Source organism: Budorcas taxicolor, chromosome 19 (genome assembly GCF_023091745.1).
Source record: "Budorcas taxicolor isolate Tak-1 chromosome 19, Takin1.1, whole genome shotgun sequence".
Taxonomy (NCBI): domain Eukaryota; kingdom Metazoa; phylum Chordata; class Mammalia; order Artiodactyla; family Bovidae; genus Budorcas; species Budorcas taxicolor.
In genome coordinates, this window is record NC_068928.1 from 41121426 (window position 1) to 41193226 (window position 71801).

The following is a 71801-nucleotide window of genomic DNA, read 5'->3' on the forward strand; positions in this document are numbered from 1 at the left end:
CACTTTACTATATTCATTGATGAGCTCTAGTAATTTTCTGGTGGAGTCTTTAGGGTTTTCCATGTAGAGGATCATGTCATCTGCAAACAGTGAGAGTTTTACTTCTTCTTTTCCAATTTGGATTCCTTTTATTTCTTTTTCTGCTCTGATTGCTGTGGCCAAAACTTCCAGAACTATATATTGAATAGTAGTGGTGAAAGTGGACACCCTTGTCTTGTTCCTGACTTTAGGGGAAATGCTTTCAATTTTTCACCATTGAGGATAATGTTTGCTGTGGGTTTGTCATATATAGCTTTTATTATGTTGAGGTATGTTCCTTCTATTCCTGCTTTCTGGAGAGTTTTTATCATAAATGGATGTTGAATTTTGTCAAAGGCCTTCTCTGCATCTATTGAGATAATCATATGGTTCTTATTTTTCAATTTGTTAATGTGGTGAATTACATTGATTGATTTGCAGATATTGAAGAATCCTTGCATCCCTGGGATAAAGCCCACTTGGTCATGGTGTATGATCTTTTTAACGTGTTGTTGGATTCTGATTGCTAGAATTTTGTTGAGGATTTTTGCATCTATGTTCATCAGTGATATTGGCCTGTAGTTTTCTTTTTTTGTGACATCTTTGTCAGGTTTTGGTATTAGGGTGATGGTGGCCTCATAGAATGAGTTTGGAAGTTTACCTTCCTCTGCAATTTTCTGGAAGAGTTTGAGTAGGATAGGTGTTAGCTCTTCTCGAAATTTTTGGTAGAATTCAGCTGTGAAGCCGTCTGGACCTGGGCTTTTGTTTGCTGGAAGATTTCTGATTACAGTTTCAATTTCCGTGCTTGTGATGGGTCTGTTAAGATTTTCTATTTCTTCCTGGTTCAGTTTTGGAAAATTGTACTTTTCTAAGAATTTGTCTATTTCTTCCACGTTGTCCATTTTATTGGCATACAACTGCTGATAGTAGTCTCTTGTGATCCTTTGTATTTCTGTGTTGTCTGTTGTGATCTCTCCATTTTCATTTCTAATTTTATTGATTTGATTTTTCTCTCTTTGCTTCTTGATGAGTCTGGCTAATGGTTTGTCAATTTTATTTATCCTTTCAAAGAACCAGCTTTTGGCTTTGTTGATTTTTGCTATGGTCTCTTTTGCATTTATTTCTGCCCAAATTTTTAAGATTTCTTTCCTTCTACTAACCCTGGGGTTCTCCAGTTCTTCCTTTTCTAGTTGCTTTAGTTGTAGAGTTAGGTTATTTATTTGACTTTTTTCTTGTTTCTTGAGGTATGCCTGTATTGCTATGAACTTTCCTCTTAGCACTGCTTTTATAGTGTCCCACAGGTTTGGGGTTGTTGTGTTTTCATTTTCATTAGTTTCTATGCATATTTTGATTTCTTTTTTGATTTCTTCTGTGATTTGTTGGTTATTCAGAAGTGTGTTGTTCAACCTCCATATGTTGGAATTTTTAATAGTTTTCTCCTGTAATTGAGATCTAATCTTAATGCATTATGGTCAGAAAAGATGCTTGGAATGATTTTGATTTTTTTGAATTTATCAGGTTTAGATTTATGGCCCAGGATGTGATCTATCCTGGAGAAGGTTCCATGAGCACTTGAAAAAAAGGTGAAATTCATTGTTTGAGGGTGAAATGTCCTATAGATATCAATTAGGTCTAAATTTTTAAGATTCCATATATAAGTGAGATCACATGGTAATTGTCTCTCTCTAACTCATTTCATTTAGCTTAATGTCCTTAAGGTCCATCCACATGGTCATAAATGGGAAGATATCCCTCAGGAAGAGTCCATTTGAGTCTGAGGAGTCCAGTTTCATTCTTTTGCACATGGCTGCCCAGTTGTCCCGCCACAATTTATTTAAAAGATTGCAATTTCCTTATTGCATTAATATATTCTGGCTCCTTTGTAATAAATTAGTAGGCCATATAATGTGTGGACTTATTTCTGGCCTCTTTTTTCTATTCCACTGATCTAGGTGCCGGTTTTTTCTAATCCATACTGTTTTGTTATTATAGCTTTGTAATACTGTTTGGAATCAAGGAAAGTCATGCTTCCAGCTTTGTTCTTCTTTATCACTATTGCATTGGCTATTTTGTGGTTCCATACACATTTTAATTGTTTTCCTTCTTTCTGCCACTGGAACTACATTATCATTTTATCCTTTCTACACTATCATTTTATCATTTCTACTGACTATATGTTTTCCCATTACACGGCAATCATACTCTAACATATCTATCTAAAAGAGAGAAAATGAGGCCTAAAAGCTTTAAGAAATTGTGGCTGAGATTCCACATTTGTCAGAATATGTAAATTTACAGATTCAAACATACCTTAGTTTTTCTCCTATCTAACTCGCTTGTCACAAATTATAGGAGAAAGTATAAGCAAGTTGGGATGTCTCACCAGAGGTCATTAGCCTAACTAGAAAATAGCAATGAAGCAGTAAGGAAGGGATGCTGTTTGAAAATAGGATTCAGCTTTGCCTCCATTCCAGTTTTGGTGCTGATTTTCATTTGAAAAACAATGTGGCAACCATCCTCCACTCAGATGACCCTGATAAAACTGGGAAACATTTCAAACCAGTTGCCAAATGTAGATATATATATAGATAGATACATGTGGAAGTCTTTCTTCTGACTTTGTCAGAGATCAGGCTTGAACTCAAGCAGGCTTCATTCATCACAGAATGCATCAGCATCCTGCCCCTTTCGAGGCACGTCTCAATCTAAGTAGAGCCAAAGGAACAAAGCTGTGAAAGGAGAACAGTTCTGCCCTTCACAGAGCCAGTAGGAACTACCCCATGACCAGATGAGGTCACATGACCAGAAATGCTGCTGGTGATGATTCCTGATCTTTTCACTTCTAGGAAAGATTCTCAAGTACTAGACCCAACTAACGAAAAGATCAAACACTAATTTACAGAGGCCTCTCTATAAAACACTAAGAAAGCAACTTCCTCCATGACAATTATCCAAAACTACAACAATAACATAAGTAACAACCAGGAAAGTCCTGCTTACTGGTCCCAACATTGGGGGTCCAGGGTATAAAAGCCCAGAACAGGAGGAGCCCTCAGAATCTGAGAAACTCAGCTCTGAGCCGGAGTCCACCCTCCACCACTGACGCAATGACACCCTCGTGCTGCTCCCCGCGCTGTCAGCCCCCCTGCTGCAGGACCACCTGCTGTGAGTCCAGCTGCTGCCAGCCCTGCTGCCCCCCCACGTGCTGTCAAACCACCTGCTGCAGGACCACCTGCTGCAGACCTACCTGTGTGACCAGCTGCTGCCCGCCCACCTGTTGCAGCAAACCCTGCTGTCAGCCCACCTGCTGTGAGTCCATCTGCTGCCAGCCCTCATGCCCTCCAACTTGCTATCAAACTAGTGAAACCACCTGCTGTAGGACCACCTGCCACAAGCCTACTTGTGTGACCACCTGCTGTCAGCCCACCTGCTGTGGGTCCAGCAGCTGTGGACAAACCTTCAGTGGGTCCAGCTGCAGCCAGCCTTGCTGCCAGTCGGTGTACTGTGCCCCTGTGTACTGCCACAGAATCTGCTACCACCCCACGTGCTGCTGCCTGCCTGGGTGCCAAGCCCAGGAATGTGGGTCCAGCTGCTGCCAGCCTTGCAGCCGCCCTGTCTGCTGTCAGACCACCTGCTGCCGCCCCAGCTGTGTGTCTACCTGCTGTCAGCCTTCCTGTTGCTGATCACCTCACCAAAGAACCCCTGTCCCCTAGCAACACTTTATAGCAACTGAGTTGCTACTTGGGGACAAAAAATGATTTCTTAGACTTTGCTGACAGCTGGTATGCTCTACCAGAATTTGTTAACCCATCTGCCTCTTTAAAAGCTTATAAATCACCTTGACAGAGTGCAGAGGGTTTCCCCCAGTTGTCTTTCTCTGGTATAAGAGCATCATGTGCCAGGCATCTTTGATAAGGAATTATGTCTCAGTTTTGGTTCTGAAAATAGGACTGACCATGTTGTACTTCTAAGTAACTTAGGAAAACAAGTCCTCATAATGTTTCTATAGGTTTCTGCAGCTTATCATAATTAACATAAGCATACGTTTCTCTATCAATATTCCCATGTCTCTTGTGACCTGCGTTTTCCTTTTATGGTACCTTTGAATTGTCTTCCTAGAGGCAGTAGTCTTGCCTGTGTGTTTCTCAATAAATTCTTTGCCATTACCTTCCTACATTGTGTTTGATTTTTACATGGCATTCCTGATATAGACATTTAAGTACATACTATATGCATTATCCATTATGAGTATCATGTTAGCTCTCAAAATCAATTATTAGCTCATTAAGTAAATTGTGTAGTATGCTTTAGCTAATAATGAACACACTCTTCAAGGATAGAGTCTTCTGTTCCTGCTCACAGGTATTTACCTTTACATCCCCAGGAAACCGATGCTTGCACCTCAGTGACTAAGCTGTAGTTGTTGTCTTTGTTTATGTACGGTTGCTGGGCATGGAGACACCCTAAGGCACGCCAAGGAAATTACGTTCAGACTATTTCTCCCTGCTCTCTACCTCTTCTTGATAACCATCCCTCAGCAATTAGTAACTGTAAAAGAACCGCTGTCCCCACACAACACCTTATATTAACTGACTTGCTACTGAGGACAAAAAATAACTCCTTAGACTTTGCTGACAACTAGTATGCTCCACCAGAATCTGTTACAAATCTCTCTTAAAAAAAAACTCGTGAATCAACTTGATGGAGTTCAAAGAGCTTCCCACTGGTCTACCTGGATGGGAAGCACAGATTCCCAAGAATGTTACCTTGAGTTCAGTTGAGAAGATTCACTCCTACATCACTTTCTGAAACCATGTGTACTACCTCTGTGGATATAGTTGGTATTACCTAAGAGGAATCAGGTAATGGTCTTTGGGTCAAGATATACACTACATCCAGAAGACACGATATCAAAACCATGTGTTGTCACCTCTAAGTTGGTTCTTTGCCCCACATTTGCAAGACCACTCCAATTGTCCATGGGGCCAGTCATCTCTGTCATGTGATGTATGGTAGAACAGGTAGCTCTCATGTTTGTGTGCCTATTGTTGGTCTTGTTCTTCAAAAAGTGGGTCTCTTGGTCCAAATTGATGCTATTCAGAATCCTATGACAATGCTACTCTAGCCCACAGTACAGCTGATAGGGATGAGAAATCCATGTTTAGAACATGCAGTCCTAGAAAGGAGAACCTGGCTCTTTTCCTACCAGTCTGAGAGGATCACTTGCCTTTGTGTGGCGTGGTTAATGAGTTATGATGCTAGCCCGTCGGTGCTCAGCAACATTCTCTGCTTCTGACTGGCAGCACACAGAGCAGGGGCAGCCACGGTGAGAGGGAGCCTATGCTATTGGGTTCACACAATCCTCTATCACTGCCAGTAGATGCTTTGTTCATGCTCCCTTGTGCAAATACTGATGCGCCCGAAGACAGAGATGGGATGAGTTGTTCCAAATTTCTAGTTGTCTAGTGACTTCTCTATTATGAACACTCTGAAGATCATTGATGTGGGACACAAGTGGGAAATACTTTCTGTCCTCAACCCATCTCTATATAATAATTATTCTCCAAGTCTCCTTATGTTCCAGTCTTGCTTATCCCAAGCTCAATCCAGTCAGGGCTTTCACCACTTGTAAACAGCCAATGAACATCATTGTGAGGCCACTTTTCCCCAAAATAAAGATGTCATGCCCATGTGTACTGTTGATTGTTCACTGTAAATATTTTCTCTTTCCACTGCCTTTGAAGAGCAAAAGTGTTATCTGTGGTACTCAAAATTCTCCACCTGGTATAAAAACTTCTGTGGGGCTAAGGACTGGTGAAACTTAAGGTATTGCATGTTTATATATTATGATCAATTAGATTTTGCAAGAATAAAATGCAATTATTACCTGTGTATTCTTTAGTCATTGAGGGCAGCACAAAACTCTTCTGTTCTCCTTGGATGTGGTACAAGTTCTCATACCTTCCAATACCTTGACTTTGTTGCTGTTCAGGCTCTCTGCTGTATCCAATTCTTGGCAACCCATGGACTGCAGCACATGAGGCTTCCTGTCCTTCACCTTGTCCTGGAGCTTCCTGAAGCTCATGTCCATTGAGCCGGTGATGCACCCAACCATCTCATCCTCTGTCATCCCCTCCTCCTCCTGCCTTCTATCTCTCCCAGCATTAGGGTAGTTTCCAATGAGTCAGGTCTTTGCATCAGGTAGCAAAAACATTGGAGCTTCAGCTTCAGCATCAGTTCTTCCAATGAAAATTCAGGGTTTATTTCCTTTAGGATTGACTGGCTTTATCTCTTTGCAGTCCAAGGGATTCTCAACACCACAACTCAAAAACATCAATTCTTTGGCACTCAGCCTTCTTTATGGTCCAACTCTCACATCGATACATGACTATGGGAAAAACCATAGCTTTGACTATAGGGAACTTTGTCAGCAAAGTAATGTCTCTGCTTCTTAATATGCGATCTAGGTTGGTCATAGCTTTTCTTCCAAGGAGCAAGCGTCTTTTAATTTTATGGCTGCAGTCACCATGTGCAGTGATTTTGGAGCCCAAGAAAATAAAATTGGTCACTGTTTTCATTGTTTCCCCATCTGTATGCCATTAGCGGTGGGATTGGATGCAATAATCTTAGTTTTTTGAATGCTGAGTTTTAAGCCATATTTTCACTCTCCTCTTTCACCTTCAACAAGAAACTCTTTAGTTCCTCTTCGCTTTCTGCCGTAAGAGTGGTGTCATCTACATATCTGAGGTTATTGATATGTCTCCTGGCAATCTTGATTCCAGCTTGTGCTTCATCCAGCCTGGCATTTCACATGATGTACTCTGCATATAAGTTAAATAAACATGGTGACAATATATAGCCTTGAGGCACTCCTTTACCAATTTTGAACCAGTCTGTTATTCCATGTTCGATTCTAATTGTTGTCTCTTGACCTGCATACAGGTTGCTCAGGAGACAGATAAGGTGGTCTGGTATTCCCATCTCTTGAAGACTTGGAAGTTTATTGCCAATTTGTGTTAAGTCAGGCAAAATCAATGCAATATTGTAATTAGCCTTCTATTAAAATAGATAAATTTATATTAAAAAATGAATTCAGTAGTTACAGCAAAAAATTAAAAGAAAAAGTCATGCATACAGGTGCTTCCCAGGGGTGCTAGTTGTAGAGAATCTGTCTGCCAATGCAGGAGACTTAAGAGACAGAGGTTTCATCCCTGAATTGGGAAGATCCCCTGGAGGAGGGCATGGCAACCCTCTCCAGTATTCTTACCTGGAGAATCCTATTTACAGAGGAACCTGTTTCGCTGTAGTCCATAAGTTTGCAAAGAGTTGGACATGACTGAAGCAACTTAGCATGCACCCATGCAGGCATAGAGTGTTAAACAAAAGAGACAAAACCTTAGATTATCATGAAACAAGTAAGGGGAAAACCAATTCTCTAGTGATGAATAGATTTGTTTTCTGTGATATTCTTAAAAATATAACAATTGTGTTTTTTCAAAGCCATCTGCTTATAGACTGGTTGACCTGTAAAAGCAGGGGGAAGAGAAAGAAAACACTTGTAGATTAATACATAAGTGGTTAGGGTGGGGAACACGCGTATGCCCATGGCAGATTCATGTTGATGTGTGGCAGAACCAATACAATATTGTAAAGTAAAATAATAATAATAATAAAAAATACACAAGTGGACATAATATGAAAGAAAGTAGTGGAAAATTAACACAACATTGTAAATCAACTACAATTAAATAAAAATATTTAAAAATGAAAAATGATAACATAATATATATGAAAAGTATGTTCTGTACATTCTCCCAATAAGACTAGTGAGTGGCTGAACAAGAATTTGAGTACTTTTCCATATGATTTTAATTCCCGTAACTAAGTGAGTGATAGTTGCTTGGTTGTGTCCGACTCTTTGCAACCTCATGGACTGTAGCCTGTCAGGTTACTCTGTCTATGGAATTCTCCAGGCAAGAAGACTAAGAGCTGTGGTCTTTCCTTCCTGTATAGAGATTTTATGGTTGAAGATAAAATCAGAAGTAAATAAAAGCACAATCTAAGAGTGAGTTTAGTAAAGAAAGTGCGTGTAGGCATGTTAAGTCGCTTCAGTCATGTCTGACTCTTTGCGATCCCATGTACTGTATCCTGGCAGGTGCCTCTGTTCATGGGATTCTCCAGGCAGGAATACTGGAGTGGGTTTTTATGCCTTTTTCAAGGGGATTTTCCCTCCCCAGGGATCTCTTATGTCTCCTGCATTGCCAGGCAGGCAGATTCTTTATCACTAGTGCCACCTGGGAAGTCCAGTACAGAAAGTGAATAATGTAAATTAGAAACATCTTAAAAAGGCACAGACACAATCATAAGAATGATAACATATGTTCATGCATTTCAATGGTATTTCATTCCACTAAACCATAATCCAGTACATTTAGAATATTTAGAGAAAATATTTAGACTTAATCTTAACACTATAGATCTAGTTGGAAAGTTTAGTGACTGGGTCCTCAGGGAAAAATGAATATCTGCAGTCAGTAGGGAAATGCTGGGCATTGTCCAAAATGCACCCTGGGAGGTGGGAAAGTACATGCCAGCGGTTAGTGTGAAACAAAGGTGATTTTTCAGTGTGCGTATCTTCCACTGGGAAGAGTACTGCTCAGTAACTGCTCAGTAATGCCATTCTGGCTGTCTAACAAGTGATCCCAATGAGCAAAAGATTCAGGAGACCAGGCTGGGAGGGGAATGGGGGATAGATGTTAACATAATCACTCTTGAGAGGAGATGTCTGAAAAAGGAATGGGCTACTATGGAGACAAGATATCTCAACTAAACAACCAGTTGGCAATAGGAGTATTGTGTCTGATTTGCAGCTTCTGTGAGTTAATTCTAGCAGGAGACTATAAGGGTTTCTTCTATTACTGAGTCTCTGTGAAGTCCCAACATTTTCTGTCTTGTTCAAACGCTGTAACTGACATTGATTGCTGGCATTGCCGTCCTTCTCTGAAATCCACAAGCACTCAAAGGCGTAACGTTAAAATATTACATGGTGCCATGAAATGATGACATTCGTTCACCTGGGCAAAATGTAGCTCTCTCCCCAAGTGCTTTCAAGTTGGTTGCTATTATTCTGACAAACACACAGGGTCCAAAATTATTCTTGTAGACTCACAAATCTGTTCTTATTTACATACAAAGGTTGAACTCCTCTCCTGAGACATAACAATTTATCTATCCCATTATTAATATGCACATTTATTGATCACAATTATAGTTGCAGGAACTATAGTTTTCATAGTTGATTTGATCAGTTATTTCTCCGTGCATGAATACCTATAAGTAAAGTTAAATAATAATCAGAAGGTCATTTTGTGAGCAATCAGAAGAAGTATATGGAATAACAGAATGCTGAGTGGCATCTAATGCACTCAGGTCGATTATGTAGTCTTTTATAAGGGCTGGAAGACTCAGGTGCAGCGCCCCCTCCCCTGTGCAGTCTTGATTGCACTGCCACCCTTGATTGTGTGCCTCTGCCGACTGAAATCCCATGGCTGACTACTCCAACCCCATTTCAAAAACACACGTTCATTTTTCTAATCCTTTCCAGGCAAGAGGAAATTCTGCTAGTCTTGATATCACAATTTCTCTATAAGTTCTTTTGTATAAATTGGTTCTAGTCCTACTTGCGTCTCATAAGTTAGACTTTAGAAGGGTCAAGCCATCAGCTGTAGTTGACAATGACTATGCATGCAAAATTAAAACGAAAACCCATCTATTGATAAACTATTAGAAGTAATGAGCAAGTTTGGTTACAATATATGAACTAATTGCTATTTTATATGTCAGAAACAGGACTTTCCCAGTAGCCCAGATGGTAAAGAATCTGCCTGCAATGCAGGAGACCCAGGATCAATCCCTGGGTCAGGAAGATCCCCTGGAGAAGAAGATGGCAATCCACCCCAGTGTTTGTGCCTGGAGAATTCCATGGATAGAAGACCCTGGTGGGCTACAGTCTATGGGGTCACAAAGAGTGAGACACATATAGACTTACATATGAAAACACACATACACATACATATGAAAACACACATATGCACACATTTTCACACATATGCAGAAAACACACATGTGCACACACATGTCAGAAATGCTGAAAAATTAGCATTTTAAGTTGTACCCTAAAATAGCATAAGTTATGAAACACCTAGAAATAAAAATGGGGAAGACCTCTACAGAGATCAGTATAAATACTTTCAACAAGCAATTCTACTTGTAGATATTTATCCAATAGAAATGTTTATATACGTGTACCAAAGAAGCTGTTCTAAAACTTTTAAAGCAGCATGATTTTATTAGCCCCAGACTGCAAACAGTCCACACATACATCAGTAGTAAACAAATGAAAGGTGTCATATGCATTCAGTGGAAGATGATACAGTAAGGAGAATAAATGAACTTCAGATAATCACATGGATCAGTGTCACAATCCTAATATAAAGAACAAGTGGCCAATTATATAGTATCTCATTTATATCAAGTTTAGAAAAACTGTGAACTTGCCTACATTTGGGAATGAGTGAGAGAATTTGAAGACAGCAAGTTCTATTTCTTAAGCTGGTAAGAGTGACAGGAGTGTTCACTTGGAGGCAATCTACCACGTTGGTCATTTTCTCATGCGAAATAGAAATAGTAAATGTGGGGCATTGTATGAGCTCAGAATGAATAATTCATAGCATATGCGTATGTGTATAAATCCTCACATCATGAATGTTGCATAAGAACACAAAGCACAATATGAAATGAATAGTGGCACAAGATTTATTTAGAAATTCAGGAAAGATTCCCTGCTTCTGGGAGACACTAGAAGTGATTATAAAAAGAAGAAAGCAGGATAGAAGAATCACGAGTACATTGAAAAGAAACATGATTATGAAGATTATTATGAAGATAGCAACTGAAACTGAAGAAAGTCATGAGTATGTGTCTTCATAGTTACATGTAGAGAGAAGATGAAGATCCTGATTTCCGAGTCAAAGTGGAGACCATCACTCCATTTCAAGGACGCAGGAATGTGGAACATGACTCATATACACAGGAGGAGGAGAATCAAGGGGAAGATCTCCACAGTCTACCAAGCTGATTCTCAACCTTTTAACCAGGGAGATTAATAACAAAAATTTGGTGATAGAACATTGGCTGTAGCAACATTTGGAAGAAAAATTTGTGGAATGCCAAATCAGGTGATGAGAAGGTTGGTTAGAGAGACAGTGATTCTTTAGCAAAGTAATCAGCAGCAGGAAGGCTGGCAGCAGCTGGACACACAGCTGGGGTGGCAGGAGGTGGTCCTACAGCAGGTGGTCTGACAGCAGACAGGGTGGCTTCAAGGCTGGCAGCAGCTGGACCCACGTTCCTGGGCTTGGCACCCAGGCAGGCAGCAGCACGTGGGGTGGTAGCAGATTCTGTGGCAGTACACAGGGGCACAGGAAGCTGGCTGACAGCAAGACTGGCCGCAGCTGGACCCACTGAAGGTTTGTCCACAGCTGCTGGACCCACAGCAGGTGGGCTGACAGCAGGTGGTCACACAAGTAGGCTTGCGGCAGGTGGTCCTACAGCAGGTGGTTTCACTAGTTTGATAGCAAGTTGGAGGGCATGAGGGCTGGCAGCTGATGGACTCACAGCAGGTGGGCTGACAGCAGGGTTTGCTGCAACAGGTGGGCTGGCAGCAGCTGGTCACACAGGTAGGTCTGCAGCAGGTGGTCCTGCAGCAGGTGGTTTGACAGCACGTGGGGGGGCAGCAGGGCTGGCAGGAGCTGGACTCACAGCAGGTGGTTCTGCAGCAGGTGGGCTGACAGCGCGGGGAGCAGCACGAGGGGGTCATTGCGTCAGTGGTGGAGGGTGGACTCCGGCTCAGAGCTGAGTTTCTCAGATTCTGAGGGCTCCTCCGGTTCTGGGCTTTTATATCCTGGACCCCCAATGTTGGGACCAATAAGCAGGACCTTCCTGGTTGTTACTTATGTTATTGTTGCAGTTTTGGATAATTGTCATGGAGGAAGTTGCTTTCTTAGTGTTTTATAGAGAGGCTTCTATAAATTAGTGTTTGATCTTTTCCTTAGTTGGGTCTAGTACTTAAGAATCTTTCCTAGAAATGGAAAGATCAGGAATCATCACCAGCAGCATTTCTGGTCATGTGACATCATCTGGTCATGGGGTAGCTTCTGCTGGCTCTGTGAAGGTCAGAACTGCTCTCCTTTCTCAGCTTTGCTCCTTTGGCTCTACTTAGATTGGGACGTGTCTCGAAAGGGTCAGTATGCTGGTGCATTCTGTGATGAATGAAGCCTGCTTGAGTCCAACTCTGATCCTAGAAACTCAGGTTCAAGGCTTCCACGTCAGTCCATACCTGGACAACTTACTCAATACGTTTCCCAGTTTGATCAGAGACATTCAGGTAGAGGATATTTTGCACAACGCTTTTTATGTGAAAATCAGCACCAAAGCAGGAGACTAGAAGCAGGCATAGAAGCAGTACACTGGGTTTCAGACAGCATCAACCAATTAATATTCCATCCCTATTCTGTAGCACTCCTATTTTGTAGCTCGGAAAAGGCAATGGCACCCCACTCCAGTACTCTTGCCTGGAAAATCCCATGGACGGAGGAGCCTGGTGGGCTGCAGTCCAAGGGGTCGCTAAGTCGGACATGACTGAGCAACTTCACTTTCACTTTTCACTTCCATGCATTGGAGAAGGAAATGGCAACCCACTCCAGTGTTCTTGCCTGGAGAATCCAAGGGACAGGGGATCCTGGTGGGCTGCCGTCTATGGGGTCGCACAGAGTCGGGAACGACTGAAGCGACAGCTGCAGCAGCATTTTGTAGCTGGGTCAGTGATCTGAGGTGAGACCTCCCACTTATACATGGATTTTTAAAAATTGAGTCAAATACAATGATAGCCAAGGTATATTTGAATTTGGCAATTTACATATTTTAACAGATGTTGAATGTGTGAGACATAATTTCTTAATTTTTTTCCTGTGCAGTTCTCTCCCTCTCTTTCCTCTAGTTACAAACGTAGGAGTGTAATTGTCATGTCATAGGGAAAGAATATGGGCTTCCCTGATAGCTCAGTTGGTAAGAATCCACCTGCAATGCAGGAGACCCTAGTTCGACTTCTGGGCCAGGAGGATCCACTGAAGAAGGGATAGGCTACTCACTCCAGTATTCTGGCTGAGAGAATTCCATGGACTGTAGAGTCTATGGGTTGGCAAAGAGTCGGACATGACTAAGCTACTTTCACGCACAGGGAAAGAATATACTCAACAATATTAAAAAAGAATAAAACAGTATTTCAGCATTTCACTACTAGCAGTGTTATATGCTCTCCAGTCTATTGTGAGCTTTCTGAATTCTACTGGTATGCGTCCTCTTGTTTTTATAAATTGAGGTATAATTGTCATAATACATTATATTAGTTTCAAGTGTGAAACTTAATGATTTGATATTTGTATGTATTGCACAATGATCACAGTAAGTCTAGTTAAACTCTGTCACCAACTTCAGTTCCAAATTTTTTGGAGTGATGAGAACTTTTAATATTTACTCTCTTAGCAACTTTCAAATATGTAAGAGAGTATTATTAACTATAGTCACGATGCTGTACAATACCTTCCTCATGGGTTTATTTATAACTGGAAGCTTGTGCTTTTGACTCCCTTTACCCATTTTGCCCACCCTCCACCACCCCACTCCAACTCTGGCTACCATTAATGTGTTCTCTCCATCTATGAGCTCAGGGTTTAGATTTTTGGGTTTCTTTTGCATTCCAAATATAAGTGAGATTATATAGTATTTGTCTTTCTGTCTGACTTGTTTCACTTAGCATAAAGTCTTCTAGGTCCATTTATATTGTCACAAATGGGAAAGCAGCTTATATTTTACTGCTGAATTGTATTCCATTGCATAATACATAACATATTTTCTTCATTCATCCATTGATGGACACTTTGGTTGTTTCCATATCTTGTCTATCATAAATAATGCTGCAATGAACATGTGGTGGTTATATTGTTCCCAGTTAGTGTTTTGTTTTCTTCAGATAAATACCCAGAAGTGGAATTGCTGGATTGGATGGTAGTTCTTCTTTCCATTTTTGAGGACCAGGCATAGTATTTCTCATAGGACTGCACCAATTTATGCTCCCACAAACAGCCCACAAATGTTCTTATATTCTCCACATTCTCACCAAGACTTGATGTAGTTCGTCCTTCTCATTATAGTCATGCAAAACTATGAGGTGGTAACTCATCATGGTTTTGATTTGCATATCCCTGATGCTTAGTAATGTTGAGCTCCTTTCTAGTATCTGTTGCCCATCTGTATGTCTTTTTCTTTCTTTTTTTAATATAAATTTATTTATTTAAATTGGAGGTTAATTACTTTACAATATTGTGTTGGTTTTGCCATACATCAACATGAATCCGCCACAGGTATACACGTGTTCTCCATCCTGAACACCCCTTCCTCCTCCCTCCCCGTACCATCCCTCTGGGTCATCCCAGTGCACCAGCCCTAAGCATCCAGTATCATGCATCGAACCTGGACTGGCGATTCGTTTCACATATATATCACAACACTTTATAATAGGCAGGACATGGAAGCAACCTAGATGTCCATCAGCAGATGAATGGATAAGAAAGCTGTGGTACATATACACAATGGAGTATTACTCAGCCATTAAAAAGAAAACATTTGAATCAGTTCTAATGAGGTGAATGAAACTGGAGCCTATTATACAGAGTGAAAGAAGCCAGAAAGAAAAACACCTGTATGTCTTATAGGAAAATAAAATGTCTATGCTGAACGTCTGCCCATTTTTTTCAATCAGATTGTCTTTGTTTTGTTTTGTTGTTTGCTATTGGGTCAAGTGAGTTCTTTATATATTTTAATATCAATCCTTATCATGTATATGATTTGCAAGTATTAACCCCCAATCAGTAGGCTGCCTTTTCATTTTGCTCACTGTTTAGTTTACTATGTGGAAGCTTTTTTCTTTTTGCCATACCATGTGGCTTGTGGGATCTTAACTCCTAGACCAGGGATTCAACCCAGGTCCCCAGCTGTGAAAGCACAGAGTCACACTCAGTGGACCACCAGGGAATTCCCGCTTTTTGGTTTGATGTAGTCCCCCTTTACTTTTTGCCTTTGCTTTTAGTGTCTTTTTTTTTTTTAAAGCACCAAGACCAATGTTAAGGTCTATGTTTCCTCCAGAAATTTTATGGTTTCAGATTCAGGTTTCATCCATTTTGAGTTTTATTGTCTTTTTGCTTGTGTTGGTCTTCATTGCTGTGTGCAGACCTTCTCTAGTTGGGGTAAGTGGGAGCTACTCTCTAGTTGAGGTGTGCAGGCTTCTCGCTGTGGTGGCATCTTTCTGCAGAGCAGAGACTCGAGAGTGCGGGGGCTTCAGTAGATGTGGCAGGTGAGCATATTTGCTCTGAGGCACGTGGAATCTTCCCAGACCAGGGACCAAACCCATGTCCCCTGCACTGGCAGGTGGATTCTTAACCACCAGACCACCAGGGAAGTCCATTTTGAGTTAATTTTTGTGTATGGTGTAAGATAGTAGTTCAGTTTTATTCTTTTGTAAGTGGCTATCAGTTTTTTTAACACCATGCATTGAAAAGACTGTATTTTCACCACTGTATATTCCTGGCTCCTTTGCTATAGATTAATTGGCTGTAGAATGTATGAGTTTATGTCTGGGCTCTCTATTCTGTTCCATGATGTATGTGCGTTTTTATGCCAAACCATACAGTGTTATTTACTATAGTTTTGTAACACACTTTGCTTTCAGCAAGCATTATGTCTCCAGCTTTGTTCGACCTAGAGGGATGGTATGGGGAAGGAAGAGGGATGGGGGTTCAGGATGGGGAACATGTGTATACCTGTGGCAGATTCATGTTGATGTATGGCAAAACCAATACAATATTGTAATTAACCTCCAATTAAAATAAATAAATTTATATTAAAAAAATAAAATAAAAAAAGGAAAAAAAAGATTGCTTTGGTTATCTGAGTTTTCTATGCTTCCATACACATATTACAATTTTTTTTCTTATTTTGGTGAAAATGCCATTGGATTTTTAATAGGGATTGCACTGAATCTGTAAATTACTTTTGGTAGTAAGGATATTTCAACAATATTATTATTCTAATCCCTGAGCAAAAAATTTGTATTTTCTTCAATTTCTTAATGTATTACATTTTACAGTGTTTACACAGTAGTTTGCAATGTTCTTTCATTTCTGATATTAAATTTGAGGCTTCTCTTTTTCTTAGTGAGTCTAGCTAAAATTTTTAAGTTGCTTACCTTTTTAAAATAAAAACAGCTTTTAGTTTTGATCTTCTCTCCTATTTTTTCCCCTTTTTTAGTCTCTGTTTCATTTATTTCCACTATGATCTTTATTTCCTTGCTTCTACTCACTTGGGACTTCCTTTGCTCTTCTTTATCTAGTTCCTTGAGTGTAAACTTAGGCAGTTTATTTGAAATTTTTTTGTTTCTCAAGCATTCATTGCTATGAGCTTATCTTTTAGAACTTCTGTTTCTGCACCCCATACATTTTGGTATGCTGTAATTCCATTATCATTTGTCTCAAGGTATTTTAAAATTTCTCTTTTGGTTTCTTCTTTGATTCAATTGTTGTCCAGTTGCATTTTATTGAATCTCCACATTGTGAATTTCCAGTTTTCTTTCTAATGTTGGATACTACTGTGGTTTCAAAGTATACTTTATATAGTTTGAATCTTTTTTAACTTACTATGAGTTTGTTTAGTGAGCCAACATATAATCTATCCTGAAGAATGTAAAATGTGTGTTTGAGAAAAATATGTATTATGTTGCCCTTGAAAGCTGTATTCTATATATGTCTGTCAAGATGGATTCATATATGGTGTCATTTAAGCCAATATTCCCCTGTTTATATTTTGGTCTGGATGATCTGTCCAGTGGTGAAATTAATGTCCTCGAGTGGACTATTAATGTCCTCAACTATTACCATATACTTGTCTACTTCTTCATTAGGTCTGTAAATATTTGCATTACATTAATATATTTAGGCTATCCAATAGCATAAACATTTTGACCACAAAATTCCATAAGCAATTCTATATTAGTGTTTTGCAACAAAAATACAAATATATAAAATTGTGTAAGTAAATATATATTTATATGTAATATTTATTTATATATTTGTCAAAAGACATACAAAAATATTTTTAGTTAAACTAGTTTAACATCTTTACTTTTTCAATAGTCTCAAACTGCAAACTATAGATATATGATATATATATATATAATATTAGGGTGGTGGAAGCATTTTATAGCTGCAATTTAGAATGCAGAGGGTTTTTTCTTTTTGGCCTTAGGTGTTGTCCAGCCACTCATGCATTCGTCTTCATCAAATATTTGTAAGCATCCAGTGTGAGAAAGACTATCATCTAAAGAAAATTGTTCTTTGGCCTAAGAATGCGATGACAGAGTAGAAAGAATTAAGTAACTTCCTGCAAAATATATTATGCTCTAAAGAAGTCTCTGAACTGATTCTTGCAGACTCAGAAATCTGCTCTGATTCATGTACCCCTCTTGAGGCATAATAATTTTATCCATTCCATACACTAATGCCAATTTATTCATCACAATTGGGCTTCCCTGGTGGCTCACCTAGTAAAGAACCCACTTGCCAATGCAGGAGACACAAGAGACCTGGCTTCAGTCCCTGAGTCAGGAAGATCCCGTGGAGAAGAAAATGGCAATCTACTCCAGGGTTCTTGCCTGGAAAATGCCATGGGCAGAGGAGCTAGAAGGCTGTAGTCCATGGGGCTGCAGAGAGCTGGACACTACTGAGCACACGTGCACACACACACACGCATTAGTCACAATCATAACTATAATGACTATAGTTTGGACAGTCTATTAGACCCGTCATTTCTCTGTGCAGGAGTATCTAAAGGGAAAGTCCCACAGCAACTAGAAGTTCATTTTATGAGAGCAAAGAATCAAAATAAGTATTAGGAACAGCAAAATGTTGAATAGTATCCCATGCACTCGTGTCAAACACGTGGTCTTTCCTAAGGGGCTGGAAGATTCAGGGGGAGGGCCCCTCGTGCCTGTGCACTGCCAAACCTTGTATGTGTGCCTCTCCTGACTCTGACCTTCCATAGCCAACTGTCCCATCCCCACTGAAGAAACACACATTCATTTTTCAAATCCCCTGCAAGCTTGAGGAAATTCTGCTAGTCTTGATATCACATTTTCTCTCTAAAGTGTCTTTGTATAAATTGGTTCTAGTCCTATTTATGTCTGTAAGTTCAACTTCAGAGGGGAAATCCTGTCAACTGCAGTTGTTATGACTATGTATGCAAAAAAAATTTTTTTAAGCCCATCGATTGGTAAACATTTAGAAATAATTAGGAAGTTTGGTTATTATATCAACATATGTAAATTAATTACTTTTATATATGTCAGAAATATTGAGAAATTAAAATTTTAAGTTGTACTCTATAATAGCATAAACTATCGAGTAACTAAAAGAAGAAATATAATAAAAGTGGGAAAGACCTTTACAGAGAACAGTATAAACACTTTGACCAAGCAGTTCTACTTGTAGATATTTATCCAACAGAAATGTTTATATATGTGCACCAAAGGACCAGTTCATAACAACATTACTTTTATTATCCCCAAACTGCAACCAATCCACATATATATCAATAGTAAATAAATAAAATGTGTCATATTCAATCACTGGATGACTATACAGCAAGGAGAATGAATGAACTACCCCAAAATGACATGGATGAGTGTGACAATCATAATATAAAAGGAAAGTGACCAATTCTGTACTATTGAGAGTTATATTTGAAAGGGTTGGGCTTAAGTTCTATTTCCTAACCTGATAATAGTGACATGCGTTCACTTTGAGATAGTTTATCAAGTTGGAGGTTTTCTCGCATGAGAAATGGAAAAAATAATTTGTGGGGGATTGTATGAGCTCAGCCTTACATCGTGAATTCTGTTGTTGTTTAGTAGCCAAGTCAGGTCTGACCCTTCTGCGACTCCATGGACTATAACCCTCCAGGCTCCTCTGTCTATGGGATTTCCCAGGCAAGACTACTGGAGTAAGTTGCTGTTTCTTTCTGCAGATGCTGGATAATAACGAAAAACACAGTATGGGATGAATAGTGGCACAAGATTTATTTAGAAATCCAGGTAAAATTCCCTGCATCTAGAGAGACAACTCAAAGTGATTATGAAAAAGAAGAAAGTTAGATACAAAAATAATCAGTATATTGAAAAGATACATGATTATGAAGACGATTATGAAGATAAGTATCAGAAACTAAAGAAAAAGTCACGAGGATTTTCCCCAAAAATACATGTAGAGGGAAGGTGAAGATCTAGATTTCAAAGTCAAAGCCAAGATGCTCCATTATAATGATGCAGGAAGCTGGCACATGACCCACACGGATAGGAAGGGGAGAATCAGGGTGAGGTCCTCTACATTCCATCAAGCTGATTCATGAGCCTTTTTATAGGCAGATGAATAAGAAAAAAAATCAGCATCGTTTGGAAATGAATTTGTCCGAGGAACAGCAAGGTTGATTTGTGAGATGGTGGTTCTTTGGTGAGATTTTCAGCAGCAGGAAGGCTGGCATATTCAGTTACACAGATAATTAGGTATTTTAGGTGATGGAGAGTCTAGGTACGAGCCCTGGGGCTCTTCCATCCAGGGGGTCTGGTTTTCCAGTGGATATGTCATTTCTATAGATACCGGGTATATAGCTCAAAGTACACAGTCCGGCCCAAGATGGAGTCCTGCTTTCAAGGTGGAGCCTGTTCTGTCTGTTTCCTCCTTCGTATATATACCTATTGTTGATTCATGTTGCTGTATGGTGGAAACCATTGCAACATTGTAATTATCCCCTAATTAAAAATAATATTTAAAATAATTACCAACCCAATTCCATTTGATTCCTACAAAATCAAATTGATCATAATATATGAGCATTCAATATCTTAAATTTCATGAACTGTTAACTTCAGTAGAAGCTTTTAAGCCAAATGGAGAACTTTCATTATGACAGATAACACTTCTGCTGTGCAAGGGTAGTGGAAGGAGAAAATACTCATAGTGAACAGTGAGTCAGTACACATGTCCATTATATATATGTGTGTATATATATATATATATATATATATATATATATATATTTTGTGTGTGTGTGTGAAAATGTGCCCTGAGGAAATGATGTTCTTTGCCTATTTGCATGTGGTAAAAGGACTGACTGTTTGGATTGAGCCAAGGGAGGAGCAAGAGTGGAAAGTAAAGGGATCTGGAGAATTATTTAGATGGAGGTAGGTGTGAGGGCAGAAAGTGTTTCCCCCTTGTGTCCCACATCAATGACCTCCAGAGTGTTTACCACGAAGGAGACACGGGACAGCTACAGGTCTGGGATCTCTTACCCCACCTCTGTCTTTAGGTGCATCGACGCTTATACGAGAGAGCGTAAACGGAGTACCCGTGGTGGCGGGCGTGGGGGACGTGTGTGGACCCACAGCACAAGCTCGCCCTGACCGTGGCTGGCCCTGCTGTACATGCTGTTAGTCAGAGCAGAGAATAGCATCCTCCGGAAGCCTAGCCACCTAACTTGAAGGCAGGCTAGTTTTCCTCTTAGGTTACATGTGCAGGGAAAAGACAGCAATTCTTCTTTACTAAGATTCCATGTTGTAAACATGGATTTGTTGTCCTTATCAGCAGTACTGTCCACCGGCTTATAGTAACATGGTCATAGGATTCTGAATAGTCCAACTTTGGACCCACTGACCCACTTTTCGATGAACAAGATCAACAAGAGGCAAATGAACATGGGATCTACTTGTTCTGCCATACATCACATGACAGAGATGGCCGGCCCATGGAAAATTAGAATCATCTTGTTCAGTTCAGTTCAGTCACTCAGTCATGTCCGACTCTTTGCCACCCCATGGACTGCAGCACGGCAGGCTTCCCTGTCCATCACCAACTCCTGGAGCTTACTCAACTCATGTCCACTGATGCCATCCAACCATCTCATCCTCTGTCATCCCCTTCTGCTGCTCTCAATCTTTCCCAGCTTCAGGGTCTTTTCAAATGAGTCAGTTCTCCACATCAGGTGGCCAAAGTATTGGAGTTTCAGCTTCAACATCAGTCCTTTCAATGAATAGTCAGGACTGATTTCCTTTAGGATGGATTGGTTGGATCTGCTTGCAGTCCAAGGGACTCTCAAAGAGTCTGCTTCAACACCACAGTTCAAAAGCATCAACTCTTTGGTGCTCAGCTTTCTTTATAGTCCAACTCTCACATCCACCCATGACTACTGGAAAAACCATAGCTTTGACTAGATGGACCTTTGTAGGCAAAGGAATTCTCTGCTTTTTTTCTTTTCTTTCTTTTTTTTTTTTTTTTTACTTTATTTTACTTTACAATACTGTATTGGTTTTGCCATACATTGCCATGAATCCACCACGGGTGTACATGTGTTCCCAAACATGAACCCCCCTCCCACATCCCTCCACATAACATCTCTGTGGGTCATCCCCGTGCACCAGCCCCAAGCATCCTGTATCCTGCATCAGACATAGACTGGCGATTCGTTTCTTACATGATAGTATACATGTTTCAACGCCATTCTCCCAAATCATCCCACCCTCTCCCTCTCCCTCTGAGTCCAAAAATTCGCTCTACACATCTGTGTCTCTTTTGCTGTCTTTCATATAGGGTCGTCATTGCCATCTTTCTAAATTCCATATATATGTGTTGGTATACTGTATTGGTGTTTTTCTTTCTGGCTTACTTCATTCTGTATAATCGGCTCCAGTTTCATCCATCTCATTAGAACTGATTCAAATGTATTCTTTTTAATGGCTGAGTAATACTCCATTGTGTATATGTACCACAGCTTTCTTATCCACTCATCTGCTGATGGACATCTAGGTTGTTTCCATGTCCTGGCTATTATAAACAGTGCTGCGATGAACAGTGGGGTACACGTGTCTCTTTCAATTCTAGTTTCCTTGGTGTGTTCTGCACAACAAAGGAAAATATAACCAAGGTGAAAAGACAGCCTTCAGAATGGGAGAAAATAATAGCAAATGAAGCAACTGACAAACAACTAATCTCAAAAATATACAAGCAACTTATGCAGCTCAATTCCAGAAAAATAAACAACCCAATCAAAAAATGGGCCAGAGAACTAAATAGGCATTTCTCCAAAGAAGACATATGGATGGCTAACAAACACATGAAAAGATGCTCAACATCACTCATTATTAGAGAAATGCAAATCAAAACCACAATGAGGTACCACTTCACACCAGTCAGAATGTCTGCAATCCAAAAGTCTGCAAGCAATAAATGCTGGAGAGGGTGTGGAGAAAAGGGAACCCTCCTACACTGTTGGTGGGAATGCAAACTAGTACAGCCACTATGGAGAACAGTGTGGAGATTCCGTAAAAAATTGCAAATTCTCTGCTTTTTAATAGGCTGTCTAGGTTGGTCATAACTTTTCTTTCAGGGAGCAAGCCTCTTTTAATTTCATGGCTGCAGTAACCATCTGCAGTGATATTGGAGTCCCCCAAAATAGTCTCTCAATGTTTCCATTGTTTCCCCATCTATTTGCCATGAAGTGATGTGACCAGATGCCATGATCTTAGTTTTCTGAATGTTGAGTTTTAAGCCAAGAGTATTAAGCCTCTTTCAGTTTCATCAAGAGATGGCTGACTCATGGAAAATTAGAATGGTCTTGTAGATGTGCAGTAAAGAACCAACTTAGAGGAGACAGCACACGAGGTTGATATGTTGTTTCCCAATATGGTACATATTTTGACCTAATGGCCACTATGTGGTTCCCATATAGGTAGTACCATGTATATCCACAAAGGTAGTATACATGGTTTGAGAAAGTGAAGTAGCAGTGAACCCTCTCACTTTAACTCAGGGTAACATATATGGGAATCTGTTCTTCCCCTCCCCATGGATCTACACTCTCCTGGACTGAAGGTTTTAATACTATGAAAGTCACATGTTTTAGGGAATAAAGTCTATGTTTAAACTGTCATCTGGTCATTTTGGACTCCTCATCTAGATAGACCAGTGGGCAGAGAGAGGAGTTACTAATTGCTGAGGGGTCATTATCGTGAAAAGATAGAGGGCAGGGAGAAATAGTCTGAACATAATTTCCCTGGAGTATCTCATGGTGTGTCCAGGCCCAGCAATAGAAAACCACATGAACAATGACAGCAACTGTAGCTCGCCAAGGACATAGTCACGAGGTTCAGACATCTATTCATCCTTCCTCGGGATGTAAATGCAAGTGCCCTTGAGCAGGAACAGAAGACTTCATCCTGGATGAGTCTGTTTATTATTAGGTAAATCACACTACACAATGAAATGGGTTTTTAATAATGAGATAATAATTAGGAAGGGGACTAATAGGATGCTCATATTGGATAAGACATATAATATATAAATCTATATATGAGGAATGTGGTGCAATAAATCAAACACATACAGAAGAATTGTGTGAGAAATTCTCACATTTATTGAGAAACATACACGTAAAACCCAAAGTGATTGTAAAAGGAGAAAGCATGATACAAGAACTATGAGGGTAGCAAAAGAGAAAATATGATTATAAAGTTTATGATAGGCTATAGAAACCTATAGAAACATTCTGAGATCTGGTTTTCTTAAGTTACTCAGAAGAACTAGATGGTCAATCCTATTTTCAGAGTCAAAACCAAGACATACTCCCTTATCACAGATGCAGGAAGGTGGCACATGGTCCTCCTACACCAGAGAAAGACTATTGGAGGAAGCCCCCTGCACTCCGTCAAGCTACTTCACAAGCTCCTAAGCAAGATGAGTAACTGAAATTCTGGTCGAGCATGTCAGTTGTCAGCAAAGTCTAGGCAGTGATTTTGTTTTGTCCCCAGGTAGCAAGTCAATTAATAGAAGGTGCTGTATAGGGACAGTGGATGCTTGGCAAGGTGATCAGCAGCAGGAAGGCTGGCAGCAGCTGGACACACAGCTTGGGCGGCAGCAGGTGGTCCGACAGCAGGTGGTCTGACAGCAGACAGGGCGGCTGCAAGGCTGGCAGCAGCTGGATCCACAGCTCTGGGCTTGGCACCCAGGCAGGCAGCCGCATGTGGGGTGGTAGCAGGTTCTATGGCAGTACACGGGTGCACAGGAAGCTGGCTGACAGCAGTTGGAACCACCGCAGGTTTGTCCACAGCTGCTGGATCCACAGCAGGTGGGCTGACAGCAGCTGGTCACACAAGTAGGTTTGCAGCAGGTGGTTTCAGTGATTTGACAGCAAGTTTGGGGGCAGGAGGGCTGACAGCAGCTGGACTCACAGCAGGTGGGCTGGCAGCAGCTGGTCACACAAGTAGGCTTGAGGCAGGTGGTCCTGCAGCACGTGGTCTGACAGCTGATAGGGCAACAGCAAGGCTGGCAGCAGCTGGACCCACCGCAGGCGGGCTGGCAGCAGGTGGTCACACAGGTAGGTTTGCAGCAGGTGGTCCTACAGCAGGTGTTTTCACTAGTCTGATAGCAAGTTGGGGGGCAGCAAGGCCGACAGCAGCTGGACTCACAGCACGTGGGCTGGCAGCACGGGGAGCAGCAGGAGTGAGTCATTTTGTCAGTGGTGGAGTGTGGACTCCTGTTCAGAAGTGAGTTTCTCAGATTCTGATGACTACTTCTGTTCTGAGGCTTTTTATACACTGGACCCCCAGTGTTGGGACCAATAAGCAAGACTTTCCTTGTGTATGTCGTTTTTGTAGTCAATGGGAAATTATCCAAGAGGAAATGATTTCTTTAGTGTTTTGAGGCCTATTTAAATTAGTGTTTGATCTTCTTTTTAATTATTACTAGTACTTAAGAACCATTTCCAGAAGTGAAAAAGAATAAGGAATCATCGCAGCAGCATCTCTGGCATGTGACATCATCAGGTCATGGGATAGTTCTTCCTGCCTTGGCCAGGGTCAGAACAGTCACCTTTTCTTTGTTCCTTTAACTATGCTTAGGTTGAGACTTGCTGGATGCTGATGCATTCTGTGATGAATGAAGCCTGCTAAAGTCCAAGTCTGATCTCAGACAAAGTCTGAGATTCAAGATAATCACGTGTATCTATATACATGACTTTCTTTTTTTTTTTAATTTTTTTGAAATATAAATTTATTAACTTTAATTGGAGGTTAATTACCTTACAATATTGTATTGGTTTTGCCATACTTCAGCATGAATCTGCCACAGGTATACACATGTTCCCCATCCTGAATCCCCCTCCCACCTCCCTCCCCATACCATCCTTCTGGGTCGTCTCTGTGCCAGGACTTGGAAGCAACCTAGATGTCCATCAGCAGATGAATGGATAAGAAAGCTGTGGTACATATACACAATGGTATATTACACAGCCATTAAAAGAATACATTTGAATCAGTTCTAATGAGGTGGATGAAACTGGAGCCTATTATGCAGCGTGAACTAAGCCAGAAAGAAAAACACCAATACAGTATGCTAACGCATATATTTGGAATTTAGAGAGATGGTAACGATAACCCTGTATGTGAGACAGCAAAAGAGACACAGATGTGTAGAACAGTCTTTTGGACTCTGTGGGAGAGGGAGAGGGTGGGATGATTTGGGAGAATCATACGTTGAAACATGTATATACATGTCTTTCAAATCAATAGTGATTGACCTAAAATGTTTCCCAGCTTCATTAGGTACATTTAGGTAGAAGGTGTTGACAGGTTGTTCTTCACTAACTTTTCAGCACCAAAGCTGGAATGCAGGCAAAAGCTGTACCCTGTTTTCAGGCAACATCAATGCATTAATGTCCCATAACTGTTTTTAGCTGGATCAATCACCTCTGGTGAGACATCACAACTTGCACATGCTTTCTTTTATAATTTGTGACAAATAGGTAGATAGGATGATAAATTGATAGATTTATATATTTCAGTAAATGTGAAATGTGTCAGCCATAATATCTTAAAGTTTTTTCTGCCCTCTCTTTTAGATACACATGTAAAAGTGTAACTGCCACGCCATAGGGAAAGTATATAATCCACAGTGCTAGAAACAATATAAGTGTTTCAATATTTCACTACAGCAGTGTCATGTACTCTCCTGCTATGAGACTCCTGAATTCTCCTGGTATGTATCTATCCTTGTTTGTTTGTTTTTAATTGAGCTGTAATTGACATGGCATTATATTGTTTATAGGTGTTCCACATAATAATTTGATATTTGTAGATGTTGCAAAGTTATCACTGTAGTAAGTCTAGTTAACGTTAACATCTGTCACAATTGAGAGTTACAAAGTCTTTTTTCTTGCATGAGAGCTTTTAAAATCTACTTTTCTAGCAACTTTCAAAGATTTCAGTATTATTAACTATGGTCATTAACTGTACATTACATTCCCCATGCATTTATTTTATAAGTGTACCTTGTGATCCCATTTACCTATTTCACCCACCCCACCTCCCACCTCTGGCTACCATTGATATGTTCTATGTATGAGCTCAGTTTTACAAAAACTTTTTTTAAGATTCCATGTATAAGTGAGATCACATGGTATTTGTCTCTCTCTAACTCATTTCATTTGGCTTAATGTCCTCAAGGCCCATCCGCATGGTCATAAATGGGAAGATACCCTTCAGGAAGAGTCCATTTGAGTCTGAGGAGTCCAGCTTCATTCTTTTACACATGGCTGCCCAGTGTTCCCGCCACAATTTATTTAAAAGATTGCAATTTCCTTATTGTATTAATATATATTTGGCTCCTTTGTAATAAATTAGTAGGCCATATAATGTGTGGACTTATTTCTGGCCTCTTTATCCTATTCCACTGATCTAGGTGCCGGTTTTTTCCAATCCATATTGTTTGTTTAATATAGCTTTGTAATATTATGGAATCAAGGGAAATGATGCTTCCAGCTTTGTTCTTCTTTATCACTATTGCATTGGCTATTTTGTGGTTCTATACACATTTTAATTGTTTTCCTTCTTTCTGCCATTGGAACTACATTATCATTTTATCCTTTCTACACTATCATTTTATCATTTCTATTGACTGTATGTTTTCCCATTACATGGCAATCATACTCTAGCATATATATCTAAAAGAGAGAAAATGAGGCCTAAAAGCTTTAAGAAATTGTGGCTGAGATTCCACATTTGTCAGAATATGTAAATTTACAGATTCAAACGTACCTTAGTTATTCTCCTATCTAACCTGCTTGTCACAAATTATAGAAGAAAGTATATGCAAGTTGGGATGTCTCACCAGAGGTCATTAGCCTAACTAGAAAATAGCAATGAAGCAGTAAGGAAGGGATGCTGTTTGAAAATAGGATTCAGCTTTGCCTCCATTCCAGTTTTGGTGCTGATTTTCATTTGAAAAACAATGTGGCAACAATCCTCCACTCAGATGACCCTGATAAAACTGGGAAACATTTCAAACCAGTTGCCAAGTATAGATATATATAGATATATGTGGAAGTCTTAACTCTGACTTTGTCAGAGATCAGGCTTGAACTCAAGCAGGCTTCATTCATCACAGAATGCCTCAGCAGCCTGACCCTTTTGAGGCACGTACCAATCTAAGTAGAGCCAAAGGAACAAAGCTGTGAAAGGATAACAGTTCTGCCCTTCACAGAGGCAGCAGGAACTACCCTATGACCAGATGATGTCACATGACCAGAAATGCTGCTGGTGATGATTCCTGATCTTTTCATTTCTAGGAAAGATTCTTAAGTACGAGACCCAATTAAGGAAAAGATCAAACACTAATTTACAGAGGCCTCTCTATAAAACACTAAGAAAGCAACTTCCTCCATGACAATTATCCAAAACTACAACAATAACATAAATAACAACCAGGAAGGTCCTGCTTATTGGTCCCAACATTGGGGGTCCAGGGTATAAAAGCCCAGAACAGGAGGAGCCCTCAGAATCTGAGAAACTCAGCTCTGAGCCGGAGTCCACCCTCCACCACTGACGCAATGACCCACTCCTGCTGCTCCCCGCGCTGTCAGTCCACCTGCTGCAGGACCACCTGCTGTGAGTCCAGCTGCTGCCAGCCCTGCTGCCCCCCCACGTGCTGTCAAACCACCTGCTGCAGACCTACCTGTGTGACCAGCTGCTGCCCGCCCACCTGTTGCAGCAAACCCTGCTGTCAGCCCACCTGCTGTGAGTCCATCAGCTGCCAGCCCTCTTGCCCTCCAACTTGCTATCAAACTAGTGAAACCACCTGCTGTAGGACCACCTGCCACAAGCCTACTTGTGTGACCACCTGCTGTCAGCCCACCTGCTGTGGGTCCAGCAGCTGTGGACAAACCTTCAGTGGGTCCAGCTGCGGCCAACCTTGCTGCCAGTCGGTGTACTGTGCCCCTGTGTACTGCCACAGAATCTGCTACCACCCCACGTGCTGCTGCCTGCCTGGGTGCCAAGCCCAGGAATGTGGGTCCAGCTGCTGTCAGCCTTGCAGCCACCCTGTCTGCTGTCAGACCACCTGCTGTCAGACCACCTGCTGCCGCCCCAGCTGTGTGTCCACCTGCTGCCCTTCCTCCTGCTGATCCTCCTGTCATAGAACCATGTGAGACACATCAGTCTTCTGACAGCTAACATAAGAGTTTTCCAGTTACTGCCGCAAGCTCCACTGCCAGGCTTTATCAGCATCCAGCGTGCAGCTACCATCTTTCTATGAGTCATATTCCTGATTAAGAGGCTCTGTGAGGTGGTATGGTGCATGCAGTTGACTTCAGTATGCCTTTCTCCATCTTCCTTTTCTATTAAACTCTGTGATATCTGCAAGTTTTAGGTCTCCTGCCTTGCAGTCATTGTGTCAGCCTTGCAAAAATGATCACCACTTTTCTTAAGTAACCTAAAGCACAAATCACTGTGTTGGTTTTCTTAGGTTTCTTTCATGTTTACTACTTCATAAGTTTTTTCCCTAATGGACTCATTAGAGAAAATGACTCATTCTATTTTACTTCCTCCTCTTTAGGATTACCCTGTGTTGTATTCTCAACTGTGAGAAAGCGTCTCTGATTTCTTCCGAATGAAGTCTTTGCTGTCTTCTAGCCTATATTCTGATTTGACTTTTTATACAGCATTTTCTGTTAAGTCCTCTCATTCATACTGTATTTCTGAGCCTGACAATGACCCCTAAACTGGCAGAACCAAGATGATTGCCCCCCTCTTATGGATGAATAAAAGCCACTCGACTATTCATAGGTAGAATTTGGTTGAGAGCTAGGGTCTCTTTTGTTTGTGCTCCAGGGTCTTACAATAAGATCTTACTAGAAGCACAAAGTGATCTGAGCACTGGAAATATGTGTGCTTTGGATTGCCTGTGTACCATTGAATATAAGCCTTTCCCTATGCAGATAAATTTCCTGTTTACAAATGTATTCTCTCAGCTATTTCGCAAACTTCAGTGACCATTTGCCCATATAAGGCCAATAGGCTGGTTTTAAAAGCCAACTACTAGGTTTAAGAATCTTTTATATTCCTAGCACTCTGCTGGCACATTCAAGCCAGAAGCTTGTCTAAAAACACCTGCTTTTTTATGTCAGAATACGTCATTCTGGGATGGTCTGGTTAGATAAGTCTGGGGTTTCCTAGGGCCACAGATACTATGGAATATTAAAACGGAATCTGGTGAAGCATATACATTCAGCCATATTTCTTTTACTTCTAAATTCTAAGTTCATTTTTTTCTCCAAATTAAAATATTATCAAGACAATTATGTATGTATGCAGAACTGAGAAACGAGCTAACCACACCATGGAAATTTTACCTTAGAGCTATCCACAGTCTCTACAAAACATCCTGAGGTTTATGACATGAAACTGAAGCATGAATCAAATCCAGATGTGTCTGGGATTCTCTGAAGACTGCTTAGTTTTTAATAGGGGAAGGAGATAGGGTGCAGTAATAACATGTTAATTATATTTAGATAGTCTAAATCAGTGTTCTGCAACTTGGGACTGTTAATATTTGGATTGGTGGGTGGGGGGGCAATGTTGTGAACATGGAGAAAGGTTAACAGCATCCTGCCTCTGCCCAATAAATGCCACTAGCATCCCATTCCAGCTTGTGTCAAACAGAGCTAAGATGGATGGAGAAGGTGGATAAATGGTAAAAACACAAGTGTGCAATCTACAGAGAAATTGCATAGATATATAAAATTGGATAACAATAAAATGTGACATCAAAACTCATAGGATGTTACAATAGCAATCTTTTAAGGGTAACTTATATGTTTCAATCTTCATATTAGAAGAGAAGAAGACCTCAAAATTAAGGTGGTAGATGTCTCATCTTAAGAAATTAAGGGAAAACAACACCACTGCCCACAAACCAACTAAAAGAAAACAAATATTCAGAAGAGTGGAGATTAGTAAAACAGAAAATAAAGGAAAAATAGTGAAGCTTGACAAAGGCAAAATTTGGTCTTTTAAAAAAGTGAACAAAATAGAAAAAAACTCTGGGAAGATTGAGTGGCTAAAAAGAAACAAGACAAAATTAACATTATAAAAGAAAAATTAGACCTAAAATAAAGATTAAACAGAGACTTAAAATAGCAAAAATTATTTTAATTACCTGTTGTTGTGTAACAAATTATTACTTAATAAATAATACTTATTTAATACTTAGTTCTTATTACTAAAGGACAACTGTTTACTATTTCTCATGATTTCTTTGGCTGACTGAGCTCACTTCTTTTGTACCACATGATATTGACTTAGAGAAGATATTCACAATACATACAAGGGGCAAAAGATTGGTCTCAAGAACATATAAACTCCTGAAGATGAGTGAGCATAAACCACTGAATGGAAAATTGGGTAAAAGATGTGGATAGGAATTCTACCTTAGAGGAAACACATATAGCTAATGAGCATCTGAAAAAATACTCAAAATCCTAAGTTTATTGAGAAAATAAAACCTTCACTAGATTGTAGTTTACACCACTGTATTGGAAAACTATTTTGAAATCTGAAAGATCATTTAAAAGTTTGACAATTAGAGAAGATGTAAATCCGCAGAATCTCTTACATCTTGGAGTTGGGTGGAGGGCGGTACATGAATTTGCACAGCCACTTTAGGAAACAAACTGACTAAATGACAGGCCCGTCAATCAAACTTGTCAGTGAACTCCACTTCCCCAACTTTGTTGACAGTCATTCTGCTTGGAGAAGGCAATGGCAACCCACTCCAGTACTCTTGCCTGGCAAATCCCATGGATGGAGGAGCCTGGTAGGCTGCAGTCCACGGGGTCGCTGAGGGTCGGACACGACTGAGTGACTTCACTTTGACTTTTCGCTTACGTGCATTGGAGAAGGAAATGGCGACCCACTCCAGTGTTCTTGCCTGGAGAATCCCAGGGACGGGGGAGCCTGATGGGCTGCCATCTCTGGGATCGCACAGAGTCTGACACAACTGAAGCGGCTTAGCAGCAGCAGCAGCAGCAAACATTCTGCTGATTATCTTGTTAATTTGTGAGGCTTCTCAGTAGAGTGGAGCCTGCTTTGATTTTTGTCTTCCTGATTTCCTGTAGATCATTGTGCCAGCTCCTTGTGGTCTCTTTCATTTGTCCTCAACACAAAATCATGATCTCAGTCTTAGAAAAACATTCATATCCTTTCTCTTTAAGAGGGAGGGGATATATGTATACATATAGCAGAATTACTTCATTGTTCAGCAGAAACTAACACAACATTATAAAGCCGTTATACTGAAATTTTTTAAAGTTTTTTTAAAAATAGACAAACAATAAGAATATGTACCGCAAGGAATTACAGTCATTATCTTGCAATAATCTACAATGGAGTATAATCTGCAAACATCCTGAATCACTCTGCTGTATACCTGAAACTAGCACAATATTGTAAATCAACTGTACCTTAAAAAAAATAATAATAAAGTATATCAGAGAATATGTGCAGGTTAAAAAAAGAATCTTAGAAAGCAAATTCTTAGGCTTATTCTCTTAAGGATCTGCAAATGATCCATATATCTGCAAATGATCAGTATATCTGCAAATGATCGGTATCAACCATATGTATCAATGTGCTCATCACCCCCATGTCCTGCTCCTTACTTTTATGAGCACTTATAATTACCTTCCAAAAGAAGAAGAAAGTGATATTAGCTCAGCCGTGTCCGACTCTTTGCAATCCATGGACAGTCCATGGAATTCTCTAGACCAGAATACTGGAGTGGGTAGCCTTTCCCTTCTCCAGGGGATCTTCCCAACCCAGGGATTGAACCCAGGTCGCCCGCATTGCAGCAGATTCTTTGCCAGCTGAGCCACAAGGGAAGTGGACCATACACTGGGATTTTGTTTTGCATGGCTATTCCTTCCAAAGTCCTTACACATTTATTGCATCTCATTTATCTCTTCTAGTCTCATAGTGAGTCTCATAGGAACCCCACAAATTGAACAGAGCAAGGATGATCATTTCCACAAATGAAAAAGTCACTTGCCTCATGTGAAACAGTTAATAACTGATAGAATTGAGTCCGATAGCCCAAACCAGATGGTCTGACCCCTGATCCATGACATTTTTATTTAGAGTTTACTGTAAATGAAAATAATTCTGGTGACTGAGTTTGGGGAAGTTTTGCAATTTGAGTTGCTTGTCTGCCAATGGGAATAATAATACCTTGCACATGCAGGTCACTTCTCTACCTAAAATGGCAGTTTCCAACTCCACTGCCCACATACCTACAAAAAATAGCAGCTGGTTTTGAGGACTCAAGAAAGTGAAAGGAGACTCTCATTGCCGGAGGGCTCTGGTCTGCAGCTGAGTAGTTCATTCCACCGTGTTTCCTGACACTATCAGAGGGCATTGAAAAGGAAACTCACCTACAGTATTTTTTCCTCCATAGCATGGAAATGGAAGTCTTGCTTGGTCTCATTCATCTGGTGTCAGACACTGTATTTCCCCTTCCTCCTTCCCCCCAAAAAATGGTCACAGCAGTAGGTATAGTCCTGTTTACTCTCCAGAGACTTGCTAAATTGTTTCAGTCATGTCCGACTCTTTGCAACCCCATGCACTGTAGCCCGCCAGGCTCCTCTGTCCATGGGATTCTCCAGGCAAGAATACTGGAGTGGGTTGCCATGCCCTCCGCCAGAGGATCTTCCCACCCCAGGGACTGAACTCAAGTCTCTTGCCCCTCCAGCACTAGCAGGCACATTCTTGACCACTAGCATCACCTGGGAAACCCCAGAGTCCTAGGGATAGGAGTAATTGAGCAATGAATATATAACCCTCTGATCCACCCAGCTTCTAGGTTTTGTAAGGCAAAGATGGAGCTTAAAAGATTCCATATCAAAGTGCTAGCTGAAAATGGAAGGATTCAATGAAGAAAAGAAGCCAGGCACTCCTAGGCGCTATGGTGGTGTAGTTCTGCAAGGCGCAAGACATATTTTCTGAAGAAGAACTGAGCAATAAAGATCTCCAGATATTTACTAGAAAAAAGACCTGATATTGGCTCTGGAGGAAAAGAATATTTTGCGGACCAGAGCTGTCTTCTTGTGTTAGATCCTAGAAGATCTCACGGGGACAGGGATTCTGTGAAGAGACTGCCAGGCTTTCTTCATAATGCGGAGGGGTAAGCTGAGGGACTGTCATTTACTGAGTTAATACAGGTATTAAGCTTGATATTTTCTCATCACTTGTAATTCATAATCTTGACATAATAAAAGGTTTTATTTTCCCCGTTTTACAGAGGAAGAGATATAGGCTAAGGGACTTGCTTCAAGTTGCGCCATTAGCCAACAGTTTACTTGGCTTTGAGCACTAGGCTATTTGCATCATACTCATTGGGTGCCCTGTGCTCCCTGCTCCCCGCAGGCTGGGGAGAGAACTTGGGTCTATGAAGCCTTGAACATGAAAGCAAATTACTTGGTGCTTTCACCCATGTTCATCTCACTTTCTTATCAGTAGTTATGAGTTTGCAAGAGAGAATAAAAACTAAGAGTTACATCTGGAAGTGAAAGTGTTTTGTTTTGTTTTTAATTTCAACGAGCTTTACTTTCTTATTTATTTTTAATTGGAGGATAATTGCTTTGCAATATTCTGTTGGTTTCTGCCATATATCAACATAAATCAGCCATAAATAAGCATATGTCCCCTCCCTCCTGAACCTCCCTCCTACCTCCTACTCCATCCTTCCCCTCTAGGTTGTCACAGAGTACCAGGTTGAGCTCCCTGTGTTATACAGCAACTTCCCATTAGCCATCTATTTTACGTATGGTAATATATGTATTTCAATGTTACTTTCTCTATTTGTCCCACCCTTTCCTTCCCCTGCTGTGTCCATAAGTCCTCAACAAGCTTCAATGAGTACTTAGCTGTGTGTTAAGTACCATGCTAGGTGTTTGGCACTATAGAAATAAACAAGAAATTCAAGTTCCCGATCCGCACTGTACTTAGTGGAATACAAAGAAGTAAAATTTATACACCAGAAGTAGGAATTATGAGCATAAATCACTAATAATATGGGAAACGTGGTTTGAGAGGGCTGTATGTAAGCAGGATTGTATATGGCTGACCCAAACAGAGAGGGAAAGAAAGAAAGAGGGGTAGGAAGGAGAAGGAGAGAAGGATGAAGGGAAAGAGTGAGAGAAGGGAGGAGGAAGGAAGAAAGAAAGAAGGAAATTTCATATTGATTCCATGAATCAACTTACCACGTGAAAAATATTAAAGGATGATAGATATTTTTTTTAAATGGGTGCAGAAATTCCCCAACAATTTATATGCAGAAACAGTGAACACTGACTGGTTGGAATATATAGAGAAATTCTTTCCAACGCCTGCAGTTAGTAGGTAACAGAACATGCATGATGTAGATACTCATCTCTCTGATTTCAACCTCTCCTGTCTTCTTCTGCAATTGAAAACAGATGGATGAGCATAGAAGGAGTAATGCATAAGTGACCTCTTATTAAGTGGGCATGCTCTATAGCCCTCCTGACCAAATGCAGATTATTGATGATGCATTGAAAACGCAAATCAAAAAATGGGCACGTATGAATGGAAAAGTGATGAAGGGACATCCAAATCTCTGGGTATTGCATGCAAGACCTCAGGCTAAAGCAGAGTAGAAAGTTCTTTTTTTTTTAATTAATTTTTATTGAAGTATAGTTGTCTTACAACATTGTGATAGTTTCTCAGTTCAGTTCAGTTCAGTCGCTCAGTCATGTCCAACTCTTTGCGAGCCCACGGACTGCAGCATGCTAGGCTTCCCTGTCCATCACCAACACCCGGAGCTTGCTCAAACTCATGTACTTGAGTCAGTGATGCCATCCAGCTATCTCATCATCTGTTGCCCACTTCTCCTCCTGCCTTCAATCTTTCCCAGCATCAGGGTCTTTTCCAATGAGTCAGTTCTTCACATCAGGTGACCAAATTGTTGGAGCTTCAGCTTCAGCATCAGTTCTTCCAATGAATATTCAGGGCTAATTTCCTTTAGGATGGACTGGTTGGATCTCCTTGCAGTCCAAGGGACTCTCAAGAGTCTTTTCCAACACCACAGTTTCAAAGTATCAATTCTTTGGCACTCAGCTTTCTTTATGGTCCGACTCTCACGTCCATACATACTGGAAAAACCATAACTTTGGCTAGATGGACCTTTGTCGGCAAACGAATGTCTCTGCTTTTTAATACTGTCTAGGTTTGTCATCAGAGAAGGCAATGGCACCCTACTCCAGTACTCTTGCCTGGAAAATCCTATGGACGGAGGAGCCTGGTAGGCTGCAATCCATGGGGTCGCTAAGAGTCGGATACAACGGAGAGACTTCACTTTCACTTTTCACTTCCATGCATTGGAGAAGGAAATGGCAACCCACTCCAGTGTTCTTGCCTGGGGAATCCCAGGGACGGGGGAGCCTGGTGGGCTGCCGTCTATGAGGTCGCACAGAGTCGGACACGACTGAAGAGACTTAGCAGCAGCAGCAAAAGGTTTGTCATAGCTTTTCTTCCAAGGAGCAAGTGCCTTTTAATTTAGCGGCTGCAGTCACCATCTGCACTGATTTTGGAGTCCAAGAAAATAAAGTCTTTCACTGTTTTCATTGTTTCCCCATCTATTTGCCATAAAGTGATGGGACCAGACACCATGATCTTAGTTTTCTGAGTGTTGAGTTTTAAGCCAGCTTTTTCACTCTCCTCTTTCACTTTCATCAAGAGGCTCTTTAGTTCCTCTTCACTTTCTGCCATAAGGGTGGTGTCATCTGCATATCTGAGGTTATTGGTATTTCTCCTGGCAATCTTGATTCCAGCTTGTGCTTCACCCAGCCCGGCCTTGACAGCATACAGCTTTGATGTACTCCTTTCCCAATTTGGAACCAGTCCATTGTCCCACGTCTGTTTCTAACTGTTGCATCTTGACCTGCATACAGATTTCTCAGGAGGCAGGTCAGGTGGTCTGGTATTCCTATTTCTTTAAGTATTTTCCACAGTTTGTTGTGATCCACATAGTCAAAGGCTTTGGCGTAGCCAATAAAGCATAAATAGATGTTTTTTCTGGAATTCTCTTGCTTTTTCCATGATCTATCAAATTGGCAATTTGATCTCTGGTCCCTCTGCCTTTTCTAAATCCAGCTTGAACATCTGGACATTCTTAATTCATGTACTGTTGAAGCCTCGCTTGGAGAACTTTGAGCATTCCTTTGCTAGCATGTGAGATGAGTGCAATTGTGCAGTAGTCTGAACATTCTTTGTCATTGCCTTTCTTTGGGATTAATTTCTACTAGTGTTAGTTTCTACCGTACAGCAAAGTGAATCCGTTGTATGTATATACACATATATCCCCTCTTTCTTTGGCTTTCCTTCCCATTTAGGTCACCACAGAAATCTCTAAACATTCAGGTAAACCACATCAAAGTTGATATTAACAATGAGGAGGACTTGCTAAGTAAAGTTAATGAGGGTAATTTTACTACAGACAGACTATCTTAAACTTTTTGATAATCAGTCAAGAAAATTTCTTGCTTGACTGGAACTGAGCAGAAAGATAATTGCCACGTTAGTAGGAAAAGGAATGTGATTTCCTGGCAAAGAGTGCAGAAATAAAGGGCACAGCTAATAAGGGTAGGGAAATGCTCAGAAATGCCATTCTGATTGTACAGTCACAGATGTTTCTGATAGAGAAAATGTTTATGTGCCTTGGTGAGTGTAACGTGAAAGATGGAGAAACTCTTTAAAAGAGCATCTTTAGGATGGAACAGACCAACATAGGAGAAAATAGCTGAGCCAGGTTTCATGTGTTCATGTCTGTGATCAATTGCAGATTTTAATCAGAACTCTTCTTTCATTCCTGTTTAGTAGCTCTCCACCCACACACTCCATTAGATCTGGGCAATATTGGGGGGCTTACGGTAAGAAGGTTTTTGGTTCTTTCTGTCATGAAGCTGAGCACCCAGTAATTCATTTATAAGAAGGGATTACATTAAGTGTCATTTAAAAGACTCAATTTATTACTCAGACACAGTTGCAAACATGGGCATGTTTTATAACGCATATCATGGTTTAAACAAAAGTCTTTTGCCTTTGATCTTCACATCCCTTGAACATTTGGTATTTGTGCCATCAGTTCACTCCCCTCCCTTTTCTTGGACATTTAGTACCTTGGATCCCCAGCCTCTTGTCTGAGCTGCCCAAGGCTTCAGTGCTCTTTAACTTCTGCCAGTTCTGCCAGACTCATAAGTCAAACCCACGATTCAGGTCACTCTCATCTTTTTTCCTCCAGCTACTCCATTACCTTGCATAAATGGAAAGATCTAAAGAGCATATTTTTAAATGTCTATTTACAACTGATAATGGAAGCTGGGCCCTGACACATCCTGCCCAATCTCAAAATTGACACAACAAACTTCCCAGGCTCCCCTGACACCACAAAAACATCTCAGTTAGAGGCCTTCATAGGAGGAGTAGAATCCTGTGTTATCTCTTCCCAGGCCTTGTTTGAAGATTCTTGATTTACAACACCAACACGGACCATTACCAGACTCTTCCTCCATGCCCAAATCATAAATCAGAAGTCTGGTTTGTGTAAACTTGATAAGGAAAGTATGACTGCTTCACCTCTCTTTTATGATGGTTGTGTTCATAACTGTCTCTGGCCAGAAAGCCATTGACCATCCTTCTAAACAAAAGAATTCCTTACCTAAGATAAGGGTATAATGAAAAACCAAGCTCCTGAGCCTCATTCAGATTCTTGCTTGAAACAATGATTAAGAAAGGGACACATTTCAAATGATCTTCTACTTCTTAAGATTGGGATCTATTAATAGCAAAGTTAAGCCAGTTTTCCCTTTTACCTGCCGACAGTAGCGAATATAGCAAAACATAAATATACTTAACATATAAAACAAACAACTAAGACCCCTTCCCCAGTAAAGAGTTTTTCGCCACACAAATAGCTGATTTTAAGAAGGGATACATTTTCATTTAAGATCCACTAGTAAAATTATGATTATAACTTAGGAACAGAGGACTTCTCAATATTGCTTATATATTAATATCTACAAGATAATATTTGAACCTGAGTGTAGAAAGAAAATTAGAGGAATCCATAGCTCCAAGTGGGTATAAACAGTTTGGATAAAATTTGGTTTCTCTAAATGAGTTCTAGTTTGCTATCCTTAGATAAATTACTCCTCAAATACTAAGATACTTTCTAAGTTAGAACACTTGTTGTTGAAATTTTGAAAACTCGTGGATAATGTAAGGCAAAAAAAAAGACTAGATGGATATCTGCTTCTGAGTTAACTAAAACAAGGATCAGACTCTCTCAGAAAGTAGTGAATGTCCCAGAGTTTACAATGTACCAGGACTTGCATTATATGAGCTGTTTTTCTTGCTGACCATTAATATCCTACAATGTCCATGAAGACTTTTAACAATCTCTATCTCTCAGCAAGTGGGTAGCCATTCTCTTCTCCAGGGGATCTTTCAGTCTCAGGGACAGAACCTGGGTCTCCACATTGCAGGCAGATTCTTTACCATCTGAGCCACCAGGGAAGCCCATTTCCCAAATATAATAAGAAGTTTGTCATTACTGCTGTCATTCTTTTGTAATAGCATCTACAACATTTTCTGTGTTTCCGATTATTAGTGCCTGAATTGCTGCTTTCTCCTGTTTCTCTTTGCTCTAAATATTAACTTGCTTTGCGCAGATTTGTCCTACGAAACGTGCACCTGGTGCAGCCATGCCAGCTAAACCTCCTTGCACTGAGGACATACTCTTTTTTCCCTTCTTTCCTGATAGTTTAGTTCAGTGGTGTCAGCTCCTTTTCCGATGGTCTGAGATACACGTAAAACAGGCTACTTGCATTTATTCAAGTAGCCTGAAATAATACATTATCAGGAAAATAACTGGATTTAATGTAATAAAACGTGTTATTCTTCATTGCTTTTCTTCGAGGGTTGGGCTTTATGGCCACAAGTAGTAATTTGGGTTTAACTAATGAGTGTCATTAGCAATCAGATAGGAATAAGATCTCCACATGCCTTATACATCCCTGCCAATGGTCTCAGTAGTTGGTTAATTTTTCCATCTCTAAAATGTCTTTCTTTTACATTTCTTCATTGTGCTTATAACTTGTTTTTCTACCCTCTACTGTCATCTGGATTTTCTTCGCAACTAAGGCATTTTCTGTTTTATCACCTATAAACTCTACTCATTTTGCATGTCCTTTAATGACCTAGATTATGTGTACAGTGTGTCTTTCATAAGCCCTTATTTAGAGGATATGTTGTGTTTGTACAAAATTCTTCTACTCTACTCCTGTACACAAAGGCAAGGGGCCAAATTCAAAGACGTTTGGCTAGGATTAGGGATGCCACTCTGAGCTGGCTTGGAGTATAAGTCAGAAGAGTATCTGAGGAGCACCTATATGATTTTGTTTGTAACAACTCTTTACTATGTATCATAAAGTTACTATCATCAAATATTTATTCAGTTCCAGCTAAGTTCTGGGCATTGCCCGGAAGTTTCTGAGAAAATGGATTATAAGAGGAAATTTACTTCCTGATATCATCAGACTATTGTTATAAGATGAAGCCATTTATATGAGCAAACTGATGAGACCAACAAAAATAACACCCAGCATCATACATCACATAGATGGGGAAATTATCCATGTTGTGTTTGGGACACATCTTTCAGGCTTCTTACATGTATCTTTGGGGCCAGTTGTGTGTCTCAGACATTGCTTTCCATTCTATTTTCTTTATTCATAGTCACTGGGATGACTCCCTGTGGATCTTTGGTTTCAAAATTGACCTTTATGAAGTTGCCTCAGTCAACACACAGATTCTTTTGCCCCCTGTCTTCATCAAAGTTCATTATGGCAGTCCACATTTGGGATTATGAAGATAAGATAAATGTTTCAGTTCAGTTGTGTCTGACTCTTTGCAACCGCATGGAACGCAGCACACCAGGCTTCTCTGTCCTTCACTATCTCCCAGAGTTTGTTCAAATTCATGTCCATTGAATACATGGTGTCATCCAACCATCTCATCCTCTGTCTTCCCCTTCTCCTGCTCTCAATCCAGTGAGTCAGCTCTTCACATAAGGTGGCTAAAGCATTGGAGGTTTAGCTTCAGCATCAGTCCTTCCAATGAATAATCAGGGTTGATTTCCTTTAGAATTTACTGATTTGATCACCTTGCTGTCCAAGGGACTCTCAAGAGTCTTCTCTAGCACCACAGTTCAAAAGCATCAGTTCTTCAGTGCTCAGCATTCTTTGTGGTCGAGCTCTCCGTCTATACATGACTATTGGAAAAACCATAATTTTGACTATATGGACCTTTGTTGGCAAAATGATGTCTCTGCTTTCTAATATGGCATCTAGGTTTTTCATAGCTCTCCTTCCAAGGAACATCTTTTATTTTCATAGCTACAGTCATAAGATAAATTATAAATAGTTTTTGCTCTTCAAGAATGGAATTTCTCAGGACAAGTCTGATGTTCACCCTTTTTATTAAATAGATACCAAAAGAATCAGAAAAATGACAGGCAAAATTTTGTTCTAAAGGACACTGGTAGAATGAATGGATTAAGTTGTCTTAATTCTTTGAAAAATGTTTTCCTTAGTGTGATTATTGTCCTAGCACCTTTTTTTTTTTCCTAGCACCTTTTAAAATACTTTTCAGTATGCAAAGATATCAGAGAGAGTTATAAGTAGCTGTATACAAGGACTTGACTGGAAAAAGCCAAGTAAAGAACATGTTGGCTTGAACCACACAAAATTTTCATTTTTGTCGGTAAAAAATAATTGATAATCTGCAGTTGAATATCTCAGGAGTGACAAGTGTGGCCCCTACAGAAGAACAGATGCCATCACATTCAAATCCCATCAAATTTCCTGGTGGAGGCTAACTTAAAGCATAGCAATTTAATTCAACAAAAGGTTCATGAACTAGGCATTAAATAGGGATGGCACACACCGATAGGGCTTCCCTGGAGAAGAAGCGACCTACCAAGCAGGAGACACAGGTTTGATCCTTGGAAATCCAGTGGACAGCGGAGCCTATTGGGCTACGGTCCATAGGGTTGCAAGAGTCAGACATGACTTAGCAACTAAACACACACACACACACACACACACACACACACATGAAAAATGAAGGAAGCTTCAGATGCTCACAAAGGGAAAAAATAGAAAACACATCGAAATATGTTTTTTATTAAGTGAATATAAACACATTAAGGATGCCCTTAAGCAAGACAAAAGTCTGTTACTTTGTGTAGTAATCTGGTGTTTGTGCTTGAGATATAGAAATCAACGCTCCTTTTTTACTTTTCACCCATCTTTCAAATAGAGAAAATAACCAGCCATCTGTAAAATATTAGGGCATAATAAGAATCCCACGGTCTGAGGAGCTTGGTGGGCTACAGTCCATGGAGTCACAAAGTCAGACACGACTGAAGTGACTAAGCATGCCAAATGGAAACCAACAGTTTGTCCCAGGAGAGCAGGATTTTCAGGGAGTTTTGGTGAGCCAAGGCTTTCCGTTTTCTGTTCATACATTTTTTCCTACCTCAAGCATGAGTCTATTTGTTTGTTTGCTTGCCTTTGCCATGCCAGCCACTTGTGGAATCTCAGTTCTCTGACCAGGGATTGGATCCAGTGCAGAGCAGTGGGTTCAGTCCTAACCACTGACTCCTAACCACTAGGCAACCAGGGAACTCCTGAGCTATTTCTATAGTAAAATAAAAATGAAGATTGTAAAATATCCTTCTGAACTAAATGGGAAAATTTGTAACAGTGAGAGAGAGAAAAAAGAGAAAAAAAGAGTTTAACTTTTTTTGATTTAAATAAGGGAATCAAATCTTATTTCAAAATACATTAAGACTCTTAATATGAAGTAAACTTCTCAGTGTGATACTGAAAAAAATGTCTTACAGGCTGCATCTGCTTTCACCCCTCACTCAACTCATGATCCATGAGCTGTCAAACATGTCAGCATCTGGCAGTGAAAATCCAGGCTTGTAAAAGGTGTCTGTTCTCCTTAGCTCATGTTGAGACCTGCAATGAGATAAGATCTGAGATCTCCCCGTGGAATGTAGCCAAAGAACGTGAAACTTCTGCTAGACAGGCTCTTATTTAGTGTCAGTCTCTTTAGACAGTGGGGGATAATCAAATTGGAAAAATAACTAAACATTTACAAAGGCAAATAAATTTTACAAATGCCGGGATTCTCAAAATAAATCCATGTCATTGTATGTCCTAGAGCACCCAGAGATTTGAAGTAAACCACACACTGATTCTTTTTTTTAAGCAGGAGACGGAAGAATGTATTATTTGCAACAAATAAGGAAAATACAGGGACTCTTTCCCCAAATAATCTTCACAAACATTGATTTTGAGGAATCTCAGAGAGCAAGAGACACTAAAGGTGTTGAGATAAGCAAATGCCATTCCATTTTCAAGTCTCTACAAATCACAGCATGGGTTGTTAAAAAGACCCTTTGTGGACCTCTAGAAAAAGAACATGGGACCACTTAGACCAAATCTCATCAAATAATTTAACTTCTTTTTGCCTTATTAGTTAATCAATGAAATTCAGTAGAAAATGAACCTGAATTTCATCAGGACAATTAAAAAGGACTGTCATAATAGCTTATGAAGAGAATGCAGAAATATAGACAGAATTCAGTAACTGCCAAGACATGTCTCATTTCCAATGATAGCATCTCACATCATTCAATAATAATAAACACTTGACCCCATCTCAAGCTGAGACTCTGGATAAACAATACACTAGAAAGGCAGTTAGACAGCTTGGCGCAGACTCACTGGGGTAGTCTTTTCTGCTGATACTCAAAGCACCTGGAGTTTGCTGAGGCTGCACTATGGCTAGCTTGGACTCAAATTAAAGAATGGTATGTCTGAAGCTGATGTTAAATCTGAACCTGAAGAAACTCCCTCTTCCAAATGATGACAATAAGGATATTAGCATGACTGGAGTGGGATTATGAACTTCGTATTAGGCATGCAAAGACACGAACAGAGAATATCAACACAAGGACCAGGAAACCATTTGAGAAGTGATGGAAATGACCCCTTCAGGAAGTCACATGCCACTTCACTAAACAGGGATTTAGTCATTCGGATCCCAGCATATTTCCTAATGGGGTTGAGATGACTAACTTAAAGAATAGTACCCAATTATATCACCAGGCAGACATGACCTGGGGGAAATATGGGCTATACTCAAAAAAGGAGGATAATTGTTTTACATCCTGGGCTGTTAAAGAGCAGCTAGATCTTGAATTAGGCTCTAATGATGTACCTTCTAAAAGAATACTGAGTAATTGGAAAGTGCTTTGAGGAGAGCAGATATCCTAGGGATGGTAGCAAAATTCAAATCACATGATGAAAAATGTCAATTCTGAGTGGTGAGTTCAGTTCCAGACCAGCACAATAAAGCAAATATTGCAATAAAGTGAGCCACACAAACCTTTTGGTTTCCCAGTGCACATAAAAGTTATGCTAATGCTATACTGTAGTCTATTAAGTATACAATAGCATTATGTATAAAAATGTAAATATCTTAATTTAAAAATATTTTATTACAAGAAATGTTAACCATCATCTAAGCCTTCAGCTCAGAGTTGTAATCTTTTAGCTGGTGTAGGGTCTTTCCTTGGTACTGATGGCTGCTGACTTATCAGCGTGGTGATTGTTCAAAGCTTGGGGTAGCTGCAGTAATTTCTCAAAATAAGACAACAGGGCTTCCCAGGTGGCGTTAATGGTAAAGAACCCTCCTGCCAATATAGGAGACATAGGAGATGTGGGTTCGATCCTTTGGTCGGGAAGATCCCCTGGAGGAGGGCCTGGCAACCCACTCCAGTATTCTTGCATGGAGAATCCCATGGACAGAGGAGCCTGGTTGGCTACAGTCCATGGGGTCGTGAAGAGTCAGACACAACTGAAGTGACTTAGCAGGCATGCACACACAGTGTTTGCCATATCAATTGACTCTTCCTTTCCTGAACAATTTCTCTACAGCATCCAATGCTATTTACAGCATTTTACCCACCATAGAACTTCTTTCAAAATTGGAGTCAATCCTCTCAAAATTGCCGCTGCTTTATCAACTAAGTTCATGTAATATTTTGAATCCTTTGTTGTCATGTCAACAATCTTCACAGCATCTTCATTAGGAACAGTTTCCATGTCAAAAAACCGCTTTCCTCCCTCATCAATAAGAAGCAACTCTACATCTATTGACGTTTTATCATGAGATTGCACCAATTCAGTCCAATCTTTAGGCTCCACTTCTAATTTTAGTACTCTTGCTATTTCCAACACATCTGCAGTTATTTCCTATAATGAAATTTTGAACCCCTCAGTCATCCATGAACATTGGAATCAATTTCTTCCAAAGTCCTGTGAATGTTGATAATTTGACCTCATCCAATGAATCACAAATGTTCTTTTTTTTTTGGCTGTTGATTTTACTTCTTTATTTTTTTTAATTTTTAAATATATATTTATTTATTTTAATTGGAGGCTAATTACCTTACAATATTGTATTGGTTTTACCATTCAGTGGCATCCAGAATAAGGAATACTTTCCAGATGGTTTTCCATTTACTTTGCCCAGGTCCATCAGAGGAATCACTATCTATGACAACTATAGCCTTACAAAATATATTTCTTAAATTATCAGACTTGAAAGTCAAAATTAGTCCTTGATTCATGGGCTGCAGAATGAATGCTATGTTAGCGGGGATGAAAACATCATTAATCTTGTATACCTCCATCAGAGCTTTGGGGTGACCAGGTGCATTGCCAATGAGCAATAATATTTTGAAAGGAATCTTTTTTATTCCGAGCAGTAAGTCTCAACAGTGGGCTTGAAATATTCAGTTAAACCATGTTGTAAACAGAGATGCTGTACTCCAGACTTTGTTGTTCCATTTATACACAGCCAACAGAGTAGATTTAGCATAGTTCTTAAGGGCTCTAGGATTCTCAGAATAGTCAATGAGCACTGACTCCAGTTTAGAGTCACCAGCTGAAGTGAAGTCACTCAGTCGTGTCCGACTGTTTGCGACCCCATGGACTGTAGCCTACCAGGCTCCTCTGTCCAAGGAATTTTCCAGGCAAGAACACTGGAGTGGGTTGCCATTTCCTTCTCCAGGGGATCTTCCCAACCCAGGAATCAATCCCAGGTCTCCTGCATTGTAGGCAAACACTTTTACCATCTGAGCCACCAGGGAAGCACTGACTCCAATTTAAAGTCACCAGCTGAAGTAGCCCCTAAAAAGAGTCACCCTGTCTTCTGAAGCTTTAAAGTCAGCATTGATTTTTCTCTAGTCATGAAAGTCCCAGGTGGAATCTTCTTCCAATAGAAGGCTGCTTCACCTGCATTTAAAATCTTATGTTTAGTGTGGCTACCTTTGTTAATTATCTTAGCTAGATCTTCTGGATAACTTGCTGTAGGTCCTACATCAGCACTTGCTGCTTTACCTCATACTCTCGTGTTACAGAAATTGCTTCTTTCCTAAACTTCATAAACAAACTTCTGCTGGCTTCAAACTTTTCTCTGTAGTTTCCTCACCTCTCTCAGCCTTCACAGAACTGAAGAGATTTAGGGCCTTGCTCTGGATTAGGCTTTGGCATCAGGGATTATTGTCGCTGGTTTAATCTTCTTTCCAGACCAGTAAAACTCTCTCCATATCACCAACAAGTCTGTTTCACCTTCTTGTCATTCATGTGTTCACTAGAGTGGCATTTTTCATTTTTTCAAGAAGTTTCCTTCACATTCACAAGTTAGCTAACTTTTTGGTGCAAGAGGCCTAGTATTTGACCTCTCAGCTTTTGACATGCCTTCCTCATTAAGCTTAATCATTTCTAGCTTTTGATTTAAAGTGAGAAACTTAGAGAATCTCCATTTCACTTGAACACTTATACTGTAGGGTTATTATTTGGCTTAATATCAATATTGAGGCTTCTTAGGTAGTGCTAGTGGTAAAGAACCCACCTACCAACTGCAGGATACATAAGAGAGGTGGGTTTGATCTCTGGGTCAGGGAGATCCCCTAGAGGAGGGTGTGGCAACCCACTCCAGTATTCTTTTTGCCTGGAGAATCCCATAGACAGAGGAGCCTTGCAGGCTGCAGCCCATGGGGTCTCAAAGAGTCAGACACAACTGAAGCAACTTGTCATGGGTCAGGGAATAGGGAAGTCTATGAAGAAAGAGAGAGATGGGGAAATGACTGGTTGGTGGCAGTCAAAACAACCACATTTTTTAAATTGAAGTATAGCTGATTTAACAATATTGTGTTAGTTATTGGCATACAACAAACTGACATATATATAGTTTCGTATTCTTTTTCATTATAATTTATTATAGGATATTGAATAGCTCCCTGTGCTTTACAGTAGGACCTTGTTGTTTATGTATTTTTTTTAACTTTCATTTCTTTTATTTATTTATTTACTTTACAATATTGTATTGGTTTTGCCATACATTGACATGAATCTGCCATGGGTGTGCATGTGTTCACCGTCCTGAACCCCCCTCCCACGTCCCTCCCCATCCCACCATTCTGGGTCATCCCAGTGCACCAGCCCCGAGTACCCTGTATCATGCATTGAACCTCGACTGGCGATTCGTTTCACATGTGATAATTCACATGTTTCACTGCCATTCTCCCATATCATCCCACCCTCTCCCTCTCCCACAGAGTCCAAAAGACTGTTCTATACATCTGTGTCTCTTTTGCTGTCTCGCATACAAGGTTATCGTTACCATCTTTTTAAATTCCATATATATGTTAGTATACTGTATTGGTGTTTTTCTTTCTGGATTACTTCACTCTGTATAATAGGCTCCAGTTTCATCCACCTCATTAGAACTGATTCAAAAGTATTCTTTTTAATGGCTGAGTAATACTCCATGGTGTATATGTACCACAGATTTCTTATCCATTCGTCTGCTGATGGACATCTAGGTTGTTTCCATGTCCTGGCTATTATAAACAATGCTGTGATGAACATTGGGGTACACGTGTCTCTTTCAATTCTGGTTTCCTTGGTGTGTATGCCCAGCGGTGGGATTGCTGGGTCATAAGGCAGTTCTATTTCCAGGTTTTTAAGGAATCTCCACACTGTTCTCCATAGTGGATGTACTAGTTTGCATTCCCACCAACAGTGTAAGAGGGTTCCCTTTTCTCCATGCCCTCTCCAGCGTTTATTGCTTGTAGACTTTTGGATCGCAGCCATTCTGACTGGTGTGAAATTGTACCTTATTGTGGTTTTGATTTGCATTTCTCTGAGAATGAGTGATGTTGAGCATCTTTTCATGTGTTTGTTAGCCATCTGTATATCTTCTTTGGAGAAATGTCTGTTTAGTTCTTTGGCCCACTTTTTGATTGGGTCATTTGTTTTCCTGGAATTGAGCTGCAGGAATTGCTTGTATATTTTTCAGATTAATTTTTTGTCAGTTGCTTCATTTGCTATTATTTTCTCCCATTCTGAAGGCTGTCTTTTCACCTTGCTTACAGTTTCCTTTGTTGTGCAGAAGCTTTTAATTTTAATTAGGTCCCCTTTGTTTATTTTTCCTTTTATTTCCATTACTCTAGGAGGTGGGTCACCGAGGATCCTGCTATGATTTATGACAGAGAGTGTTTTGCCTATGTTTTCCTCTAGGAGTTTTGCAGTTTCTGATCTTATGTTTAGATCTTTAATCCATTTTGAGTTCATTTTTGTGTATGGTGTTAGAAAGTGTTCTAGTTTCATTCTTTTACAAGTGGTTGATCAGTTTTCCCAGCACCACTTGTTAAAGAGATAGTCTTTTCTCCATTATATATTCTTGCCTCCTTTGTCAAAGATAAGGTGTCCATAGATGAGTGGATTTATCTCTGGGCTTTCTATTTTGTTCCGTTGATCTATATTTCTGTCTTTGTGCCAGTACCATACTGTCTTGATGACTGTGGCTTTGTAGTAGAGATGAAAGTCAGGCAGGTTGATTCCTCCAGTTCCATTCTTCTTTCTCAAGATTGCTTTGGCTATTTGAGGTTTTTTGTATTTCCATACAAATTGTGAAATTATTTTTTCTAGTTCTCTGAAAAATACCGTTGGCAGCTTGATAGGTATGTATTTTATAATCAGTAGTTTTTGTCTGCTAATCCGAAACTCCTAATGATCCCTCCCCTCTCTCTCTCCCTTGGTAAACATATATTTGTTTTCTATGCCCCTGAGTCTGTTCCTGTTTTGCAAGTTCATTTGTGTCATATTCTAGATTCCATATATAAGAGATATCACAAGATATCTAGCTTTCTCTTCCTGACTTACTTCACTTAGTATGACAATCTCTAGCTCTATCTATGTTGCTACAAAAGTCATTGCTTCATTTCTTTTTATCATTGAGTGGTGTTCTATTGCATATGTGTATATATCACATCTTCTTTATCCATTCATTAGAACACACACGTCCTAAGTTCACCACCTTATATGGAAGAGGCTGATGGTGCACTGAAACAATTACAATAGTATCAAAAATCACTGATCACAGATCACCACAACAAATACAATATTAATGAAAAAGTTTGAAATAGTGCAAGAATTACAGAATATGACACAGAGACACAAAGTGAGCAAATGCTGTTGGCAAAATGGCACCTTTTTGACTTGCTCGACACAGGGTTGCCACTAAACTTCAGCTTTTACAAACAATATATTTGCAAAGCACAATAAAAAAACAAGGTATGCCTGTCTTTCTCAAAGTGTCCCTGTGTTTTTAAAATTGCTCCCCTACCCAGGACATAAATGTAAATAAAGATTTAGTTGTAAGCATGGCTCAGCAGGCTCAGTAAGACAAGATTTATAATTGGAGGTTTGTATGTTTCAGGAACAAGTTCCAGCAAACCTAAAAGGAGCTAATAAATGCTTTGATATTTAAACTGTTGCCAACCACAGGAGATATAAGGCTTCCCAACACACCTTTTACCCTTGACATGTTTAAAACATACAGTTTTGTATGCTGGCAAGTGGCCAGCGAAAAACACTTACTAGTACAACAGAAATTCATACAAAATAACAGGAAAATAACAGGAAATAACAGGAAAGTCTTAGAATAAGATAGACTTAGATGGGTCAAAAAACCATTGCAAGATAAAATTTGAAATTTCTGATACGTCAAGGATTCTGGTATTAATACCCAAATTATTTAAGGAGATGGGATCCCTTAAATTTACAATGTAAGAAGCATTGTTGAAAATTCTGTTCAGGACTGAGCTAAGATGCATTCCACTTACCTCATCCCTCCTCCAGCATGACCGAGGAATTTACACGGACGATGTGGGAGAGAGGCTTTAGATAGAGCATCCATCAATATTTCATTTCTAGAAGACATTCCATCCATGGTAATTCTTTTGCTCTATCAAGGTTCCTCTCACCTGTTTTTTCTTCTTTTTTAATTTTCTGTTTGAACTTCAGTTGCAAATAATTGAATTAGTTATATTCCTTATGAGGCACGTTATCACTTTTGTCCTTGCAAGTTCCATCTTAATTTTTTCTTTATATACTTATATATCAGTTAATTTAATTCCTGCTTTCCTTATGCCTCATTCTCTTCCAATAGACAGCTATTTTATTCTCTTTAGGTGGCTCAGACGGTAAAGCATCTGTCTACAATGCGGGAGACCCGGGTTCGATTCCTGGGTTGGGAAGATCCCCTGGAGAAGGAAATGGCAATCCACTCCAGGACTATTGCCTGGAAAATCCCATGGACAGAGGAGCCTGGCAGGCTACAGTCCATGGGGTCGCAAAGAGTCGGACACGACTGAGCGACTTCACTTCACTAATGCATATTCCCCAGCAGACAGCCTTCAGACTTCATCTTCACCATGAGCTCTCCTTGATCTCTGCCTGTCAGTCCACATTTCAGGCTCACACTTCAGATTTGGGCTTGCCAGCCTCCTTAATTGTATGAGTTAATTCCTTTTAATAAATGTATGTATGTGTGTGTGTATATAGATATATAGATAAAGATATAGATAGAGATAGAGATAGAGATAGAGATATCTTCTATTGGGTCTGTTTTTCTGGAGAACGAGCCTAACACAATACCCCATGGAAGGAGTCACCACATGTTGCCTACCCACTCTTTGTTCTCCTTTAAAATTTATGTCATCACGGAAATGCCATAGTGAACATCTTCCTATATGTCCCTTTATGATTCTGTGTAAGAGTTTTGGGGGGTTGGTTCTTAAAATGCTTTGCACACCCAGAGCCCCTTGTTTAAAGGGGAGGTCAGATCCCCTTCAGGAAAGACTCTGTGCCATTGCTACAAGTACACACTATGAATCTTCCTTTAAACTTACCCCAAAGAAAACCAATCCAAAGAACGAGTGTTTGAATTCAATAATTACATGCTAGAAATAACAAAACTCAGTCAAAATTTCCCTTATACTAATTGTCTTTAAAACTGTCTCTTAAAATGTCAAAAACATAACAAATACCTGCTAAAATTTTCTAAACACTTTTAAATTTCATTTAAATTTGCCAGTAGGTGCACTGATCACTAAAACCAGTTTTAAGTGACTTAACCCTTTATTATTTTCCATGGCCGAAACCTCGTATTTATTTTAATCTATGGCTTCCTTAGACCATTTCTGTCTTTGCCTTCCCCAATCTATTCACCGTGGGGAAACTGAGGTGACCCAACTCCAAAGAGCTCTTTGTGGTGTCAAGGTTGTTTATCCTTGCTCTTTTCCAGTTTGAGCATCTAAAATCCTAGACACAAACAACCCTTGCAGACCGAGGCAGACACAGTGATTTGGAGGCCCCAAAGTCACTGTGTTCAAATGGGACCTGAAGGAAATCTACATGTAATATATTGAAAGGAATAAAAGCATATGAGAGTCTTACTCATTATGCTTAACCAGACACGTTTTTATTAGCAGTTGTCAGCAAAAGAGTCTCCTTAAAGACTTGGCAGCATCCAAAGGAGTGGGTTGGGGGTGGGGGGGGGCGGGGGGACGGGAGGAAAGGCTTTGCTGAAGTGAAATGAAATGATAACATCAGGAAAGGCAAGCTACAGCATGAGCTGTGCTTGCTGAAAGGTTATCCTCGATGAGAAAGGACCTCAGGATAAATTTCCTCACCAGCACCTGCAGGGAATGTGGGACTGGACTCAGAGAAAAGGTAGCAAGCAGGCAGCGTTTGTGCTCACCCGGAGTCAGGCACCACGGCTATGCACTTGTAGAAAGCAGCAGACGTCAGAGGAGGTGCTCCCTCAATGAAATGTTGCCTTGCAAAAGCTGGACTCATAACTGGGTTGGCAGGAAGTCGGCAAGTAGATGCCAGATTTACAGAGACTTGGGGTAGTTGGTCAGAAGCAACTGGAGCCACCACTGGCTGGCCTGCCGAAACCCATCACACAGCAAGCTGGCTGGCAGGAAGGGGATTTGCAGCCACTTTGATTGCAGAAAGTGGGTTCACCACTAGTTGGTTGGCCAGAAATCACGGTGCCACAGGAAGCTGGTTTGCAAGAGTTGTTTACAGAACAAGGGGGCTGTCTGTTAGCCTCTGGCTGGCAGATGAAGGATGTGCATGGTGCTGGTTGGTAGTGAAGTGTCTGGCAAGGGAAGGTCACACAGCATGCAGGACTGCAAGACCTGAACACACAAGCAGACAGCTGGCAGGGAACTGGTATACAGGGAATCGTTTGGCAAGGCTTCAAAATGTAGCAGATCGGTTGGTAATAAAATGATTTGTAGGGCTGATCTTCACCACGAATGGGCTGACATGAACCCGCATGGCAGCAAGTTGGCTGGCACAGACTAGCCGCACAGACATTTGGTAGGCAAGAAGTTTCAGGACAGGAAGTGACTTCAGGGCAGGCTGGCTGACAGGACCCAGCATCACAGCAGACTGATTGGTCACAAGCTGCCTGGCACAACTCAGATGTGTAGACACTTTCCTGGCAGGAGCTTTGTTGGCAGGGGCCGGCTTCACAGCACTTTACTGAACTGCTGGTAGATTCCAAACAGGAGGGCTGGCATGAGCTAACTGGACCAGGAGACTGACTGGTGCCAGTTTCACAGCAGGCCGTGTAGGAGCAAATGGGTTGGCAAACAAAACCGACACGAGAAGTTGCTGGAAGGCAGGGTGGTTGGCAAGAAGCAGGTTCACAGCCACTTGGGGCACTGCCACATGGCTGACAGTTTTCTTGGCATGTAACCAGTTGCCATGTTCTGCTCCGACAGGAACTAGGCAAACAGATACCATGTTGGAAACTGCCACCACTGGAGCATATGGAGGTGGTGGGCACAGCTGGGATGGCAGTGGCATTTCCAAGGCAACAGCTGTCCCCCATGGTGCCAGTGCTAACCTTCTCAGGAGGCTGCAACCTCAGTATACCTGAGTTTGAAAAACATCTAATACATAAGGGCTTTTATAGTCCTTTGCTAGGGGTGTTGGCACAATAGAGCATCTTTCCTTGTTATTGTTTCCACCCATTTGCATATAGACATCTGATTAGCAGGCTTCAGGAGCCTGGGAGACATCATTCCCCGTTTAAGAATTCGTCTGTTCAGAGAAAAACCTCATAATCCAGAAAGAAACATGGACCCCAGTGTTCACTGCAGCACCATTTACAATAGCCAGGTCATGGAAGCAGTCTAAATGTTCATCAATAGAGGAATGGATAGAGAAGATGTACATATATGCAGTGGAATATTGCTCAGCCATGAAAGGAATGAAATTGTGCCACTTGCAGAGACGTAGATGAACTTAGAGACTGTCATTATACAGTGAAGTAAGTCAGAAAGAGAAAAACAAACATTGTATATTAACACATATATGTTGAATCTAGAAAATGGTATGTACTTAGTCGTTCAGTCATGTCTGACACTGTGACTCCATGGACTGTAGCCTGCCAGGCTCCTCTGACCATAGAGATTCTCCAGGCAAGAATACTGGAGTGGGTTGCCATGCCCTCCTCCAGGGAATCTTCCCAACCCAGGGATCAAACCCAGGTCTCCCGCATTGCAGGCAGATTCTTTACCACCTGAGCCACCAGGGAAGGCCAGAAAATGGGATAGGTGAACTTATTTGCAAAGCAGAAACAGAGACACAGACATAGAGAATAACTATATGGATACCAGAGGAGAAAGGAATAGGTGGGATGCATTGAGAGACTGGGATGGATGTATACGCACTGCTACATATAAAATAGATAACTAATGAGAACCTAACTATATAGCACTGGGAACTGTACTCAATGCTCTGTGGTGACCAAATGGGAAAGAAATCCAAGGAAGAGGGGATATATATATATATGTACCTATGGCTGATTTACTTTGCTGTATAGCAGAAACTAACACACCACTGTAAAGCAACTATACTATAATTAAAAAAAAAAAAAAAAGCTCATCTGTTGACTTGGGGAGTTTTCATAGCCGAGTTTGGGTTCCTTGCTGCTGTGTCTGCTCTGAGCTAAGCCTGTCTCTTTTATAGCTTGTTCTCCAGCCTCCTTGAAGCAGGACTCTCCCCAGGTTAACCTCTCATCAAGAGGCCACAGCCCACTCTTCCACCAGGAATGCAGTTCCACACCATTTAGACGATCAGGAAGTGAAGCCCTGACCCAGTTGAGGGATGATAGTGGAGACGGCAAACAGAAAATCAAGGAGTGCCTCCCAAGCGATACTTCAGTGTCTCCACCTCTTTCTAGAATCTTCCTGTTTGGTTTCCTGAAACTTGACTTTACTAGTACCACTAATAATAAGAACACTAGTAATGGCTTCCATTTATAGTGTTGACTGAAAAAAATAAATGCACAACCTAAAAGTTAAGAGTTCTGTTTTATTTGGTGAGCATTCTGAAGACTTCAAACCTGGGACACAGCATCTCAGATAATGCTGAGCAACTATTCCAAAGAGGTGAGGGAGGAGTCGGGATATATAGCAGCTTTTGCAACAAAAGGCCAGATAGTCGGAATGTGAAATCATTATTGTTAATTTAAAAAAAAATCAGACATATCAAGTTAATGAAATTAGAGCTTTTCTGTATATGGGAAGATGCAAAGTCTGGGCTCCTTGAAATCATTCCTCTGAAATGCACCCCAGCTGTCTGGGGCCAGGATCCTGTGTTTTCCTTATCCCGTGTCTCCTCAGGATGCACTGTTAGGGCTGGCCGCAGCATATCAGGGCAGCTGTAACATGGTGGTCTGATGGCTTCACCATCATTTGTTTATTGACATAGCGGGCAATATTTTTCTTTCATAATAGCATGCTTACTATGTACCAAGCTCTTGACTGCATTTTTCATTGAATCTTTGCAGTGATCCTACTTAGCAGATACAATTGTCACCATTATGTTAGAGGTAGCAAAACTAAATCGGAGAGTTTAAATCATGTTCCCAAACTTATGCCAGTAATAAGGGGCAGAAACCCCTAGATTCAAACCTAGGTTGGGCTGATTCCCAACCTTTTCTCTTAACCACCTGTTTAGACCTCCCAACTTTGGAGGTGGAGAGGAAGACTCTAAAACAATGACTGAAGGCTGATCAGCCGTGCTGGTTCAAGCACAGGTGGTCTAGGTCCCATGCTGGGGATCCTCTGCCCACTCCAGTGACTGTAATCATCAGCTAGATCAAACGGGTTTCAGTACGCCCAAAGACAATCTTTCAATCTGTAAATTTAAAACTACAAAATGTTTCATTAAGAAAGATTAAACTCATACTGTGGAGTCAACAGCATGTCAGTTCTGTAAATATGAAACACAATAACTAGAAGTTATATAAGGACATCTCTGCAAAGAGGGTTTTGTGTTAAATCGACCTCATCCAAAAGAGATTCATGAGTGACTTTCCCCTCCTCCTTTGGGCTGGTCCAGGCGCTGCATCACTGACCAACTACAGTATCCCACACTCATCCATGTCCTGCCCTGGTTCACACTGAAGATACAAGATGGAATAGAGATCATGGGTTTGGGGTGCAGATGGGGCTTGTCTTGATTTCTGGCTCTGCTGCAAACTCAGCCTGCTGGACATGTTAGCTCATTACCCATGAGTTCAAAGTACTGAGAGTTAATCAACGGTATGGTTACTGCTCAGGTTATTTTTATTATTATAGTCTGCCTCACAGTTTTCAAAGTACCCATTACAAAATGGCTTCTCTTCATTCTTGCTTGTTTGGGAATGCATGTACACCCATGGTGGGTTCATGTCAATGTATGGCAAAACCAATACAGTATTGTAAAGTAAAATAAAGTAAAAATAAAAATTTTTTTAAGTAAAATAAAATAAAATAAATAATAAAAAAATTTTTAATAAAAATAAATTAAAAGAAAAAAAAAATAAAACAATGAAAAATTTTTCTGAAAAATCCTCACCCTTGTCATAAAAATGTGTTTCGTCAACAATTACTTTTCATGCTGTGGCATCAGTCACTTCTTTTGCCCTCCATCTCATTGCTGCTTATTTTAGCATCTTGCAGACTTCAGAGATCCCTGGCCTATGTTTTATTCCTGAAAGTCTACATCCCAAAACTCTCATCTGTCAAGGGGAACTACTTTTGGTCTTACCAATAGGTCAATCAAAATGAGAACATGAACATATTTGAGAAAGCATGAAATTTTCAACCTGAAAAAGTGTAATACCCTATACCCATATATACCATGTTTACTGTTTCAAAGTAATCCATTTTTCCATCAATTTTTCTCTAATTCTGCTCTTGCCTCCCTTCTTCATAAAGAAACATCTCAATAGGTTCAAAAAAGGGCACAAACTTTCAACCCTAAGATGAATAAGCTCTGAAGATTTAATGGAAAGCATGAAGACTATAGTTGATAACTCTGCATCATATAATAGAAATTAGCCAAAAGAACATAAGTGTTCTCACCGAAAAAAAAAAAAAAAAAGGTAAATATGTAAGGTGATGAATGTGTTAGCTAGATGGGAGGAATCCTTCCACAATATATATGTATATCAAATCACCACAGTGTACACTTTAAATTATCTCAAAATTTTGTCAGTTCTTTCTGAATAAACTGAAGAGAAAAAAAACTCTCGATAGAAACAACTTTGGTTTTGCTATGGTCCAAGGCACTAAAGACATCTATCACAAAGGACTGTTGTGGTCACATCAAGAAATATGCTGATGCATTAAAAACACAAGCTTGGACAGAACTGGATTTTAATCATTATGTTACTTACCAGCTGTGAATATCCTGAATTTTGTGTTTGTCATTTCCTTGTGAATAGATAGATTGAGATAAAATCATATATATAGATATGTAATATATTTTACAGTATATATATTTGTAAATAAATGTATATATATATGTGTGTATACATATATCAGAGAAGGCAATGGCATCCCACTCCAGTACTCTTGCCTGGAAAATCTCATGGACAGCGGAGCCTGGTAGGCTGCAGTCCATGGGGTCGCGAAGAGTCGGACACGACTGAGCGAATTCACTTTCACTTCTCATTTTCATGCATTGGAGAAGGAAATGGCAACCCACTCCATTTTTCTTGCCTGGAGAATCCCAGGGACGGAGGAGCCTGGTGGGCTGCCGTCTATGGGGTCGCACAAAGTCGGACACGACTGAAGCGACTTAGCAGCAGCAGCAGCGGTATACATATATGCATTTGTGGGTATATTGTTATTGAACTTTAAATATACGTATGGCCTCTGCAGGGGCTTCCCAAGTAGCTCAGGTGGTAAAGAATCCACCTGCAATTCAGAAGACCCTGATTTGATTCCAGGGTTGGGAAGTTCCCCTGGAGAAGGGATAGGCTACCCACTCCAGTATTCTTGGGCTTCACTGGTGGCTCAGACAGTAAAGGGTCTGCCTGTGATGTGGGAGACCTGGGTTCGATCCCTGGGTTGGGAAGATCCCTTGGAAGAGGGCATGGCAACCCACTCCAGTACTCTTTCCTGGAGAATCCCCATGGACAGAGGAGCCTGGTGAGCTACAGTCTATGGGGTCGCAAAGAGTTGGACATGACTGAGTGACTAGGCACAGCACACAGCATGGCCTCTGGAGCTTTTTCTATCAATCAACATGGCAGTGCTAAGCTTCACTCATTTTGTTGCCTGCAGCCTTTGTCCAGCTGTTCTCACTACAGCATGATATTCTATTGTGTGAATGAATGTGCCACAATTTTCTTATCTGTGTTAACAGGCATTTGGATTGCTTGTCCTTCATATTCTTCGCCTATAAAATAGGGGAAAGAAATCTTACCTCACAGAATTTCCATGATTTACATGAAACACTGGGTCCATGTTAGGCAGAGAGATTTAAAAATCTGGCCAACTCATCTCTTGACTCTGGAAGGAGATAAAGATAGATTCCAGTGGCTGAATGAGACAGTAACTTGAATACCAAAGTGCAGGATAAGTTTCACTTTTGAGTTTCTCCCTCTGTCCTTGTCTAACCCAATGGCTCTCAAACAGGGGTGATTTTTGCCCCTCCCCTCTGGAGGTGGGCAGTTTTTGCCAATGTCTGGAGCCATTTTCGGTCATCACACTCAGGGGATGCTACTAGCATCTCGTTGGTGAAGCTGGGGATACTGCTTAATATCTTACAATACGAAGAACAGTCCCCACAACAAAGAATTATCCAGCCCAAAATGTAAATGGTACCAAAGTTAGAAGCCCTGAGCTATTTCCTCTTGTAATTAGGATAGCCCAAGCTTCACCTTGAGGACAAGGGATAGACCTTCGACCCATGTACTAAGTACAAGGGGTTTAAAGAGACTACTCTAAATAGACTCTGTCCTTGCAGATTGAAAGACACATATGGAGTCTACATAAAGAGTGTGTCCTATAGAGACTGAGATAACATATCAAAGCTCCTGCACAAGCAATCTAGGTTACTTTCTTTATTGTAAGTATGACCTCGCCACTTGTTTCCATCCTATTGTGGACCCCAAAGCCCTTGGTTTCCCCCTCATTTCCCCTATATCCAAGTCCATGTTTCAGCATTCAGGTCTCCACACCGAGACCAGAGGGACATTCCAAAACCCAGTATTCTTCATGTCACTGCCCTGCATATGATCCCTCAATATCTTCTCATCGGCCCTGCACCAAACTCAGATAACTCTGTTTAGCACACAAGGCTGATGAGGGCAGGCCGCTGTTTACTTGTCTGACCTCAGAGTTCGCTACTCTTCTAAGCACATCTCTGCCCACACTTTGCTTAATGAGTAGTGTGCTTACAAGCTCCATTCATTTGCATATGTTTCCTCTGCCTAGGAAGCTCTTCCTTCCTAGTTTCTAACTGGTTAATTCCTACTTGTGCTAAAAGATTCAGCTTCAGCATTATCTCTCCCAAGAGTAATTCCCTGTTTCTCCCCATGCCCTGCTGAGTTCACAGTACTGTATGCTTGCCTCTACCCCAGGACTTAGCACAGTGGAACGAAGTAATTGCCTCTCTGCCTATCTCCCCATCAGAGAATAAGCTTCCTGAGAGTGGGCTGAAGCTTCTATCTTTTCATTCCCGGAACTCATCTCAGCCCCTGGCACCTAACAGCTATCTAGCAAAGCTTCTTGGATGGCGAGAGGGTAGGATGGATGGATGGACGGATGGATGGACAGACAGATGAATAGATGAATAAAGCTGCTCTCAAAGATGAAGCAAGTCAGCTGATGAGAATATGACATGAACAAGACATAAATGAGAAGAGTCTGTTACTTCAACTTTAACCATGTTTATTGGACAGTTAAATATATTTACGTCATGGAAGAGGTCTCCGAGGAAGAGGAACCCACACAGCAAGGGAGCACATGCATGAGGACAGAAAAATATTTATTCCAGGAAAGAGACTTGAGATGATACAGCAAAGCAGATTTTCTCAGCTCAATGGCAGTAGCAGAAAGGGACCCAGAATGTCCCCATCTCATGACCAGGAGATCGCCATTTGGGCCATTAGGAGACTGACATTTCTGATGAGTTCTTTGAAACATAAGCAAATGGCAAGTGATGATGCAGAAAGAAAAAGATTTTAAGTCAGAATGAGCTTTGGGGAAAGCAGACAAATTTTCTATCTAGCTGGAGGCATGCATTGCAGGAATTGGTTGGCCAGGGCCGGTTCAGCAGTTGGTAGGCTTGGTGGCAGCAGGCTGGCTGACTGCAGCCTCGTGGGTGGTGGGGCTGGTGGGCTTGGCCTCAGTGGGCTGGCAGGGACTGGCCTCTGAGACCTCCGTCTTGCAAGGAGTTGAGTCAGCACAATCCAGTTGGCTGGAAGTGGACTTTTTGCAATCCCGTTTGCAGGAGTCAGCACAAGGCAAGTGGGAGCAGACCGAGCGGTAAGGGACAGAAGTGACGCAGGCTGGACGGCGCAGGATGGAGTAATATGGGCGGTAGCAGGCCGGGCGGTAGGAGATGGATGTCAAATATGGCTGCCTATAGGTGATGGGTCCAGAGCAGATTGGGCGGCAAATCGGGCGGTAGGAGGTTGAAGTAGTACAGGGTTGTTTGCAAGAGCTGGGTATGTAGAAAGTTCGCGAGCAAGTTGGCTGGCAGACAGCAGATGCAGAAGACCCCGGGCGGCCGGAGAGAGGTCGGCAGGACAGAGGCTCACAGGAGATGGACCGACTGCGCTTGACTACATAGCAGGTAGGTTGACATGGCCTGGGCACACAGACACTTGGTAAGCAGGGGCTGGGCTCAGAGCAGATGGGTTGGCAGATGCTGGAGACACAGCAAGAGGGCTCTTGGCAAGTGCTGGAGACACAAGGTGGCTCACAAGGGCTTGAAACACAACAGACCGGACGGACACAGATGGGCTCACAGAGCAGAGAAACACGTGTGGCCGACTGGCAGATGCTGGGCTCTGAGCAAGATGGCTCACAAGAATTGGAGTCGCAGCAGGCAGACTGGCAGCTATTGGCCACAGAGCAGACAGATGGACAGCATCTGACACCGGAGGACACGGGCTGATAGCAACTGGGCTCACAGATCACTGGCTGGCAGTAGCTGGGTTTGCAGAGGATGGGCTGGCAGGAAGAGGGTACGCAGAAGACTCGTTGGCCAGGAGGGACCTCACAGCACACAGGCTGGGCACAGCTGCTCACAGGACAGGCAGGCTCACAGATGGTGGCCTTGTAGCTCACAGGCTGGGCACAGCTGCTCACAGAGCAAGAGGGCTCACAGATGGTAGCCTCACAGCTCACAGGCTGGGCACAGCTGCTCACAGGACAGGCAGGCTCACAGATGGTGGCCTTGTAGCTCACAGGCTGGGCATAGCTGCTCACAGAGCAAGAAGGCTCACAGATGGTTGCCTCACAGCTCACAGGCTGGGCACAGCTGCTCACAGGACAGGTAGGCTCACAGATGGTGGCCTTGTAGCTCACAGGCTGGGCACAGCTGCTCACAGAGCAAGAGGGCTCACAGATGGTAGCCTCACAGCTCACAGGCTGGGCACAGCTGCTCACAGGACAGGCAGGCTCACAGATGGTGGCCTTGTAGCTCACAGGCTGGGCACAGCTGCTCACAGAGCAAGAGGGCTCACAGATGGTAGCCTCACAGCTCACAGGCTGGGCACAGCTGCTCACGGGGCAAGAGGGTTCACAGATGGTCGCCTTGTAGTACACAGGCTGGGCACAGCTGCTCACAGGACAGGCAGGCTCACAGATGGTGGCCTTGTAGCTCACAGGCTGGGCATAGCTGCTCACAGAGCAAGAGGGATCACAGATGGTGGCCTCACAGCACACAGGCTGGGCACAGCTGCTTATGGGACAGGCAGGCTCACAGATGGTGGCCTTGTAGCACACAGGCTGGGCACAGTTGCTCACAGGACAGGCAGGCTCACAGATGGTGGCCTCACAGTACACAGGCTGGGCACAGCTGCTTACAGGACAGGCAGGCTCACAGATGGTGGTCTCATAGCATACAGTCTGGGCACAGCTGATTACGGGACAGGCAGGCTCACAGATGGTGGCCTTGTAGCACACAGGCTGGGCACAGTTGCTCACGGGACAGGCAGGCTCACAGATGGTAGCCTCACAGCTCACAGGCTGGGCACAGTTGCTCACGGGACAGGCAGGCTCACAGATGGTAGCCTCACAGCTCACAGGCTGGGCATGGCTGCTTACGGAACAGGCAGGCTCACAGATGGTGGTCTCACAGCACACAGGCTGGGCACAGCTGCTCGCAGAACAGGAGGGCTCACAGCATTGTGGGTCACAGCTGGATGATCCGCAGCTATCTTGACAAGTCACCAGTTGCCATGTCTGGCTCCGGCAGGAACTGGGCAAGCAAACAGGACCTCTGCAGCTCACCTCAGTGGAGCAAAGGGAGATGGCTGGCACTGAGGGGCATTTCCTAGAACAGCAGTTTCCAGACATGGTGAAGGTGCCTTTGCTCCCTTGCTAGTGCTGAGAGGTTGCTGCCTGACTGGGGCAGCTCTCCAGAGCCCTCACTTTTATATCCCCAACACTGGCACGTGCTGTTTTGAGCCCCTGCATCTTTTCCTCATTGCTGTTTGGGCCAGTTTTCAGAGAAACATCTTATTATGCCACAGTTTGTTGACCTGGAAGCTGTTTACCTACCCATAAAGAAGCTGTTTGTTTATTGACTTGCTAACTTTGGAATCCTTGGAGCTACAGGTCATCTTGGAATAAGCATCATCGCCTCCAAGCTGAATGATCTGCATTTCTGAGCATCATGAACAAAGGAAGAAGAAAGAAACTTATAATTTAACCATCTTCTAGTCCTTTGCACAGGCCCTGGGCAGAACCCAGAGGGTGTCCACATGAATAAGACCTCCTCTCCCACTCTCATGGATCTCACTGTGTGATGGGCAAGCATGCAAGTAAACTCTACAACACAACAATAAACTCAACAATAGACATAAAGGGATTAGCAGAGAGGAGCAGCAGTGAGCTCTGTGGGAGAGGGAATATCTGAGCTGCATTTTAAATGTTGCACTTCACGGTGAAAATCTCACTTAAAACCATCAGAAATCCCATGAGGCAAGGATTCATCTCCATCCCCATCCCCCTGATTATAGGTGAAGGAAAAGAAAGGGAGTTAGAATCAGAAGGTTTGTCACTTGCTAAACATCACACACGGCTTGCCCACTAATCTAAGGCTCCTCTTCTTCCTCTTCACCATCCTGTCTGGACAGACCTTTCTCGGGAGCCTCACCCCACAACGCTGTCCTCCATCCTGTTTTGTGAGCAGCTCTCTCCTAGAACACTGGCTCTCCCTACCCCTGGAAAGCACTTGACCTAGCCTCTCGGCTTCTCCTCCCTCCTTTCCTTCCACCCGCCCCTACCTCAAGCATTCAGTAGACCTCCAGAATCCTTCTTGCCTTTGGTGATTTTAGCAGCTACTAAAACAACCCCTCTGAGATACAAAGAGGAAAGACAAGAGCTCTTTTGAGAAGACATTGTGATCAAAAACAAAGAACACAAATGCTTTCTCAAAGCATTTTGTCAGTGCTACCACTTGAGACAGACACAAGGTGAAAAATGAAGCCTAGGCTTCTAAACACCAAGGCCTGACACCCTTGCTGAATGAAGGACCTGCACTGTTTCCACCACATGCTTTCAATATCAGTGCATAAGGCAGGCTCTCCTTTGGAAAAGTTGGACTGTTACGGCAACTATTCATCATCCCTTCCTTCATTCGTTAATTAATGCAGCCATTCAGACTACAACTTTCTCTTTTATTCATCCATTCAACTCAGTCACCACTGGGTTCTGTATGAGGGATACAAAAAAAAAAAATGACTTTCAATTCCTCCACAAGGAGTCCAAGTTTAGAAGAAAGACAGATATATACATAAGTAATTATGGGACAATATATGTATAAGTGCAACAGTACATGGATGCACTAAGAGTTACAGGGGGCACCCAGGAGAAATACAAACATGCTTTTGGGGAGAAGTTAGGGAAGATTTCTCAAGTAATAGGATGACCAAATTGAATCCTCGAGGAATAAGGCTAAAAAGGGGATGGTAAAGGTAGGGAAAGAATCTGCTATGGAAAAAAAGGCAAGAGCATGATACATTCGGGGAGCCACAGATGGTTCTATAGCCAGGATGAAAAGTCCAAGGGGACGGAATAGGACAGTGGCCAGAGTAGAGTGGTTACTAGGCATTCATGAGAGGCCTTGTGGACCATAATCAGAACTTGGGTTTTATACCAACACCTGGGAATTTTAAGCAATGGAGTAACTTGACCAGGTTTGACCTTCAGAAGGTCTCTCTGTCCCTGGAGAAAGGATTGGTGAAGGAAGGCAAGCCTGAAGGTAAGGAGATCATTATGGATGGGTCTGGAGTGCTTTAGTCACTAAGTCGTGTCCAGCTCTTGCGACCCCATGGACTGTAGCCAACCAGGCTCCTCTGTCCATGGGATTTTCCAGACAAGAATACTGAAGTGGGTTTCCATTTCCTTCTCCAGGGGATCTTCCCAACCCAGGGATCGAACCCAGGTCTCCTGCACTGCAGGCAGATTCTTCACTAGATCTAGGGCAATTACCCAAAAGTTTCATGTTATCAACCCTAACTGAGTAGCACCTTGGGACTACAGCGATAAGAGGAAGAATCTACAGAACTTAGTGGTTGAAAATGGAAGATTAAAAATAGGAAGAGACATCCTTTGAGATGTGGCTCTCAGGCAGTAAGGAAAGAAGACTTTGGGACAGCTTTGCAGAAGGTAAGGCAGAAGAGACATTCCCAAGATCCTGGTCCCCACCTTTCCAGTTCTCTCCATTCACCTTCTCCTCAGCTAAGTCATCAATGAAATTCCAGATGGAGACAGCCCTGCTCCCAACAAATCCTTTATTGACTCTCTTAGCAGAGAAATATACAGCATCATCTGTTTAGCCAGAATATCATCTCTCTAAGGAATTTTTCCTTGCTAAATGATATAAACCACTCTTTTAACCATGTAGCACATTTCTATTTTGTCCTTTTTAATAGATCTTTTCCCCTTTGATGTTATCCAAGCACGAGAATGTCAAGGATTCTGTTTATTTGCTAATGTGATAGATAGAGTGCCTGATGAACTATGGACAGAGGTTCGTGGCATTGTACAGGAGACAGGGATCAAGACCATCCCCATGGAAAACAAATGCGAAAAAGCAAAATGGCTGTCTGGGGAGGCCTTACAAATAGCTGTGAAAAGAAGAGAAGCGAAAAGCCAAGCAGAAAAGGACAGATATAAGCATCTGAATGCAGAGTTCCAAAGAATAGCAAGGAGAGATAAGAAAGCCTTCCTCAGTGATCAATGCAAAGAAATAGAGGAAAACAACAGAATGGGAAAGACTACAGATCTCTTCAAGAAAATTAGAGATACCAAGGGAACACTTCATGCAAAGATGGGCTCAATAATGGACAGAAATGGTATGGACCTAACAGAAGCAGAAGATATTAAGAAGAGGTGGCAAGAATACACGGAAGAACTGTACAAAAAAAGATCTTTGTGACCAAGATAATCACGATGGTGTGCTCACTTACCTAAAGCCAGACATCCTGGAATGTGAAGTCAAGTGGGCCTTAGAAAACATCACTAAGAACAAAGCTAGTGGAGGTGATGGAATTCCAGTTGAGCTATTCAAATCCTGAAAGATGATGCTGTGAAAGCGCTGCACTCAATATGCCAGCACATTTGGAAAACTCAGCAGTGGCCACAGGACTGGAAAAGGTCAGTTTTCATTCCAATCCCAAAGAAAGGCAATGCCAAAGAATGCTCAAACTGCCGCACAATTGCACTCATCTCACATGCTAGTAGAGTAATGCTCAAAATTCTCCAAGCCAGGCTTCAGCAATGCGTGAACCATGAACTTCCAGATGTTCCAGCTGGTTTTAGAAAAGGCAGAGGAACCAGAGATCAAATTGCCAACATCTGCTGGATCATGGAAAAAGCAAGAGAGTTCCAGAAAAACATCTATTTCTGCTTTATTGACTATGCCAAAGCCTTTGACTGTGTGGATCACAAGAAACTGTGGAAAATTCTGAAAGAGATGGGAATACCAGACCACCTGACCTGCCTCTTGAGAAACCTCTATGCAGGTCAGGAAGCAACAGTTAGAACTGGACATGGAACAACAGACTGGTTCCAAATAGGAAAAGGACTACGTCAAGGCTGTATATTGTCACCCTGCTTATTTAACTTACATGCAGAGTACATCATGAGAAATGCTGGGCTGGAGGAAGCACAAGCTGGAATCAAGATTGCCGGGAGAAATATCAAGAATCTCAGATATGCAAATGACACCACCCTTATGGCAGAAAGTGAAGAGGAACTAAAAAGCCTCTTGATGAAAGTGAAAGTAGAGAGTGAAAAAGTTGGCTTAAAGCTCAACATTCGGAAAACAAAGATCATGGCATCTGGTTCCATCACTTCATGGGAAACAAATGGGGAAACAGTGGAAACACTGTCAGGCTTTATTTTGGGGGGCTCCAAAATCACTGCAGATGGTAACTGCAGCCATGAAATTAAAAGACACTTACTCCTTGGAAGAAAAGTTATGACCAACCTAGATAGCATATTTAAAAGCAGAGACATTACTTTGCCAAGAAAGGTCTGTCTAGTCAAGGCTATGGTTTTTCCTGTGGTCATGTATGGATGTGAGAGTTGGACTATGAAGAAGGCTGAGTGCTGAAGAATTGATGCTTTTGAACTGTGGTGTTGGAGAAGACTCTTGAGAGTCCCTTGGACTGCAAGGAGATCAACCAGTCCATTCTGAAGATCAGCCCTGGGATTTCTTTGGAAGGAATGATGCTAAAGCTGAAACTCCAGTACTTTGGCCACCTCATGCGAAGAGCTGACTCATTGGAAAAGACTCTGATGCTTGGAGGGATTGGGGGCAGGAGGAGAAGGGGACGACAGAGGATGAGATGGCTGGATGGCATCACGGACTCGATGGACGTGAGTCTGAGTGAACTCCGGGAGATGGTGATGGACAGGGAGGCCTGCCGTGCTGCAATTCATAGGGTCGCAAAAGAGTCGGACACGTCTAAGCTACTGAACTGACTGAACTGACTGTGGTCATATCCCAATAAACATAATGGAATTTACCACTTTGTTCTGTTACAGAGATAATTAGCATATTCTTTTAGGCAACGGAGTGTCCAAGTACAAGTCCTGAGGCTCTTTTATCCGGGGATCTGGTTTTCCATTATATGCCGTTTCTGTGGACACCGGGCACAAAGTTCAGAGTCCATTGGGAGGGTGACCATGTAGCTTAATGTTCGAAGCCTGGCCTGAGATGGAGTCCAGCTCTGTCTGTTTCCTCCTTCACAAGAGCTGAATTAGTTTTATTCCACATGTAGTTTAAGATCATGTTCAGCAGAAAAGAGTTGAATTAACTATCCTCTGAAATTTAATCTTCCAACTGGACTCTCACACACCTGAGTCTGTCTGACTCTGCCTAGCAGATGTACGCTCACCTTTCTCATCCCTGGGACTGGAGCAGAAGAATTATAGCACTATCCGGTGCATGGAAAACTAACCGAGAAAAGGGAGACTTCGCCAAATCATGTGGCTGGAGGAAGAAACTGAACTTCCCAGAACATCCTTAGAAACTGTGCTCATAAGGTTTTGCCACAGGAATCCCTTCCACTCAGAACCAAGCTTGTTTTACCAAAGCCTCCTCCCCCGACTTTGTGAGAAAGTTCTAACCAACCCAGAAGCCTACCTGCAGAATTACATTGCAGAAGGAAGACGTGCCCTCACTCAAGATTAAACTTGACCAGTATCAGCAGTTACCTGCAAGCTTTTAAAATGCAGGTCCCAGGACCCCCACTCTAGAGCTAAAGGATCAAATGTCTGGCCCAGATTTTTAAATCCTTCCCAGGTGAGTCTCACGCAGTACCTAGAAGCTTTAATATGTATCTGGGGTTTTGTTAAAAGCAGATTGCCAGACCACACCCCTGTGGATTCTAATCCTGCTTGTCTCAAAGAGCTCCAGAATCTCCATTTTAAACTAGCCCCCAGGTGATTCTGATGCAGGCAGTCTAGAAGCCACATTTCAAAACACCGATTGTGGATGCCAGAGTAAATTTTCCTGGCCCAGTGCCCAAGAGGCAGCCAAGGAAGAGGCGGGAGAACTATTTTGGTTATGCCAGCGATCTTGAATTTATTAAGTTAACTGAAGAGAAATTTTCACACCTCAAAGCGGCAGAAAAGCCAGCCGAGGAGGAGGGGTCAGTCCCAAAGCCACCTTGAATAAGATGCTCTTTCAACTTCATGAAAAAAAAGTCATAGATAGGGCTTCACCCTTTGAGCTTCAGGTACCACTGTGGGTGGGACCCAGGTTTCTCATCAGCATGTGGCCCTTGTTCTCAGCGCCTTGAAAAGCCAGGGCAGGCTTGGAAAACAAGCCTTCAGCTTCAGGTTAACACGAGAGGCAGGACACCGTCTTAGGGGGCGGGGAAGGTCCTCGACACGAGTGGGTCTCCACCTGGAGCAGGTGGAGGTTCTCCATTGGGCTGCCTCAGTGGCGGGAGGAAAGGTCTTCATTTGGTCTCGCAGACAGGCGTGGGCTGGCAGCACACGGGGCCGCAGCACCCAGAGGAGCCGCAGCAACTGGATCCGCAGCAGCTCCCGCAGCAGCCCCCGCAACCTCCGCAGCCCCCGCTGCCCCCGCAGCCAGATCCGCTGCAGGAGGACCCGCAGCAGCTGCCCCCGCAGCCTCCACAGCCCGAGCCACAGCCACAGCAGGAGCCGCAGCAGGAACCACAGCAGCCGCAGCAGGAGGGCTGGCAGCAGCACACTTCACAGCAGTCTTGCTCTTCAGCACAGCAGGCGAAGCAGTCCCCTGGGCAGCACCCCATGGTCCCCGCCGGTCAGGCCGCAGGACAAGAACGCGACCAGAGTTCCCCAAGTCTGATGGTCACCAACCCGACAGCAGCTTTTATATCCCCTCCTGGAGGGTGTTGGCAGGAGGGACAGGATGTTGTCTTTGTTATTATTTATGCCAGTTCTCATAAGAACGTCTCATTAGCTGCCTGTTTATTTTCCAGCCCCGAGTGCCTCAACTCATAAAATAGCCCCACTCGTCCCAACTGCTGTTTGTCCAAAGGGTAAAAATACATCTTGGAGAAGACCTGTGATCATGCCAAGCAGGGGCCAGCTGTCATTAGCCCAGGTTGGAGAGAGGAGGAGAAGCTGGCTCCAGACTCTGGTTCTGGAACGGGTGCTACCCTTCCACATCGGCTCTAGAGGCAAGTTGGCAGTGAACCTTCTTGTCATGGATGCTGGTCCTGGAAAACCAGAACTAAAAGTTGTATGCCCTCTGCCTTCTGCTGTAGGCAGAGGCTGATAGGGTGGTCTGTCATGTGGCTCCTCCCAGGTACAAAGGCCATCCTCATCCTGGTCCATGTGACCAAGGCACATATTTGTGTCTGTGTGGTATGTGGTGTGTGCCACAGATTTGTTTGGGCTTGGTGAGTGAGCATCAGTCACCAGTCATGACTTCCCTATGAAATGGAGAGACACTCGTCATAAAACTGTAAGAGGTTGGGAGCCACATTCTCCCTGAACCGAACATTCACACTTCTTCTCTCTAAATGGGCAGGAAGAGCAGTGGTCAGAGCCTGCAGCCCTCCTGCCCCAGCCCTTTGCTTGATAGAAGCAGGTGGTGGTGGTGAAGATGGAGAAGGAGGAAGAGGTGGGGAGAAAGAGGAAGGGAGGAAGGAAGGAAAAGAAGGGGGGAGGGAGGAAAGGAAAGAGGAAGAAGGGGGAAAGGAAGCAGATCACTGAATATCCAGAACATTCCATTAAAATGCAAGTGTTGCACACTTAAGTGCTCCAACTTTATCGACCATCTGGCAGAATGAGGGATTAGCACCCAAAACATTAAGAGTATCATCCCAAGCAATACAATTCCTTTAGAGAGTGACTAGAATCCACAGAGGATTCTGGTCCACGTGTTAAATTCTGAGATGAGTCAAAATTCCTGTCTCCATCTTGGGCTTTGGTACCTTGTCATCCTCTGGGAATGATAAAGGCAGTCTGGTGCCTGAAGATTCTGTGTGGCAACTGGTTCATGGTGGGCATCCTCACAAAGGCACATGGTCCTCTCTTATTCTCAGCCACAATCCTCCCTCTGATGGCATAGCTGAAATATTTGAGTTCTCCCTGTTCTGCATGAATTCTGCACCCACCACTCCTTTCAGGAGGTCCAAGATCTTCTCTGTCTGACCACCCAGTTTACTCCACCTCCAGAAGTCTATTTTGAATTGCATAAGCTAAGCATTGACTTGAGTCCTTCTCTCTGCCTTCACACAGTAAGAACCCTGCTCCACTGATGCCCAAGTGAAGAGGAATGAGCGGTGTTGACAGAAATTGCAGAAGATAAGACCAGTGAATACCTCAAGGTTTCCTCCTAACACATATTTTTTAAAAATTGAACTCATACTGTGTAAACTGATTTTTACACTGAATATTGTGCTTAACCTGTGAAAATGTTCATGAATATGTAGATTATTGAGTATTATGAAAATTTGAAAACTTACATCTTCATGTTGATGTAAACCTTCCCTGTTGTTGACTATCTAAACTATTTACAACTTTCCAATGTTAAAAGCAAAACACTGAGGTGAATTTCCTTAAATGTGAGTCTTTATGCATTTTCCTAATATCTTTCTATAGTAAATTACTAGAAAAAAAATTACTAAATCTTCAGCATGTTAATGGAGAAAGCAATGGCAACCCACTCCAGTACTCTTGCCTGGAAAATCCCATGGACGGAGGAGCCTGGTAGGCTACAGTCGATGGGGTTGCTGGGAGTCAGACACGACTGAGCGACTTCACTCTCACTTTTCACTTTCATGCATTGGAGAAGGAAATGGCAACCCACTCCATTTTTCTTGCCTGGAGGATCCCAGGGACAGGGGAGCCTGGTGGGCTGCCTTCTATGGGGTCGCACAGAGTCGGACACGACTGAAGCGACTTAGCAGTGGCAGCATGTTAATAATATGAAGGCTATTGATATATATTAAAAACACTCTCCGATACAAATCACAGCAGGATCCTCTATGACCCACCTCCCAGAATATTGGAAGTAAAAGGAAAAATAAACAAAAGGGACCTAATTAAAATTAAAAGCTTCTGCACAATGAAGGAAACTATAAGCAAGGTGAAAAGACAGCCTTCAGAATGGGAGAAAATAATAGCAAATGAAGCAACTGACAAAGAACTAATCTCAAAAATAAACAAGCAACTCTGGCAGCTCAATTCCAGGAAAATAAACGACCCAATCAAAAAATGGGCCAAAGAACTAAACAGACATTTCTCCAAAGAAGACATACAGATGGCTAACAAACACATGAAAAGATGCTCAACATCACTCATTATCAGAGAAATGCAAATCAAAACCACAATGAGGTACCATTTCACGCCAGTCAGAATGGCTGCGATCCAGAAGTCTACAAGCAATAAATGCTGGAGAGGGCATGGAGAAAAGGGAACCCTCTTACACTGTTGGTGGGAATGCAAACTAGTACAGCCACTATGGAGAACAGTATGGAGATTCCTTAAAAAAAAACTGGAAATAGAACTGCCTTATGACCCAGCAATCCCACTACTGGGCATACACACCGAGGAAACCAAAATTGAAAGAGACACGTGTACCCCAATGTTCATCGCAGCACTGTTTATAATAGCCAGGACATGGAAGCAACCTAGATGTCCACCAGCAGACGAATGGATAAGAAATCTGTGGTACATATACACCATGGAGTATTACTCAGCCATTAAAAAGAATACATTTGAATCAGTTCTAATGAGGTGGATGAAACTGGAGCCTATTATACAGAGTGAAGTAATCCAGAAAGAAAAACACCAATACAGTATACTAATGCATATATATTGAATTTAGAAAGATGGTAACGATAACCCTGTATGTGAGACAGCAAAACAGACACAGATGTATAGGACAGTCTTTTGGACTCAGTGGGAGAGGGAGAGAGAGAAGGTGGGACGATTGGGGGAACAGCACTGAAACATGTATAATATCATATAAGAAACAAATCGCCAGTCCAGGTTCGATGCAGGATACAGGATGCTTGGGGCTGGTGCACTGGGATGACCCGGAGGGATGGTACAGGGAGGGAGGTGGGAGGGAGGTTCAGGATGGGGAACACGTGTACGCCCATGGCGGATTCATGTTGATATGTGGCAGAACCAATACAATATTGTAAAGTAATTAGCCTCCAATTAAAATAAATAAATTTTTTTAAAAGGAAA

General features: G+C 41.8%; 6 protein-coding genes across 6 annotated transcripts; 1 reads left to right on the top strand and 5 right to left on the bottom strand.

The window, feature by feature from the left end:
* Nucleotides 1-3125: 3125 nt before the first annotated feature.
* On the top strand, nt 3126-28683 carry LOC128064426 (keratin-associated protein 9-2-like). Its single transcript, XM_052657119.1, has 4 exons — nt 3126-3517; nt 3608-3693; nt 8594-8601; nt 28174-28683. Exons 1-4 carry the CDS (start codon nt 3126-3128, stop codon nt 28681-28683), a joined length of 996 nt encoding a protein of 331 aa, XP_052513079.1.
* LOC128064434 (keratin-associated protein 9-1-like) lies at nt 11396-11893 on the bottom strand. Its single transcript, XM_052657128.1, has one exon. It carries the CDS (start codon nt 11891-11893, stop codon nt 11396-11398), a length of 498 nt encoding a protein of 165 aa, XP_052513088.1.
* LOC128064429 (keratin-associated protein 9-2-like) lies at nt 24096-24737 on the bottom strand. Its single transcript, XM_052657123.1, has one exon. It carries the CDS (start codon nt 24735-24737, stop codon nt 24096-24098), a length of 642 nt encoding a protein of 213 aa, XP_052513083.1.
* Nucleotides 28684-51979: 23296 nt separating the features above from the next.
* On the bottom strand, nt 51980-52966 carry KRTAP29-1 (keratin associated like protein 29-1). Its single transcript, XM_052658909.1, has one exon. It carries the CDS (start codon nt 52964-52966, stop codon nt 51980-51982), a length of 987 nt encoding a protein of 328 aa, XP_052514869.1.
* Nucleotides 52967-59690: 6724 nt separating this feature from the next.
* LOC128065661 (keratin-associated protein 16-1) lies at nt 59691-61946 on the bottom strand. The gene is made up of 2 exons (XM_052658897.1): nt 61542-61946; nt 59691-60821 (listed from the first exon to the last, which is right to left on the bottom strand). Exons 1-2 carry the CDS (start codon nt 61944-61946, stop codon nt 59691-59693), a joined length of 1536 nt encoding a protein of 511 aa, XP_052514857.1.
* A 6122-nt stretch (nt 61947-68068) lies between these two features.
* On the bottom strand, nt 68069-68386 carry LOC128065690 (keratin-associated protein 17-1). The gene has a single exon (XM_052658930.1). It carries the CDS (start codon nt 68384-68386, stop codon nt 68069-68071), a length of 318 nt encoding a protein of 105 aa, XP_052514890.1.
* Between the last annotated feature and the right edge of the window lie 3415 nt (nt 68387-71801).

What these genes read in the sequence shown, in the direction of transcription:
- LOC128064426 (XM_052657119.1), top strand. Translation starts at nt 3,126, where the DNA reads ATGACACCCTCGTGCTGCTCCCCGCGCTGTCAGCCCCCCTGCTGCAGG. An exon ending in CAGCCTTGCTGCCAGTCGGT is followed by an intron (nt 3,518 to 3,607) that starts GTACTGTGCCCC and finishes ATGTGGGTCCAG; the next exon opens with CTGCTGCCAGCCTTGCAGCC.
- LOC128064434 (XM_052657128.1), bottom strand. Translation starts at nt 11,893, where the DNA reads ATGACCCCCTCGTGCTGCTCCCCGCGCTGTCAGCCCACCTGCTGCAGA.
- LOC128064429 (XM_052657123.1), bottom strand. Translation starts at nt 24,737, where the DNA reads ATGACTCACTCCTGCTGCTCCCCGTGCTGCCAGCCCACGTGCTGTGAG.
- KRTAP29-1 (XM_052658909.1), bottom strand. Translation starts at nt 52,966, where the DNA reads ATGGGGGACAGCTGTTGCCTTGGAAATGCCACTGCCATCCCAGCTGTG.
- LOC128065661 (XM_052658897.1), bottom strand. Translation starts at nt 61,946, where the DNA reads ATGTCTGGAAACTGCTGTTCTAGGAAATGCCCCTCAGTGCCAGCCATC. An exon ending in CCCAGCCTGTGTGCTACAAG is followed by an intron (nt 60,822 to 61,541) that starts GCCACCATCTGT and finishes GTGAGCTACAAG; the next exon opens with GCCACCATCTGTGAGCCTGC.
- LOC128065690 (XM_052658930.1), bottom strand. Translation starts at nt 68,386, where the DNA reads ATGGGGTGCTGCCCAGGGGACTGCTTCGCCTGCTGTGCTGAAGAGCAA.